The sequence below is a fragment of the Macaca fascicularis genome, chromosome 4 (genome assembly GCF_037993035.2).
Source record: "Macaca fascicularis isolate 582-1 chromosome 4, T2T-MFA8v1.1".
NCBI lineage: Eukaryota > Metazoa > Chordata > Mammalia > Primates > Cercopithecidae > Macaca > Macaca fascicularis.
In genome coordinates this window covers 158479663-158551751 of record NC_088378.1, presented here as the reverse complement: position 1 = coordinate 158551751, position 72089 = coordinate 158479663, and the positions used below count along the sequence as shown (strand labels likewise).

At 42.6% G+C, this 72089-nt stretch overlaps 2 long non-coding RNA genes across 2 annotated transcripts; both read left to right on the top strand.

Moving 5' to 3' along the window:
* Window positions 1-20051: 20051 nt before the first annotated feature.
* Window positions 20052-43392, top strand: LOC102132022 (uncharacterized). Its single transcript, XR_006697437.2, has 3 exons — window positions 20052-20494; window positions 33068-33147; window positions 43282-43392. It is a non-coding gene; the product is annotated as an uncharacterized lncRNA (long non-coding RNA).
* A 1-nt stretch (window position 43393) lies between these two features.
* On the top strand, window positions 43394-57689 carry LOC135970696 (uncharacterized). Its single transcript, XR_010586532.2, has 3 exons — window positions 43394-43498; window positions 44906-45053; window positions 45806-57689. It is a non-coding gene; the product is annotated as an uncharacterized lncRNA (long non-coding RNA).
* Window positions 57690-72089: the final 14400 nt, after the last annotated feature.

Below are 72089 nucleotides of genomic sequence, written 5' to 3'. Positions count from 1 at the left end.
TAGAATATAAACTCTTCAAAAATTGGGACTTGGTCACATTTACCACTGTGTTCCCATGCTAGAAGAATGCCTGCTAGCACATGACAGGGACTCAGTAAAGATTTACCAAATAAATGAATGAATGTATGGACATCCAGCTTTTCGAATATTTGAGGTCAACTTCTGAAAATTTCCATTCTCTGTTGAAAACCTTCCCAGTCCCTTCAACTGTTCTATTAATATGCTAGCCACCATCCACTAAAACAATTCCAGTTTTTCTAGTGTTAAAAGCTTGTGCTCAGAACTGAAAATAGAACTCCAGAGTTCACTGACCACCATCAAGTGACAGTAACATTTCACTGTTCTTGTTTTATATGGCTTCCTTCTGCTAACGGAGGCTAGGAGACCACAATTTTACAAATGGCATTGTACGAACTACCTAAGAGACTTTCTGGCAAAGATGATGAACATATACATTTACTCTTGCATCTTCCTAAGCCCCAGTAAGATAACAGTAAAGCATTTTGTTTGTTTGTTTACTTGTATAAACCCACAAAAACAAAGATAATGTGAAAGAAGGAAATAGTAACATCTTGAAAGCTGGAAAGCAGATACTCAAATGGCAACTGACTTACTTGACCTAAGAAACATGAATCTAAACCAGTAGAAGAATCAATAGATGTACAAACCTCATGACACTAAAAAACTCCCCAAAGGCTCGGAAATTGGTGGCATCAGTTGTCTCTAGAAGTAGGGATTAAGGGGCAAGGGCAAAATGGGAGGATTTGTTAAAATCCATTTAAGACTTGAAATATCCTCCTCTCTGTGCAGTTTTCCTTCAGCCCAGCAGAAGCCTGAGGATCTACTCTCCAGAGAGGATCAAAGAGAGGGTCTCTGGACAGGGTTCCACCAGATGCAGTTTAGGACAGGGGTAATTTAATAAAAGGAGGACTAAGCAGGTTTGAAGGAGGGTTCAATACATATTTACATACTGACTGTCAAGACCTGTGCCCTCTTCCCTCACTCTGCTTCCAGCATGTTGGTAACTTGTCACTATTCTTCAAGCAAAAGTTGGGAAGGTCTTTCTCTGGAGAATACAACTAGTCCAAGAGGAAAGGCTAAGAAATTGACAAGGAGGGGTCCACAGAGAAATAGCTGAGCCAGATCATTCTACTGGACCTCACAGTGTGTAAACCATAGCCATGAGCTCAGAGTCTCCAATTAGCTTTTTAAAAATGTTTAAAAATTTTCTTCCATTGTAGTGAGCTATACATAACATAAAAAGTAACATTTTAAACATTTTTAAGTGTACAGTTCAGTGGCATTAAGTAGATTCACATTGTGAATCCACCACCACAGTTCATGTCCAGAACATTTTCATTACCCCAAACAGAAACTCTATCCTTTAAAAAATAACTCCCCACTCCCTCCCCTGAACCCCTGCTTATCTGTATTCTACTTTCTGTCTCTTAAGAATTTGACTTTTCTAAGTACCTCCTATAAGTGGAATCATATTATTCTATTAGCATAATGTCTTCAAGGCTCATCCATGTTGTAACATATGTCAGAATTTTCTTCCATTTTAAAGTTGAATAATATCCCATTGATAAAGTAATACAGGACCAGAAACTACAGAATTATGAGAAAGACTTTTTGTTAATGCTTAAGCTAGAGAGTGTTTTATTCTTTTTGAAAACCAGGGTGATTTACAAAATCTGCCTACACAGTACCACAGAGAAGCCACCCCAGGTACTGGTGGTCCACACAAGAGCAGAGGTTTTGTAGGTCTAACATTAGAGAATAACCTCTTTTTCAAAAAAATTTCATTTTATTTTATTTTTTTAGACAGAGTCTTCCTCTGTCTCCCAGTCTGGAGTGCAGAGATCTTGGCTCATTGCAACCTGCCTCCCGGGTTCAAGTGATTCTCCTGCCTCAGTCTCCCAAGTAGCTGAGACTACAGGTGTGCACCACCATGCTGGGCTCATTTTTGTATTTCGTTTTAGTGGAGATGGGGTCTTGCCATGTTGGCCAGGCTGGTCTAGATCTCCTGACCTCAAGTGATCTGCCCACTTTGCCTTCCCAAAGTGCTAGGATTACAGGTGTGGGCCACCATGGCTGACCGAGAACAGCCTCTTTAAATTGCATGAGGTAGGCCAGGGATGGTGGCTCACACCTGTAATGCCAGCACTTTAGAAGAGGCTGACAAGGGAAGATCGCTTGAGGCCAGGAGTTCGAGGATGCAGTGACCTATGATTGCACCACTGCACTGCAGCCTGGGTGACAGAGTGAGACTCTGCCTCAAAAAAAAAAAAAAAAAAAAAATTGCATGAGCTATAGTACACAGATGTGTGCTGTGTGCGAGGGTACATATGAACAAGAATAGCTATCCAAGGCTGTACAAATATGGTGCCGATCCGAGGCCCTTAAGTCAACTGTGAACAACCATAAGCAGAGAGAGACAATGAATTTTACACTGTTGGAAACAACCCCTCTGGTGTGAACCACCGTGGGACACAGACTGTTATATGATCAAGGTTCATAATCAGGTTGACAGTGGGCCACAGACTGAGGCCAAAGTGGAGATATTTACATGAGTCCCACTTCAGTAAGAGTTTCATTTGATTCCCGCCAGAAGTACAAGATTCACATGTGAAAGCTATAGTGGTTGCAACTTTATACTAATTGATGTTCTTTATGTGTTCATTATTTTGTTTTTTTTTATACTTACAGAATAATTCCTTCATTTATTCAAATATTTACTGAACACCTGTATGTGCCAAATGCTATACTGAGAACTTAGAATACAATGTTGAATAATCAAGATGCCTTTTATTGTACAAGATGGATAATATCTTTTGTTTTCATTTCAACAATTTTTTTTTTTAGCACTTTGGTGTTTTAGGAACTATGTTGGAAGCTAAAACAGTGAACAAAAGGAAGCGATTCTTGCCTTAATTGAACATTGCTATTACATGCATATGTGTATGTTAATAGTTTAATGAATAATATGCAGTTTTATGCTACATACTGTGGGTTAGATCATTATCACTAACATGTTTTTCTTGTCTTTTTTTTAATGACAGCCTACCCTTGAAAATTTTTCTTGTTTATCTGTGACATTCTAATCATATTTCTTTACTACTTAAAACTCTTCAATCTTCAAGTACAAAATCCTTACCCTTAGAAATGAGGCCCTTCACATTGGTTTCTGTGCCTGCTTTCCAACTTTTTTTCCCTAGCATATATCCAAAATATAACTGTGTGAAAACAAAACAAAACTTCTTAAATTTTCCTGGGAGGTGGCACACCTGTAAATGTCCCGTTTATCTGAAATCTCCTTCCAACTCACAGGTTCTCATCCTACCCTTCAAAGCTCAGCTCAGACCTGAGCCCTCTGAAAAGACCTCTCCCCTCTCCTGCACATTCACTATGACCTAGCAGAATCTGTCACCTATCCTGTCTCAGAGTCATTTGACATGTGTAGCAGGACTCAGTCTCAAGTCTACCTGCTTAGTTGTGTAAGACATTGATTTGACTCTGGATCCCCACCCAAATCTCATCTCAAATTGGAATCCCCACATGTCGGAGGAGAGACCTGGTAGGAGGTGATTAGGTCATCGAAGCAGTTTCCCCCTGCTGTTCTTGTGATAGTAAGGGAGCTCTCACAAGATCTGATGGTTTAAAAGTGGCAGTTTCCCCTATGCTCTCTCTCTCCTGCCGCCACGTAAGACGTGCCTTGCCTCCCCTTCACCTTCTGCCATGATGGTAAGTTTTCTGAGGTCTCCGCAGCCATGTGGAACTGTGAGTCAATTAAACTTCTTTCCTTTTTAAATTACCCAGTCTCAGGTATTCTTTATATCAGTGTGACAATGGACTAATACAGACATCTCACTATATTCATTAGAGCACAGTGCACTTTCTGCCAGGCTAGAAAAACTTGAAATTCAGTCACCCTTGGGGCCCTCTCTCCCCACTCCTGGACTGTGCCTTAGGTCTGAGGCCCTGCCTGGTACTAGGGTTGGGGTATTAGAGCCCTCTGTTTGGCAGTCCTCTGCTGACTCAGTTAACCCTAAGTTCCATCGTCTCTTTCCACACAGCCCCTTTGGGTGCACTGGCATTCTGCTGCCTATGTGCTGTGGCTAGAACACAGGCATCTTTGCAAACCTGCCTTTGGTTTCATCTGCTGCCTGTATAGCCAGGTATCCATCTCTCTCTGCAGACTTCCTACAGCTGCAGCAGCATACCCAGGAGACACATCTGGCCTCCTACTGCTCAGAGATGCACAGACCCCAGGCTCTTTCTCTCCTCCTCCTCCCTGCAGTGGAAGGGGGGATTCTAGTCCGGTAGAGAGAGGGTGGAGGAAGAAAGAATCCACCCTTTAGCCCAATCCTCCAACCTCCATCTGGCCCCCAGGATTTGCTGATTCCATGATATTCTCTCCACTCTGGAGCTTATGCTTTTGAAACCAAAAGCTAGGAAGTATGTGAGCTGATTTCTGCATTCAACCCAGTCATTTTTCTCACGTGGGGATGTTAACTCAATGGCTACTTACATGAGGGGTGAGGGAGGGCAATGAAAAAAGAAAAAACCTCATGGATTATTTCCACAAGATAATATCCTGCTTCACTTGTAAATGAATCAGTGTCACACAGTGGGCTGTTTCTTGGTGTTGAGCTTGCTGGAGTGAGGGTCATGGTTTAGTTATTTTTGTATTCGCTGAATCTTGACTAGCACGTGGTGTATAGTAGACATTCAGTAACTGTTTACTGAATGGAGTGAATAAAGTCATTGAGAATCCTCCTTTGCATAAAATCTTCAATGGCTTGTCATCATCTGTATGATACAATTGCAACTTTTTAGCACAATATTTGAGGCCTTTGATTATTTGGCATCTGGCCTGTTTTTCAGTCCCATGCCATCTTTTTCATTAATTTCTTTATTTAGAGTTTGTTTTTTTTTTTTTTTTGAGACGGAGTCTCGCTCTGTCGCCCAGGCTGGAGTGCAGTGGCCGGATCTCAGCTCACTGCAAGCTCCGCCTCCCGGGTTCACGCCATTCTCCTGCCTCAGACTCCCGAGTAGCTGGGACTACAGGCGCTCGCCATCTCGCCCGGCTAGTTTTTTGTATTTTTCAGTAGAGACGGGGTTTCACCATGTTAGCCAGGATGGTCTCGATCTCCTGACCTCGTGATCCGCCCGTCTCGGCCTCCCAAAGTGCTGGGATTACAGGCTTGAGCCACCGCACCCGGCCTATTTAGAGTTTAACGTCCCCACTAACCTCAGAGCCCCTTGAAGGCAGAGATCATATTATCCTAATTCAAATGCAAATGTAGTAAAATGTGCTCAATAAATGCTGCATTAATGTATTATTTAAGCAGAACAATTTAAGCCGGGTATCCAGTTAACGTTTGGTCAAGATTCTAGTACCCAGAGCAGGCAGACCTGGAAAGCATTAGCTTTAATAGAATGGCATCTGTCCAAAGCCTAGGTATTTCTCAATCTGTCAAACACTATGTATATGGTTATTAGTTTTGCCTGCTGGGAAGCAGGGGCACAAAAGTGTTTGTAAACATAAGATGAAGGGAATCACAGGGTAAAACTGAGAGTGAGTTTACATCAAATTGTAAGTAGCTTCAAGGCAAGGATAATGTCATATTCCTTATTTTCTCAGTACCAGAACCTAGCAAACAAAGTTTGCAACACAATAGACACACCTTTCTTCAGGGGTGGGGACAGACACGGTCTCACTCTCTTGCCCAGGCTAGAGTGAAGTGGCAGGAACATGGCTCACTGCAGTCTCGGCTTCTTGGGCTCAAGCAATCCTCCTGCCTCAGTCTTCTGAGCAGCTGAGACTACAGGCATGAACCACATCTGGCCAATTTTCTGATTTTTTTTGTAGAGATGGGGTCTCATTTTGTTGCCCACGGGTCTTGAACTTCCGGGTTTAAGAAATCCTCCTGCCTTGGCCTCCCAAAGTGCTGGGATTACAGGCATGAGCCACTGTGCCTGGCCTCATACTTAAAAAAAAAAAAAAAAAGAAAAACAAATCAAGTAGTGTGTCTGCCAACTTTATCTTTTTTTCCAAAATTGTTTCAGCTATTCTAGTTCTTTTGCCTTTTAATATAAATTTTAGAATGTTTTTGTGCCTACAAAAAACAAAATCTGATGGTAATAACATTAAATCTGTAGATTAAGTGGTGAATGATTGACATCATAACCATGAACATGGTATATGTCTCCATTTATTTAGGTCTTCTTTGATTTTTCACTAGCATTTTGTAGTTTTCAGCATGCATATCCTTTATAAGTTTTGTTAGATTTTCACCTAAAAATTTCATTTTGGGGGAGTTTTTATAAATGGTATTTGCTATGGATTGAATGTCTCCACCAAAACTGATGTTGAAATTTAATTGCCATTGTAGCAGTATTAAGAGGCTGTGCCTTTAGGAAGTGATTAGGCCATGAGGTCTTTACCCACATAAATGGAATAATGTTGTTATTGTGGAAGTGGGTTGGTTATTTCAGGAGTGTATTCCAGATAAAAGAATAAATTCGGCCCCACCCTTCCTGTCTTTTGTGCTTGCTGGCCATTCTACCATGGGATGACCCTTACCAGGTGCCAGTGCCCTGCTCTTGGAGTTCCCAGCCTCCAGAACCATGAGCCAAATGAATTTCTTTTCTTTAAAAAGTCTCAAGTATTATGATATATATATATGTGTGTGTGTGTGTATATATCATATACATATATATGTATACACGTGTGTGTGTATATATATACACACACAATGAGCTAAGATAGTATTCTTTTAATTTGTTTCCAACTGTTGATTCTAGTCTGTAGAAATACCATTGATTGGTATATGTGGACCTTGTATCTTCCAAGCTTAAACAATTCACTTATTAGTTTTAGGAGCTTTTTGCTAGATACCATGGCTATTTCTATGTAGATGATTTTATAGTATGATGTTGACTAAGAATAAAGTAGATCTTTTATTTTTCTACTAATCTTAAGAAAAATCAAAGTTAAAAATTTCTCTTTTTCTCATTGTTTGCTGAGAGTTTTCATCACAAATAGATGCTGAATTTTGTCCAATGATTTTTCTACATCAATTGATATAATATTTTTTAAATATATTAATATGATGGTTGATTTTTTTTTTTTTTTTTTTAGACAGAGTCTTGCTCTGTCGATGGAGTGCAGTGGCTTGATCTCAGCTCACTGCAACCTCTGCCTCCCAGGTTCAAGTGATTCTTGTGTCTCAGCCTCCCAAGTTCTGGGACCACAGGTACATACCACCACGCCTGATCAACTTTTTACTATTGAACAAACCTTGGATTCCCAGGATAAATTGTAGTTAATTGTGATGTATTATTCTTTTTATATACTGTGGGATTTGATTTCCTAGTATATTGTTTTGAGAATTTTTTGTCTATGTTTATGGGAGATATTCTTCTGCAGTTATCTTTTCCTTTAATGTCTTTGTCTGGTTCTTATGTCAGGGTATTGCTGACCTAAAAGAATGATTTAGAAAATAACTCCTTCGGCCAGGCGCAGTGGCTCATGCCTATAATCCTAGCACTTTGGGAGGCTGAGGTCAGTGGATCATGAGGTCAGGAGTTCGAGACCAGCCTGGCCAAAATGGTGGCACCCCATCTCCACTAAAAAGACAAAAAAACTAGCTGGGTGTGGTGGCACATGCCTACAGTCCCAGCTACTTGGGAGGCTGAGGCAGGAACTTGCTTGAACCCAAGAGGTGGAGGTTGCAGTGAGCCAAGATTGCACCACTGTGCTCCAGCCTGGACGATAGAGGGAGACTCTGTCTCAAATAAATAAATAAATAAATAAATAAAACCTCCTTCTCTTCTATTTTAACAAAAAGTAATATACAATTGGTATTATTTCATTATTAAATTTTTGGTAGAATTAAGGAGTGAAACCATTGGAGTCTGAAGATTTCTTTTGTTGAAAAATTTTAAACTACAAATTTAATTTCTTTAATAAGAATAGAGCTATTTAGGTTATTTCTTTCTTCTTGGGTGAATTTGATAGTCTGTGTCTTTCAAGGAATTGGTTCATTTTAACTAACTTGAATTTATGTCTGTAGAGTTTTTGTAGTATTCCTTTATTATATTTTTAAAATCTGTGAAGTCGTAGTTATGTGCCGTCTTTTATTTCCAGTAGTAGTAATTTGCCTTTTCTCTCTTTCTTTGTCAGACTGGCTAAAAGTTTATTAATTCTATTGATCTTTCAAAGAACCAACTTTTTACTTCATTGATTTTTCTCTATTGTTTTATTTTATAAATTCTGTTGATTTCTGTTCTTATCTTTATGTATTTTTTCTTCTGCTACCTTTGGGTTTCTTTTGCTTTTCTTTTTCTAGTTTCTTAAATTGAAAGCTGGGATTTTAAAATTGAGGTCTTTCTTCTTTTCTAATAAAATCACTTGATGCTATGAATATCCCTTCAAGTACCACTTTATCTTCATCCTGTATATTTAGAGATGTTGTATTTTCATTTTTGTTTAATTCAAAACATTTTGTAATTTTTCTTGAGGCTGTAGCTGACAGAGGTGAACTGAGTTGTTTAATAATATACTGGAGTGGTTTTCAGGTATTATTAACTGAGGAAGTTTAATGCTGTTTTCCTTATCACTCTAACTGAAGTGGGACATTACAATGAAAGAAAGATTTTAAAATAAAGCATGCAATAAGCTATTTACCTTGAACCATTTATACATTAGCAATTTAATACAGTAATTTCCCTGTGACTTAATTCTGGGAAGATCCTAGGAGATTGCAAGAATTTGGTTCTAAGAATCAGAAACTTGAGTTCTGTTAGTAGCAACTTATCTTCCAGAAATATGCCACGTTTTTTCTTAAACTTTAATGTGCATAAAGATCACTTTGAGAGCTCATTAAACACAGATTCTGGGCCCCCACTCCAAGAGACTCTGATAGAGTAGGTCTAGGATGGGCCAAGGATTTGTATTACCAGCAGGTTCCTAGTTAATACTTATGCTACTCATCTGAGGACCGTACTTTAAGTAGCATTATTCTACAGCGTTAGAAAATACTGCCCACCAAATTCTTTTTGACATCCCTTCATACTATGCCTAGTTTTCTATTTACTTTCCTCTTCTTGTTGTCTTCCTTTTCCTTCTTTTGCCCTCTACATATAGATATTTTCTAAGAGTACAACTTTAGTTCTTATCTCTTCATCTTTCCTTCCATTATAAATTCAACAACTTCTTATTGAGAATCTACGAATTGTTAAGCTAGGCTGCTTCTGGGACCACGTAAGGCAGAACCAGTGGGGTCCATGCCCCTTGCTCCACTATTATCTTCTCTGTGAAAGTGTTCTCAGAACTTTCTCACAGACATGACCACCTCCTCGTTTGCTTTCTCATAGCTCTTTATTTGTTTCTCTCATCTGGATTTTATTTCATTCTATGTTTGTTGGGAATTCTCTGAGACAATATCCCAAATCTTGTTTGAAAGCAGGATCTGGACTGGGCAAGATAATCTCAACCTCCAATTTGGTTTTGTCACCTATCTGTATTTACTCTTTCACGTTCAATAATTATATCAGCCTGGGAATTGATTAGAAAATTGTGATGGTCGGGCTTGATGGTGCACACCTGTAGTCCTAGCTACTTGGGAGGCTGAAGTGGGAGGATTCCTTCAGTCCAGGAGTTTGAGGCCAGCTTGGGCAACACGGTGGATTCTGTCTCTAAAAAGGAAAAGAAAATAAAATTGTGATAACTTTTTCAATACAATACCACTTATCCTGATGCAAAATGTACACTGGAGTTATGAAATGTTTAAATTAATATTTGGAAATGTTGTAAGATGACAGGAAGGATGAAATAAAATTCCATTTTTAAGCATACTGGCACAAGACAAATCATAGTATTTATTTACTTTTATCTAGTTCAGTTCAAGGGACGTATATTAACAAATCACAATAAGCAAACACCATTCTGTTATACTTGCATGCATTTTTTTCCTTTAGTCATTTCTCTATATAACATGCCTCTCCAAATTTTGTGGGAGAAAATATAGATTGGCCCTGTTGTTCTTGCTTGTGGCAGCAATCAATGAAAATAATGCTCATTCTTTTGGAATTCTGGGTGTTAAAAAAGGGGAGATGTGGGGGCTGGGGAGAATGTTTTTACATGTCTTCATAAATATGAGTGGAGACTTCTCTGAACTATCTCTCTCCTGCTCTCCAGACTTCCTTCTCTGTGATATAAAGTGCTCATATAGGAAGTCACAAAATTGCAACGGAAATCCAAACTCAACTTGATTTACTAGGTCCTCAAATGTTGACCTGTTCTGGACTCATAAATAGAGTGGGAAGGCATTTGAGTAAGGGAAAGAGCAGGAAGCCATGAATTATCCAGTTGATCTTTGAAATCAAACAAATTTAACATAGAATGAATACCAGGCATTTCCTGGGGAAGAAGGGAAGTGTAGTTCTGCCTGTCAATTACCCTGTAACTATATTAAATTCAGAAGATCACAAATATTTTGCCAGGGTTCTCAAGGACCAGGTGGGAGAATGCCCATACCTTTTGCATTACAGTGGAGATGGATTCCAGTCACATTTAACTTACTCACATCCAACTACATGGTGAGCCATATTTTTCACACAACATGGCTCCGAAATGCGTGCCAACTACTCTATGTAGTGCTCAGGAAGAGAAGCAGAGATACGTTCCAATAATGGAAAAAACGGGCTGAATTTCCTCCATTGAAAGATGATGCACTGTTCATTGTGGGTGATTTCAGGGATCTTCCTTGGTAGAGGAAAGCTGGTACTTCAGCGCCTCTGGACATCCCTGGGCAGCTGTAGAATTAGGCCTCCCAAAATCTGCTCTTCTAGACCATCGGCAGATGACAGCCGGAGGAAGGCCAGGTCTTTATAGAACCACCTTCCGGGGCCTGGTTCAGTGGCACATGCCTGTAATCCCAGCACTTTGGGAGGCCAAGGCGGGCAGATCACCTGAGGTCAGGAGTTCAAGTCCAGCCTGGCAAACATGGTGAAACACTGTCTGTACCACAAATACAAAAATCTTAGCTGGGCGTGGTGGTGTGCGCCTGTAGTCCCAGCTACCCGGGAAGCTGAGGCAGGAGAATAGCTTGAACCTGGGAGGCAGATATTGCAGTGATACCACCACTGCACTCCAGCCTGGGTGACAGAGTGAGACTCCATCTCAAAAAAGAAAGAAAGAAAGAAAAGAAAGAAAGAAAGAAAGAAAGAAAGAAAGAAAGAAAGAAAGAAAGAAAGAAAGAAAGAAAGAAGAAAGAAAGAAAGAAAGAAAGAAAGAAAGAAAGAAAGAAAAGAAAAGAAAAGAAAAGAAAAGAAAAGAAAAGAAAAGAAAAGAAAAGAAAAATCACCTTCCCCTCCCCTTCTATCCCTCTGGACACTCCTCCTTCTTCCTTCTTTTCTCATTCTCTTATAAGAGAAGTTTCCTCATTTTACAGGTGGGGCAGTGGAGGTGGTACAGCAAAAACTTAATTGAAAGGGAAATTTGGCATAATGCATTTTGAATGAGACCTCTCACCCCAGACAAACTGTGTGACCCTGCATGGCTCAGGGGCCCCAGTATGCTACAATAGCTACATCCAGGAAAGTGTCACCATGGCTTGGTGATTTCCTAAGCATGAGAAAAATCAGGCTGTCCTCACTATGAGATCAAGTTTGAATTTACTGCTAGGCAGGATGTGATATGGAGACTTTTTTTTTTTTTTTTCCAAACAGTAGCTCTTCTTCTAGCCTAATGGTTATCGGGTTTTAAGAGGAAGGAAATTATATTTATTTTTGGTATTGTGCAGAACTATGGAGGAAATGTGTAAATCAGAGGAAAATTCCAGATACCCTGAAAGAAAATGGGTGACAAGGAGCAAGGTGGGAACTCAGGGTACCAGGGCAAGTTGCTAAAACATCACTGGAGCAATGCGATGCCTCCAGAGGAACCAGGTCACCAGGAAAACCTTTACTTAGAGTCTAAATTAAGAATAAGGTCTCCATTGTTTGTCTTACAGTGGCCAGAGTTCATGAGTGCCTTCCTTTGTCCCCAGGGACCCTGTTTCTCTACTCTAAGCCAGCTCTGATTAAGAGGAAGCCATATATCTCTAAGAATATTCCTGTCTTGTGCCTTACTCAGTAGCATTAACAGAGGGAAATGAGGTTATGTGAACTTCCCATGGATATTTTGATGGCAGTGACTCAGTTGATACAAAGGATTCCCTGTGAAGCAAATCCGCATAAATAGAGAGTCAAGTTTATTCTAGTGATTCCCCTAGGTTTCGCCAGCTCAGGAAAGAGGAAAGCGCATCCTCAGAGACAGTGATTCCATAACCATACGCAGATGGCCAAAACACAGGGTAGGAAATGACCCCAAGAAAATAAAACAGTGCAAAAATCTTCCACTGCAAATGGTTTAGGTATGGATTATTTAATTATTTATTTTTAATGTTTATATATTTAGGGAGTACAAGTGCGGATTTCTCACAGGCATATATTGCATAGACGTGAAGTCTGGGCTTTTAGTAAACTCATGACCTGAATAGAGAACATGGTACCCAATGGGCAACTTTCCAATTGTCAAACCCCTCCCCTTCCCATCTTCTGTAGACACCAATGTCTATTATTCCACTCACTGTGTATGTCCACATGTACTCATTGTTTAGCTCTCACAAGTGAGAACATGTGGTATTTGACTTTCTGTTTCTGAGTTATTTTGCATAGGACAATGGCCTCTGGTTCCATCATGTTGGTGCAAAAGACATGATTTTGTTCTTTTCCATGGATGGATAAGTATTCCATGGTGAATAGTCTGTCCCATTTCCTTTATCCAGTCCTCCACTGATGAACACTTCGGTTGCTTCCATGTCTTTGCTATTGTGAACAGTGTTGTGATAAACATTTGAGTACAGACATCTTTTTGATATGATGACTTCTTTCTCTTTGGGTGTATCCCCGGTAGTGAGATTGGGTGAAATAGTAGTTTTGTTTTTAGTTCTTTGAGAAATCTAGGTGTGGAATATTTTAAGGACCGAGTCAATTCTGATGCCAATAACTTCTTTATTTTTTTTACTTTCCATATAAATGACTATTGCTTGGCAGTCAGTGGGCTAGGTTCAAAACCTACCTTATCTTCAAAATCCTCTAGAGCAGAAAATGGATTAGTAATAGGAAGACAAACTCAAAGCAAAATAGTTTAGATTCACTCAGAACTTAGCAAATGTGAAAATTATTACCTAAGAAAAGAAATTTTATAATTCTAGAAGAAACTTCTACACACCTCCACACACACACACACATATACGGGGACACACACACACACACACACACACACACACCGTTAGATTTTCACTTTTCAGGAGGTGCTCATCACAGTCCCCAGAGAAAATATCTAACCTTAACATGAAAAAAACCCAAGTCTTTTCCTTAGATAAAAATACCTTTCAGATTAGCACAGGACCCATGTTCTTGTTTTGGTTCCTAAGGTAGAACCAGTTTTGTTCTCCCCAAAATACAAGGGGAGTGTGAGTCCCTAAGGGGCCAGGTGGAGTCGTGGTGGTAGCTGAATTGGAGGAAGGGAGAACACATGTCTTTGGAACTGATTTGTAGACTCTCTCTGCCTTTGGAAACACCTGAGACAGAATCCTTGCTATCAGCTCTTCGGTCCTTCTTCAGTTGCCGTATGTTTTTATATTCATCTTTTCTCCTCTAATATTTTATTCATATCCCAGAGTGATGAGCCAATGTTTTTAAAATATAAGATATCCAATAAATGTTTCATGTGTGAATGGATTGTTCTTTTTCACTTCTAGGCTTCGAATGATTATTTGGTGCTCTCTCTCAAAAGATATTGATATGCAGGCAGTTCAGATATACCAGCCACAGGAATGACTTCTACTCCATTAACAGCCTGAGAATTATATGCTATAGTGGGTTATGAAATCTGAAGTTACTTACCTAAAAAAAAAGAAAATGTGTATTGGAATCAAATTGAGATAGGCAGAAGGGAAAACTTTAATTACTGGATCTGCCTTGACATCACAGAAATATTCTAAACATCTCTCACTTCACTTCTTTATTTCTTATTTTTTTGTTATTGGTGGTCAGTGAGGGTGAAGATAACTCACACACAAAAAAGGGGAAAAGGCTTTTAAAAAGACAATTAGGAGCCAGGCACGGTGGCTCATGCCTGTAATCCCAGCACTTTGGGAGGCCGAGGTGAGTGGATCCCCTGAGGTCAGGAGTTTGAGACCAGTCTGGCCCATATGGCAAAACCTTGTCTCTACAAAAAATACAAAAATTAGCCAGGCATGGTGGCATGGGTCTGTAGTCACAGCCACTCGGGAGGCTGAGGCAGGAGAATCGCTTGAACCGGGAGGCGGAAGTTGCAGTGAGTTGAAACTGAGCCACTGCACTCCACCTTGGACAACAGCATGAGACTCTGTCTCAAAAAATAAAAAGACAATTAGAAACTTAGAGGAGTGTGGCCATGATGCAACTCTCTTGACCTGCCCCCTTCTTCCAGAAAGCCACCAGCTTTTGTTTTCATCAGTAACTGGTAGCAACAGGTCCCTTGTTACAAACATAAATTGTGGATAAGGAACTGGTAACAGAGGTACCATAACTCCTCTGCATCTGATAAAATAAAAGGGGACCTGCCTTCCTCGACAGGAAAGTTCCCAGTAGCAAAAGTAAAAGAAGAAAAAAATATTTACTTCGATGCTCGTCCCCTTCTCCCTCCCACTTTCTCACCTTGAAAACAACCTATTGAAAATGTTCACAGGAGGGAGGTTCTGCTCAGTTTTTGGAAGAACGCAGCATCTAAGTATTCATTCCACAATGACTTGAGCTGACAATATCAGTAAATATGTTGTACTCAAACAAAATTGTTCAAGGTGGAATAGAAATAAAGCCCCAGCTCTTGAGAGATAAGGCAAAGGAAGCACAGGTTGCTCATCTGAATCTTCATATGGCTGGCCTGGAACAAACCAAAGACTTATTTGGCCAAAGTGTGGTTTTCTACCTGAACAAACATTCAGTTACATGTGGAATAGACTCCAGAGCGTTTCAGAGAGATAGAGTATAGTGACCATGGTATTAGCCTTGCAGAGGCAGACCCTGGGTGACTGATAAGCCAGAGGGCTTGTGTAACATCTCTGTAACCTACCTGTGTCCAAAATCAGCAGTAAGGACTTATCTGTAGTCTTCTCAGATGTTCATAACCCTTTTTTTGTGTGCCCTAGAACCACTTCATCCCTTCCAACACAATGACAACACTCCAAAGAAGAATGTCACAGCCTTTGTAAGTCTTTCTGACAAAAGATGTATTGTCATTACTGGATCTCCTCTTCTTCCACACAAAGTGGTATCCAGCTTTTACTGTTCTGAACAAATCATTTGGCAAAGCATTTCATAAGTTTATTTGCATGAGGATAGCATGGGTTTTTTTGAACTACTGGTGAGAGACGAGTTTGGTCTGGTTATCCAGAGGCCGCAAGACCTGTGTTCCTGGGCTTTGCTGTGTGAAACACCTGTGCTTGCAGAATGCAGGGTAAATCTTTTGAGACCATTGGATCTACCGTGCTCATGAAACTTATCTAAGAAAATCCTTGTAAGACACAAAAATAGAGAAAGACGATTGAAAGAGCTGGCCGAGATCTTAATCCTTCATGTTGATTGCAATGTGGGTTGCATTAACAGCAGGTAGACAGCTTCTATCACATTCTTTGCCTTTAGAGTCAAGCTTTCATATAGTTCAGGGGGTGCCAAGCTAGGGCCCAAGAGCAAACTATGGCCTGTTGCCTCTGTTTTATATAGTCTGAGTCAAGAATGATTTTTACATCTTTAAATAGCTGAGGAAAAAGTCAAAAGAAGAGTTATATTTTGTAACATGTGAAAATTACACAAAATTTACATTTTAGTGTCCACAAGTGAAGTTTTGTGGAAGCACAGCCACACCATATTGTCTATATCTGCTTTTCAGCTATACCAACAGAGCTGAGTAGTTGCAACAGAGGCCATGTGGCCTGCAAAGCAAAAAAATAAATAAGATAAAAAATGTCTATTGATCTTTTACCAAAAAAAAGTTTACTGACCCCTGATAAAGTTCAAGTTCATTCTTAAATTCAGCCTTGCTAATTAAATAGACCTGAAATCTTGCTAAAATGCAAGGATTAGTTTTAGAGAATTATGATGTAAACTATTGGGAAATGAGCCACGAATTATTATCAAATAGGACAAAAACTTAATTTTTATTAAAATGGAAAATATTTCATAAAATTTATTTTAAGAATACAATTATATAAAGTAGAAACCATCACAGGACATGTGGTATAAAACAGACCTGACCTAGCCGGGCGCGGTGACTCACGCCTGTAATCCCAATACTTGGGGAGGCTGAGGTGGGTGGATCATGAGGTCAAGAGATAGAGACCAGCGTGGTCAACATGGTGAAAACCCGTCTCTACTAAAAATACAAAAATCAGTTGGGCGTGGTGGCAGGTGCCTGTAGTCCCAGCTACTTGGGAGGCTGAGGCAGGAGAATCGCTTGAACCTGGGAGGTGGAAGTTGCAGTGAGCTGTGATCATGCCAATGCGCTCCAGCCTGATGACAGAGCAAGACTCCGTCTCAAAAAACAAACACAAAAAGCAACAACAACCACAAACAAATGAAAAAGCCTGACCTGCCTATTAGTCGGGGAAATGCAAATTAAAACACAATAGGATACTGTTTCATGCCTCCAAAATTGTCAAAAAATTTTAAAAGTCTGATAACATGAAGGGTTGTGAGGGTGCAGAAGAATATGCACAGGCAATATGTGTACTTGCACAATCACTTTGGAAAGCAGCTTGGCGATTTTCAATAAAATGGTAGATGGGTTTAATAAGATGGCTTAGTGATTCCACCCCAGGTTTATAGCCTATTCTAAAGCAATTCTAGCACCTATGCAAGAGGAAACATGTAGAAAGATGTTCTATGCAACAACAACACAGTAGGTTGTACTTTCTGCTCCCCTGTGGCTGGGTGGAGCCCTGTGGCTAGTTCTGGTCATTTGAGTTGTGAGCAGAAGTGACACATGTGTCAGGAGCATCTATAAGGCCAATGTAAAACTCTTCTGAGTTATAATAAGCCACAGGTTAAATAGAAATTGCAATGGAAAATATTTTGAATTAAATAATAATACTGCCTATCAAAGCTTACCATTATACTACAAATACTTATCATTACACTATCAAATACTGCATATCAGAGTGTTAGCCATGCTTAGAAGGGAATTTATAGCTTCAAATGCATATTTAGAAAAGAAGAAACACTGAAAAAAATCAATAAACTTTGAATCTTAGCTTGGGTTCCCCAGAAGCAGACCTTGAGCCAAGGATTCAAGGGCAAACAGTTTAATTGGGAGTGAATTAATTAGCTTGGGCTGCCGTAACAAAGTATCACAGGCTAGGTGGCTTAAACAACAGAAATTTTTTTTTTCTCACAGTTCTTGAGGCTGAAATCTGAGATCAAGGAGTCAGCAGGTTTGGTTTCTTCTGAGGCCCCTGCCCTTGGCTTGCAGATGTCTGTGTTCTCCCTGTGTCTGCCCATGGGATTCCCTCTGTGTGTGTCTGCGTCCTAATCTCTTCTTATAAGGACACCAGTCATAGTGGATTAGGGTGCACCTTCATGATCTCATTTTAATTTCATCACCTCTTTCAAGCTGTATCTCCAAATAAAGCCACACTCTTAGGTACCTTGACTTCAGACTCGAACAAATAAATTTAGGGGCTTCATATGTTGAATTTGAGGGGCTCACAGTTCAGTCCCTCACAGGGAAATAGACAAGTAGGAACAGATAGGAAGTGAGATATGGAGGGAAGACAGATAAATAATAAAGGGTGTGTTATGAAGGCAGTCATCACAGCAGGAGACTGGAGCTTGATTGCATTAATTACCAAGAAGAACTCTAGAAAACTAAGTAAAATATGCTTCAGAATTATCCCAGCCGAAGGGCAAGAAGGGTGTTTACACCCTGACAGCCTTTGGTCTTTAGTTAAAGGTTTCCTCCGGAGGCTGTTAGTTCCCACGCACCTCCAGCCCACTATGCCCATAGGCTAAGTAAGTTCAGGCAGCCTAGGGATGGCCCTCGGACAAAGATGCAGGTTCCTGTCTGGGAGTGCACAGGCCTGATGAGGGATCCCAGGACATACAAATGGAGCCTCGATCATGTCAGTTAAGCAGCCCTCTCCAGACATTACCAAAGGAGTGGCGAAACAAATCCAAAGAGAAAGCAATCATTATCACTAATTCAAATGTATAAGCAGACAAGGTTCTCCAAACCACAGGCAGATTCCTTAAAATACTAATAAAAGTGAAAAATTGCTGTCAAGATTGGTCAGTTAAACTAGAGACAAATGAACTAGTGACAAACAACGTCAGGAATTTTAAAACAGGGCATCATTAAGGATCATGCAGACATGAGATCATTAAGAGAAGAAAAAAAAGGGTGAATACCAATTTCACTCCCGGTTATATACTCAAAAGAATTGAAAACAGGCACTCAAACCAATACATGTACATGTGTGTTCATGGCAGCCCTATTTATAATTTACAAACATCAAAGGGTGAAACAGCACAAATGTTCATCAACAGTTAAATAGATAATGAATTGTGGTATATCCATACAACAGAAGATTGTTCAGATATAACAAGAAATAAATTACCAAAACGTGTTACAATATGGAAAAACTTAAAAAATATTACACTAAGCGAATGGAGCCAGACACATATAAATCCATTTAAATAAAATAACCAAAACAGGTTAAATGAACAGAGACAGGAAGTCGATTGTTGTTTGTGAAGGCTCAGGAGAGGGAAATGGAGAGTGGTTAATGGGGATGCCTTTCCTTTTGCGGGGGATGGAAATATTTAGGAACTAGATAGAGATGTGATTGTACAACACTGTGAAAGTACAAAATGCCATTTAATTGTTCACTTTAAAATGATTTGGTTTATGTTATGTGAATTTTACCTCAATAAAAAAGAGAGAGAAACAGTGAGAAAAAGAGAAACACCTGGCAGTTATACACTGCCAGCCATGTGCTAGGTCTACACTGCCATTAAAGATGGACTAGTTTTAATATTTTGATGAGCTCAGGCCGGGCGCGGTGGCTCACACCTGTAATCCCAGCACTTTGGACTTTGGGAGGCCAAGGTCGGCAGATCACCTGAGGTCAGGAGTATGAGACCAGCCTGACCAACATGGCAAAACCTGGTCTCTACTAAAAATACAAAAATTAGACCGGGCACAGTGGCTCATGCCTGGAATCTTAGCATTTTGGGAGGCCAAGGGAGGTGGATTGCCTGAGTTCAGGAGTTCAAGACCAGCCTGGGCAACCCAGTGAAACCCCATCTCTATTAAAATACAAAAAAATTAGCCTGGTTTGGCAGCATTTGCCTGTAGTCCCAGCTACTCGAGAGGCTGAGGCAGGAAGCTTGAACCCAGGAGGCAGAGGTTTCAGTGAGCCAAAATTGCCCCATTGCACTCCAGCCTGGGCAACAGAATGAGATTCTGTCTCCAAAAAGAAAAAAAAAATTAGCTGGGCTTGGTGGTGAGCGCCTGTAATCCCAGCTACTTGGGAGGCTGAGGCAGGAGAATTGCTTGAACCTGTGAGATGATGGAGGTTGCAGCGAGCCGAGATTGTGCCACTGCACTCCAGCCTGGGCAACAGAGTGAGACTCTCTCTCTCTCTCTCTCTCTCTCTATATATATATATGTATGTATATTTTGATGAGCTCATTAAATACATTCACAATTTTTCCATAAGGTAGGGATTAATAACACTCACTTTTAAAGAAAAGGAGTTCATGGAAAAGAATCTGATTGTTTCTCTGTTTTGTTGTCACTTTGTGTTTTGCCGAGTTCATCCAAAGAGTTCCTTCAACAAGCAGAACCCAAGGAAACATGCGTGAGGTTACTTTAAGGCTTGGAGACTTCTCAGCTAAAGGAAGTGGGCCAGGGAAGGGCTAGGTGCTCTGACATTCCAAATATAGTCTGCTTGGCCACTGAGGAAGAGAGATTTGTTGCTAGCAACAAGTACTTAGAATGTGTGTGATTTGGCATGTCTCAAACTGTGAAGTAGATGCAATGCAGGCAAAAAATTGATGATGCTACGGGGAGGGGCTGTGTAGGGTGTTAATCGCCATCTGCAGTGCCTGGAGGTGGGGTGGGGAGAAGTGAAGAATCTCTTCCTTTTTAATAGATTTTCAAGATGGGAAAATCATATTGCAACCCACAGGCATTTGGAAACAATTTGTGCCGAAGACAGAAAGTACACCTAACGTTAAGCTGAAAAAACTGGACGCTCCCAGCAAACTCACTTTGCAGATTCCTGGATGTCAGAAGAAAACGCCAGAGGATTTCACTTGGCATTGACCCCTTACTACTTCCAGCCACTTGCCCCGGACAGTAGACAGAAGGAACAGAAAGCAGAGTAGCTTAAGAGGAGTAAGTACCAATGGCTGTGGGACTTCAAATCACCACCTAAGATTACTTCTTTGATTTCTGAAAAAGTAGGTCAAAGGAAGACGTCAGGTGAGATGTGAATGGGGAAATGGGGGTGGGGGAGGAAGAGTTAAGCCTGATTCACCACCCTATAGGCATGTAGTGAAGCAAATTCTTTGGCACTGTTTATAATTTACTTTAGAAAGCACGCTTGTGAAATCTTTAAGAATCATGAATGTTGTCTCCGGAAGAAGTAGGTACATCTTGGTAAGTAGGTAAAGATTCAAGCCCAGATCTTGAATCTTTACTTTAATTCTGCCTGGGACAAAATTACAGTATGAATGTTCAGTTGAAAGTGCAAATTAGCATAGAATCATTGGTCCAAAAGTTGAAAAGACTTTTGACTAAATCCTAGAAGAAAGATGAATGTAAAGTTACAGATAGAAAACCTTAGACTCATATTTTATTTCTTAAAACTCTAAAACTCTGAGCTTTTATCCTTATTCAACCATCAAATTGATCAGCACTTCCTGTTGAGTTAAACTCTGAATTGAGGGTCTTTTTGCCCTTGCCTACCTTCATTCAGGCCTGGGTTATTTCTTTTCCTTTTTTTGTAACTGGTTTATTTATTTATTTATTTATTTATTTATTTATTGCGGTAAAATACACGTAAAATTAATATTTTAAACATTTTTAAGTGTACAATTCAGTGCATTTAGTACATGTGCAATGTCGTATGACTATTCCCACTTCCTTTATAGTTCTAGAGAAACAGAATGTTAAGGATGAAGTCCAGGTGCTGTGGCTCGCGCCTGTAATCCCATCATTTTGGGAGGCCAAGGTAGGACGATCGCCTGAGCCCAGGAGTTTGAGAGCAGCCTGGGTAACATAGTGAGACCTCATCTCTACGAAAAATAAAAAAAGAAAAAACTAGCCAGGCATAGGGTAGTGTGTCTATGGTCCTAGCTACTCAGAAGGCTGAAGTGAGAAAATTGCTTGAGCCCAGGCAGCTGAAGCTGCAGTGAGCTGCGATAGTACCACTGCACTACAGCCTGGGCAATAGAATGAGACCCTGTCTCAAAAAATTAAATTAAATTAAATTTAAAAGAAAAAAAAGGAATATTAACGATGGGTTTTCTGAATTGGTTCTGTGGTTTCTGGAATTGGCTGTCTAATCTGATTAGATTTAAAGATGCTTATGACTTTATTTTTAGTAGTAATGAGAGCACCGGTAGTCCATGGCATGATCTTACAATAGAGATATGTAAAATACCACCATTGGATACTCCTTAGCAACCTCTTACAAGAAGCAAGGAGCTGGGGGTGGTTGTGGGGGCTATGTATATACTTATGAACAATTTTTTTTTTTTTTGCAAACTAACAAGTATAATGAGATTGGCTGGTTGATCCAAATGTCACTGGACAAAGTGGGGAAAGAAAAGGATGAGCTCAGGGATTTGAATCTTCAGTTTAAGCCCCATGTACAAAACCTGAAATCTTCTATGTGTGCCCTGAAATATCATTATTGCTTTTAGCAGCAGGGCTATGATTGCTGAAAATCAAACACAGAATCTTATCCTGAGACTGGCTGAATTACTGCACAGGTTAAACTCTCAGCCTCACAGGAAGTCTAACGTTGAAGTGAGGAAGATATGCACTTTGATAGTTGGAATGGGGATATGTGGGAAGACCTGATGAAACTGGGGAAATCGAGCCCCTGGAATCTGATAAATATTTGCCAGTGGAAGAGGCCTCTCTATCCTTTGTGGAAGCCACCTTCCCACTCCCAGTGGTAGTGGCCTCTTCAGCCCCTCACCTCTCATCTGATGGGATTAAACCTGCATTGTCCTAGAAAACTGTAATGACCCCCTCTGTGGTAGATGACATGCTAGACAATGATTCTCCTCAAGACCCATTTCTATCACCCCTCTTTGCTTCTAGACCCATAACTTGATTCAAGTCCTAGTAGGCTCCTGAAGGTAAGGTACAAAATGTAACTCACAAGGAAGTGTACTACAGTTCAAAAGAACTACTGGAATTTTCTAATTTATAAAGATAGAAATCTGGGAAACATGTGTGGGAGTGGATATTGAGGGTGTGGGATAATGGCAGGAGGAATATAAAGTTGGATTAGGTGGAATTCATTGATGTGGACTCACTAAGCCGAGATTCTGTATTTAACATTGCAGCTCAGGCAGTTAGAAAGGGCTCTAATTGTTTGTGCTATACCTTAGTTTGCTTGTTCCCTTCAAATCTCGTGTTGTAATTTGATTCCCAATGTTGGAGGTGGGGAACAGTAGGAAGTGTTGGTTCAGGGGGCAGATCTCTCAGGAATGACTTGGTGCCATTCTTGCAAGAGTGAGTGAATTCTTGCTCTATTTGTTCCTATAAGAGCTGGTTGTTTAAGAGAGCCCAGTACCTCCCTCCCTACCACCTTTCTTTCTTACCGTGTGATCTCTGCACACACCAGCTCCCCTTCACCTTTTGCCATGAGTGGAAGCAGCCTGTGGCCCTCACTAGATGCAGATGCTGGCATCATGCTTCTTGTACAGCCTGCAGAACCATGAGCCAAAGAAGCCTCTTTTCTTTATAAAGTATCCAGCCTTAAATATTCCTTCATAACAACACAAAGGGACTAAATTTGGTTGGTTGGCTGAAACATAGACCAAAAGGTGGGCGATATTGAGTGAGTTCAAAATGCTAGAACTGCCCCGGTTTAATATAGAGGAAGTGATTCAAAGGCTTAGGGAGATTGAAATGTTAGAGGGGATTTGTCATTTAGTATCTTCCCCCTCACCCAGGGAGAGTCCAGAAGATATATTTTTCACCACAATTGTGAGACATAAATTTGTGAGGGAATCCCTGGTATCCTTGAAAAACTCCATGATCACTCTTCTCTGTAGGTGAGACTTTACAGTGGGATCCACAGTCACTGAACTGGGAAACCTAAATGCAATGGAGTGATTGGATCCTAGCGTGGCAGGAGCCATGTGGCAGCTCTTAACCACCAAAGGCAAAGTGAGTGTGGTCACCTTAAGGGACAGTAGAGTCAAAGCAGCAATCAGAATAGCCTGGCTTCCAGACCGATGGCATTAGCTAGTTGATCATGATGTTTTCAGAAGTGAAGCAGATAGAAAACCTACTAAATTGTTAATCGATCTGTGACAACAGCAACGTTCAAGTAAGCAAAAGTCTATCTTGAATCATAAAAGTGGGGAATCATGGCCCCTAAATGAATTCCCAGACTTAAGCCAGTTTACAGAGCCAGAACCCCTTGAATGAAAAGGAAACTGGGTCCCCTTGATGAAGGACCCTGGTACACTGCCAATAATTTATACTGTTACTTTTTCGCCAAGCCTCCCCAAAGGGACCTACGGCCTTTTACCAGGGTAAGTGTGGCTTGAGGAAAAGGAAATAATCAGATCTTTTGGGTACTGCCAGACAAAGGCTCTGAACTGACATGGAATCTAGGAGACAGGGACCATCATTTGGTCCACTAGCCAGAGTAGGGGCTTATGGAGGTGAGATGACCCGTGGAGTTTTAGCTCAGGTCTGTGTCCCATTGACCCAGTGAGTCTCAGAAGCCATTCTGTGGTTATTTCCCCAGTTCTGGAATGCATAATTGGAATAGATACACTCAGCAGCAGGCAGAATCCCCACATGGGTTACCTAATCTGTGGGATAAGGACTATTATGGTGGGAAAGGCCAAGAGGAAGCCACTAGAACCGCCCTTATATAGGAAAATAGTAAGCCAAAGGCAATACTGCATCCCTGAAGGGATTTCAGAGATTAGTGACAGCATCGGAGATTTGAAAAATGCAGGGGTGGTGATTTCCACCACGTTCCCATTCATCTTGCCTATTTGACCTATGTAAAAGACGGTTGGATCTTGCAGAATGACAGTGAATTATCATAAGCTTAACCAGGTGGTGACTCCCCTTGCAGCTGCTGTACCAGATGTGGTTTCATTGCTTGAGCAAATTAGCATATTCTCTGAAACCTGATAGGCAACTATTGATTTGACGAATGCTTTTTCTTCATATCTGTCAATAGAGACTACCAACAGCAGTTTTCTTTCACTGCAAGGCCAGCAATACACCTTTACTGCTCTATCTCAGGGTTATGCTAACTCTCTCCAGCATTGTATTATAATCTAGTTCATGGGAGTCTCAATCACTTTCACAAGGTATTACATTGGTCCATGCGATTAATGACATTATGTTGATTGGACCTAGTGAGCAAGAAGCAGTAACTACTTTAGACCTATTGGTAAGAAATTTGCATGTAAGAAGGTGGGAAATAAATCCAACAAACTTCAGGGGCCCTCTCCTTAGTGAAAGTTTTAGGCATCCAATGTTGTGAAGCTTATTGAGATATCCGTTCTAAGGGAAGGCTAAGTTGTTCCATCTGGCCCCTCCTACAACCAAAAGAGAAGTGCAATGCCTACTGGGCTTCTTCAGATTTTGGAGGCAACATATTCTTCCTTTGGGTGTATTACTGTGATCAAAAAGCTGCTAATATTGAGTGGGTCCCAGAACAAGAGAGGACTCTGTAACAGGCCAGGCTGCTGTGCAAACTGCTCTGCCGCTTGGGCCGTAAGATCCAGCAGGGCCAAGCAATGGTGCTTAGAGTGTCAGTGGCACATAGGGATGCTGTTTGGAGCCTTTGTCAGGCATCTATGGGTGAACTGCAATGCAGGCCTTTGGATTTGGGAGCAAAGCCCTGCCAATCTCCACAGATAACTACTCTACTTTTGAGAAACAGCTTTTGGCCTGCTGCTGAGCCTTAGTAAAGACTAAATGCTTAACTATGGGTTACCGTGTTACCATGCAACCTGAGCTGCCCATCATGAACTGGGTGTTTTCTTACCCAGCAAGTTATAACATCAGGTGTGCATAGAAGCACTCCATCATCAAATGGAAGTGATTCGACTGATTGGGACTGAGCAGGTCCTGCAGGCACAAGTGAGTTACATGAAGAAGTGACGCAGATGCTCATGGTTCCCACTCCTGCTACACTGCCTTATCTCTCCCAGTCTCATGAGGAGTTTCCTATGATCAGTGACAGAGGAAGAGAAGACTTAGGCTTGGTTTACAGATGGTTGTGCACAACATGCAGGCACCACCTGAAGGTAGACAGCTGCAGCACTGCTGCCCCTTTCTGGGACATCTCTGAAGGATGGTGGTGAAAGCAATTCCTTCCAGTGGGCAGAACTTTGAGTAGTGCACCTTGTTGTTCACTTTGCTTGGAAAGAGAAATGGGTTGACATTTGTTTATCCTCATTTATGAGCTGTGAGCAGTAGTTTGCCCGGATGGTCAGGGATGTAGAAAGAGCTCCACTGGAAAATTGGTGACAAAGAAATTTGGGGAAGAGATATGTAGGTAGACCTCTCTGAATGGGAAAAAAAAGTCAACATAATTGTGTCCCATGTGAATGATTGCCAAAAGGTGACCTCAGTAGAAGAGGATTTTAATAGTCAAGTGGACAGAATGACCGATTCTGTGGATACTAGTTAGCCTCTTTCCCCAGCCATCCCTGTCATCGCCCAATGGGTTCATGAACAAAGCAGCCATTATGGCAGGGATGAAGATTATGCCTTGGCCCAGCAACATGGACTTCCCACTCACCAGTGCTGACCTGACTATGGCCACTGCCAAGTGCCCAATCTGCCAGCCTCAGAGAACAGTGCTGAGCCCCTAATATGGGAACATTCCCTAGATGATCAACCAGCTACCTGTTTGCAGTTGATTACATTGGACCACTTCTATCAGGGAAGGGACAGCATCTTGTCCTTAGTGGAATAGACACTTACTCTGGATATGAATTTGCCTTCCTTGCCTGCAGTGCTTCTGCCAAAACCACCATTCATGAACTCACAGAATGCCTTATCCACCCTCATGGTATTCCACACAACATTACTTTTGACCAAAGAACTCCACAGCAAATGAAGTGTGGCAGTGGGCTCATGCTCACGGAATTCACTGGTCTTACCATGTTCCCCATCATCCTGAAGCAGCTGGCTTGATAGAACAGTGAAATGGACATTTGAAGACTCTGTCTAGTGCCAGCTAAGTGTCACTACCTTGCAGGGTTAGGACAAGGTTCTCTGTAAGACTGTATGCTCTGATTCAGCATTTAACCTATGATGCTATTTCTCCTATAGTCAGAAACTCACAGGTCCAGGAATCAAGGGGTTGAAATGGGGTTCTACCACTCACTATTCCTCCTGGTTACCCACTAGTAAATTTTGCTTTTTGTTCTCATGACTTCATGCTCTGCTGGCCCACAGGTCTTTGTTCTAGACGGAAGAATACTTCCACAGGGAGACATAGCAAGGCTTCCACTGAACTGGAAGTCAAGACTGCCATCAAACCACTTTGGACTCCTCATTCCTCTGAATCAACAGACAAAGAAAGGAGTTACTGTGCTGGTTAGGGTGACTGACTCTGACTACCAAGGGGAAATTGGACTACTACTCCACAACAGAAGTAAGGAAGAGTATTTCTGGACTACAGGAGATCCCTTAAGGCACCTCTTAATATTACCAAGCCCTATGATTAAGGCCAATGGAAAACTGTAACAACCCAAGCCAGGAAGGACATTGGCTCAGACTCTTTAGAAATGAAGGTTTGTGACCATCTGAGGCGCTTGTTGAAGGCAAGGGAAATACAGAATGGGTAGTAGAAGAAAGAGGTTATAACCACCAGCTATGACAACATGACAAGTTACAGAAATGAGGATTGTAATTGCCGAGTGTTCCCCCATTTTTGTTGTGTGTGTGTGCACATGCAATGCTGTTTCTATTATGAGGACCCTAAATCCCAGGCCATGAGTTTCATTTCAGAAGCAGGAGTGAAAAACACTCTTACAATACTACAACCCTTCAAATACCTCGCTCACATTCCAGGAAACTTGCAAAATATTTTTACTAGGAGACAAAAATTATTTTTTCATCATTGAATATCACACTGGTGACAGATAAAAGGAAATACTAGTAGAGGAGAAATATTAAAAACCTGGGAAAATGATTAGCCTACAAAGCAATAAAACATACACGTTGAAACAAGATTCAGTTTATACTGTCCACTTAATTGAAAAAGACCCTAACACTTAAGTTGCTAGTTGGGTTGTGTAAAATTTTTGAAAGCAATCAAAATTGATTAGCTTCTTTGATACAATGTTAAATGCTTATTAAAAACCACAAAAACACTCACATCACTGATAACATTGTTCAGCCAGTGACCACCAGAAATATACACATGCTAAGCTGGGTTTAATGCTTACAAGAAACCACAGAGTTGCTCAGTCGGAGCTTAGGAAGGACTTGTGATAGGATTTTGGCTCATATTAGGTGTTTAGGGAGAAGATTTAAGGAAGTGGGGCTTTGTTCTGGATTGGATGCTCTCAGGAAGTGAGAGTAATTCTATGAATAAATCTAATCTAGAAGGTGAAAAAACTAGAGCAAGGCTAAAGCTTAAAATGGTAAGGAAGCTGTGGCAATCATTCATTTATCCAGTATAGGAAGATGCTTGGGTCATTTTTGTGGTTTGTGCATTTGTCTGGATTCAGACATGATTGTGGAGTGGTCTTTTTCTTGTCCTGATCCTTCGTGGCCTCAGAGTGGCCTTGTCTGATGTTAGATTTCTGTGAAATTGTTTGTGTTCAGCAGGAGAACACATGGGCTAGCTGTGAGGGCCAGGCCTGCTCCTAATGTCAAAGGCTGCTTTTCTCTTCCTCACCTTTCAACCCCAACACTGTATGTATTCATCTACTTGGGCTACCATAACAAAATGCCACAGACTGGGAGGCTTAAACAACAGACGTTTATCTTCTCACAGTTCTGGGGGCTGTTAAGTCCAAGACCAAGGCATTGCAGATTTGATTTCTCCTGAGGCCTTTTCCTTGGTTTGCAGATGGCCGCCTTCTCTCTGTGTCTTCAAGTGACCTTTCCTCTGTGTACATGGAGGAAGAGAGAGAGCTCTGCTTTCTCCTTCTCTTTTTATAAGAACACCAGTCATAAGGATTTAGGCTGCCCCCTTCTGACCTCATTTAACCTGAATTACCTCTCTAACATCCCTATCTCCAAATACAGGGGGTTAACACTTCAATGTATGAATTTTGGCACAATTCAGTTCACAGTACTGTGCATTGGTCCAGATTTCTGGAGAGATCTTTCACAGAAGGTTAAAAAGAATGCACATGTTGATGGTGGTATTATCTCCCATAGTAAAACTTAGAAATAGGCAAATATTTAACAAAGCAGAATGGAAAAAGCAGGTGAAGCCTCAGTGAACAAATGGGCTTAGGGGTACTCAAATGGTAGTAGGGCGGTGGGTTGATTGGTAGCTGTTTTAATTATTAATTTTTTATGTTGTTATAATACTGCTTTTGCAGCAATCATCATGCAAATACTTATGGGAAAGTTGATAAAGAGACTTAAACTTTTTCTCCCCTTGGAGTAAGTGAAAGCTAGCAAGTGCTCTGACAGCATGTTTTAGTGTACTTCTGTGGGAAACAATCAGAAGGGGGACCAACAGGGCTCTGAAAGTGGGGAGGGACTCCACTGCAGCAGGAGCATCAGCAAAGGGCCAGAAAAGGACAGCTTGGGAAAAACCTGGCAAGCACCCCACTTTCCTGATTTAGCCTACTGTGGGCTCTGCGGTATAGCCTGTGATGACCCAAATCATTTCCCGGATTCTGCCTTCAGAACTGAGCTGAGCCCCTGTGTGATGCTGCTGCAGTGCCCCCAAAACAGATGGGAAGGAAGCATAATTGAAGAAATAATCCCCCATGGTGGCCCGCCTCCCCGCCCCCGATGGAACTCTCACTCCATTAGAGCAAATATTCCCAGAGGTATAAGATGATGAATGAGAGATTCTTTTGTCTGATTTTGTTACTGCCCTCATAACCATTCTTTTAGTTTTCTCTTTTTACCTGGAAGAATTGCCCTCAACTTACGTAACAGGTGGAATAGACCCTTGATTTAGATCTCGAAGTGCTCAGGAGCCCTAAGCATGTGGCCCATACCCATTTTAGGACAGATGGTTATGGCGGAGCACATACTGTAACCTTCACTGGCAAAACAGAGTCCAATGCTACTATCTGGGCCAAATCTATTTATAGGATCGAGTCTCCAATCTCTCATAACAACTGATTTCCCCTAATCTTTATGGTGAGCCTAAGTGCCGGCACAGCCCCATAACCCCGAGCCACTCAGACCTCCCCGCAATGCTGTCCTCCCACCCCACTCTGTTATGCGGGGTCCTCTGGAGGTTAAAAGAATTTATTTTGAAATGAAATGGCAAGTGGAAAAAGCTTTTATTTTCATATGGGAAAAACCTCATGAAACATTTTTCTCTTGATTAGTGTTCATAACAGCAGCCTGGAATGCTTTCTGCAACCAATTTGTAGATGTTCTTATAAAACAGATCTCTCTTCTTGATCTGATTTTTCCCCCTGCACATTTGTTCTGCTCAAACCTTTCAGCACATTTGTTAACTTGAGTGACATCTAAAAAAATCGCCACCCCATTAATGTGGAGTCATCCAATCCATGGGGCTGTGCATCACTCCTTTAATTGGGATGGCTTGGTTCCCTCCCAGATGTTCCCTCTCAGCAGATACCATTGTGTTTTAAAACTCTGGATAATTATAGCTCTGTAAACGGAGAGGAGATTTGTTGGCTCCAGCCAGCTCCTGCTCCTAATGTAATAGCTTCATTGTTTAGTAATCGCCCTATTCACAAAGCAAAGGGTTCCGTGTCAGCAAAGACATCTATTCAAAGCACCTTCCCTGTGCTGGATAAACACTGGCAGAAGCGGTCTACTAGGCGAACCAAAACACTCACAGGGGACTTGGCCACAGGGCTGCTTTTCCCTTCTCAAATGGGACCGTTCATCAGAAATGTCTTCACCTTTTCTTTCATGACCAACCAATCAGCCTGCAGGCAGAGGCTTTTGCTTTGCTGGTGAAATCCTCGATAAACGCTAACAAAAAACTTAGTGGGAAAATTTTGTGGGAAACTCTCTGCAGAAGCAGAAATGAGGCGAAGGGGCTAAGCTGAGATGCCAACCGGTGGGGAGTGATCCACACATGCTGTCCCCAAGGAGGACAGGGAAAGATAAATGTCCCTAAGCTGTTTCCTAGAAAAAAAAATCCAGAACAATTTCTGGGAGTGCTGTGGGAGAGAGTCAACAGTGGCCACACAATGTAGGAAGAGGTAGTGAGGTTCTTAGATTCTTTTGAGAATGTTCACTGGAGTTTAGACCCTGAGTTTTCTAGCCAGTGGGAGCCCAGTGAACGTGAGAGCCCAGATTTCTCTGGCTCTTGCGTATACCCACTAATGCAGGAGCACACATTCTCGGAAAATTCATCCCGCCTGTGCTGATGTTTCTGAAACTCCCTGGGAAATCTACTTAGAGGGTAAAGAGCTTGAGCCAAGCCTGATTTGCACTTAGATTCATGGCGAACCTAAGAGCCTAGCACTACCCTGTCATCATACTGAAGGCTCTCAGCAAACCACGCAATCTACACATGCCGCTTTGCAACCTCCTCATTTATCCTCGATCTGGTCCTGACCCTGCTGGCCTCAGGAGGGCAAGCCAGGATCTTGGGAGGGGGCAGAGGTGAACAAGAGAAAAAGCAGAGGGAGATTTTAAAAATAATTGCCGTAAGCGGTGTAAGTATAGAATATCCCGTGTGTGTATAAATATATATTATATAGGCATACCATACATGTATATATATACCTATATAATATATATTTACATATATATTTACATATATATATTACATATTACGTATGTGTGTGCTGCATATATGTATTGAAGGGATGGCAGCTTTGGCATAAAGATTGTTTAGAGGTGAAAATATTTAAAATCTTATCTGAACTTTCCTTATCTGACTAACAAAGAGTCTTTCAAAAATACAGGCTGCTATTAACCCTGCTTTGAGGGGTTTCCTGCGAATTCCAGGAAGTGGACAAATTGCCCCTTCCCATTAGCACAAGAAAAACTCACAGCACCTTACACATTTTCCCATCGAATCCGTAAATTCCTGCTACTCCCTTTTTTGTTATATTGGTACAAATTGAGCATCCTTAATCCAAAATCCAAACTGCTCTAAAAATCAGAAAGTTTTTGAGCACTGACAGGATGCCACAAGTGGAAAATTCCAGACACATATATGAATGGAACACAAACTTTGTTCATGTGCAAAATTCTTTTTAAAACTGTATGAAGTTATCATCTGTCTATGGGTATAAGTTGCATGGAAAACATAAATGAATTTTGTGTTTAGACGTAGGGCCTGAGATTCCCAAGGTATCTCATTATGCATATACAAACATTCCAAAATCTGAAAAAATCCAAAATCTGAAACACTTCTAAGTCCCAAGCATTTCAAATAAGGGATATTCAACCTGTATATAAACCTTTACCACTGGGTATTCAGTGAGTTACTCATTAGTGACGTCCAATGCACGTGTAAATAAACTTCCTTTTTTCTTCTGCTAATTTGTCTATTGCTAGTTAATTTGCAGGCCCCCAAGCACTCCAAACTAAGTGAATAGACGAAAAGTCTTCCTCCCAATAGTTAATATATATATAAACACTCATGCATAGACATATGTGTATATGTCAGTTCCTACAGGTTCCTATAGGTTATAGACCCCAGGAAATATTCTGGCGACCTGTCCCAGGGGTACCTTTGTCTCCCCCATATCCCAACACACAGTCACAAACCACCACTCAGAGTGGGTCTCTCTCCATCGGGGTCTGCTTCTGTCGGGTGGGCATCAGCTGTGCCCGTCCAGTCTGCTGGGCACTCACATCTTCCAGCTGAGGCCCATGGCCCTCCAGTCACCAGAGCCACTGAGCTGCCTATTGTTAACAGGAAGGAGGGAGGGAGCCCCTATTCTCTGTTGATTTTCTGTTGGAGATATTTTTTAAAGCATTCAAGCTTATGCACTAATGTTTTCTAGAGCTTTAATGGAACACCATTTCTATTGTTGTTTTGTTTTGTTTTTGTTTTGTTTCCCTTTAAAAATCTCCCCTTCTCCCCATGGAGATTATACCTGCATCTGCCAGGGCCCCACTGGGGAACCATCCCTCGTTCAGAGCCTACCAGCTCCCTCAGGCCTCTGCTCTGGTCGTGTTAGTGCTATTTCCCCAGCATCAGAACACTGCCTGGCACCTGGCCCAGGTCCACAATCCCTATCCATAATTCTAAAATCCCCAAACCTCTAAAAACACAAACATTTTTGTAACCACCTTGGTGGCAAAACACGAGGTGAAGTAAGGTTGCATTTATCCCACTTGGTGTGAATATTCATATATCTGGCTGAGACAGGACTGTGGAAATACCGTGTTTGATTTGCAAAGTGTTGCCTCCAACCCCTCTAGGGATGTTATATAATATTTGGTTTATGCACATTGCCTTTCTAAAACCTGAAAATTTCTGAATTCTAAAACATAACTGGCCTCAAGGGCTTCTGATATGTGCTTGTGGACTTAGGCACATGTCAATAAATACGTGCTGAATGCATTTCTGAATTCCTCCTTCTTTCCCACCTCCAGGGCTTGTTACAGGGTCAACTTCTCGGTGCATGGCTCCTTCCAGTCTGATAAGAACCATCCCTCAGCCTTCAGACGAACAGGTGAAGTATCTTTTCCTCATCTATCCTAGGCTTATGGCTTAGATCCCTATAACACAAGACAAATTAACAGGGGTGAAACATACACATTTCTTTAATAGAAGTTTTACATGACATGGAAACTTCAAAAATGAAGAGAAAATACACAGAGAAACCTGTGTATTTTCATGTTCAGGTTTGATGAAAGTGTGATTGGACAAAGGGAATATGATGTCATGGTAATAAACAGGGGATGGGGGGAGCTTTAGCAAGGCCTGTTTGTCCATATTCTTCTTGGTGTTTCTGTGTCTTCCTTCCTTTTCTCTGGGAGTAAGGAGGGCACCTGTCATATGAGGTCTTATGACCTGCTTCAAGGGAGAAGAGAGAAGGGAGAAGGCATGGTAGAAGTGAACTTCCTGCTTCTGTGCTTTTCCCAAATGCCAAGGTGCTGTATTTTAAGGGAGCATGTCCTGAACCCCATCACAGGCTTTTCGTAGGCCTGCCCAGGTTCAGTATGACCGCTGGGGATGAGCCACACGTGAACTGAAGCCAGGTCCCAACTACACATGGGAGTTTCATAAAAAGAAATCCACCCTTAACGTCACGTTAGGACAAAACAAGAGACTATTTTCAGATCTGAGCAGGCATTCAGGTCTACTGAGTTAGCAGAAAAAAATTTTTTTGAAGAAATGTAATCTAGTAGCAGTCATTTATAGACATCCTGAATACAGACATTTATCGACACTCCAGTCATACTGAATCAGCTTCAGATGGGAGTTCTAGAATCCTCTTATTATTATCATTTTAATCTTTCTCTCTTTTTCCTCCTCACTCTTCTGCCCAAGGTCCTGAGTCTACTCTCTGTATATCCCAAAGGGGACGTGCTTAGGTTTATTCTGCAGCTGAGGAAGCTCATGCTGCAGGGCCTGTCGCTAACACAAGCCTCTTTCAAGCCCTGCACCTCCTTTTGTATTTGAATTTATGAGTTCTACTCCTTCAAAATGACCTCCCAAGTTAATTAAGCTCTAGACTCCACAAAACATGACCCCTCCCCTGGGAGACGACAGGTACTGCTGGTCCCAAAGGGAAACCGTGGGTGGTTCCCTGTAGTCTTTTCCCATCGTCAGGGTGGAGCATCGATAAGACAACCCTTCCTCATGTTAATAACGATGAATCCTCACTGCATAACTTGGATATTTCATGCTAAAATGCTCCCCCACTTCCAGGAATCAGAGGCCTAAGAAAGGGAAAGTCTATACCTCCCTGAGATGGGATTTTTACCTCTCATTCATAGATAAGAAAAATGATGCTCAAAGAGCTTGACAAGGCGTTTATCTAAGATCATGCAGCTGGTAAGAGATCCAGTCAGAATGTGAACCTGGGTCCTCAACTCCTAAACCGGTGTTTCTTATTTCATCCTGTATTCCTAATTCATCAGAGGCAACCGTTTGAAGAAAGAAAGAATCTGGATCCTTCTGTTCAGAGTTAGTTAACTGAACATGCACTTGAGCATTGCAGAGTAACCTTGCCCTGACAGTGCCAACATTTTCAGTGAACACAAAGATAAGTTTTGAGGCCGCTTTCTCCCCTTTCACTTTTGTTTTTAAACCAATGTGTGTTTCAGCAGGAAAAGTATAGGATAAAATCCTTATACTTCAGGTGCTGATGTGCTTAAGCCACTTGACGCTTTTTGGCTTAATTTTTTTAAGAGGGCTTTATGACTTGGAGCTAGAGCAATCCTAACGTATCTGTGTTACGAACATGCTAATAGTTGTGCTAATGGCAGGGCGCAAAATCCAGAAAGGCCAGTAACTTGGGGCTGAGAGGCAGGATCTTCTTGTCACCCCTATGTGACATAAGGGTTCCAACAAGGTGGGCTTCCAGGTGTTGATCCAGTGGGGAGTGCAATGCAGAGGTGACAAGGAAGGGACACTCTATGAGTTTACAGGAGCTGTCATAACAAAGTACCACCAATTGAGAGGCTTAAAAAACCAGAAATTTATGGTCTTATCGTTCTGGAGGCTGGAAATCCAAGATCAAGATGTTGGCAGAGCCATGCTCCCTCTGAAGGCACCAGGGAAGGATCTAGTGTTCCAGGCCTCCCTCCTGGTTTCTGGTAGTTCCTTGACTTGTGGCAGCATGAATCCAACCTTCACATGGTGTTTTTCTTCTGTGTGTGTCTGTGTCTAAATTTTTTCTTTCCTTCCTTCCTTCCTTCCTTCCTTCCTTCCTTCCTTCCTTCCTTCCTTCCTTCTTTCTTTCCCTTCCTCCCTTCCTTCCTTCCTTCCTTCCTTCCTTCCTTCCTTCCTTCCTTCCTTCCTTCCTTCCTTCCTTCCTTCCTTCCTTCCTTCCTTTCTTTCTTTCTTTCTTTCTTTCTTTCTTTCCTTCCTTCCTTCCTTCCTTCCTTCCTTCCTTCCTTCCTTCCTTCCTTCCTTCTTTCTTTCTTTCTTTCTTTCTTTCTTTCTTTCTTTCTTTCTTTCTTTCTTTCTTTCTTTCTTTCTTTCTTTCTTTCTTTCTTTCTTTCTTTCTTTCTTTCTTTCTTTCTTTCTTTCTTTCTTTCTTTCTTTCTTTCTTTCTTTCTTTCTTTCTTTCTTTCTTTCTTTCTTTCTTTCTTTCTTTCTTTCTTTCTTTCTTTCTTTCTTTCTTTCTTTCTTTCTGAGTCTCACTCATTGTTGCCCATGCTGGAGTGCAGTGGCACTATGTCAGCTCACTACAACTTCTGCCTCCCAGGTTCAAGTGGTTCTCCTGCCTCAGCCTCCCAAGTAGCTGGAACTGCAGGCACACGCCACCACGCTCAGCTAATTTTTATATTTTTAGTAGAGATGGGGTTTCACCATGTTGGCTAGGCTGGTCTCGAATCCCTGACCTCAGGTGATCCACCTGCCTCAGCCTCCTAGAGTGCTGGGATTACAGGCATGAGCCACCACGCCTGGCCCAAATTTTTTCTTTTGATAAGGGCACCCAGTCATATTGTTATCAGGGACTCACCCTACTCCAGTATTACCTCATCTCAACTAATTATTATATTTGCAACAACTATGTTTCCAAATAGAGTCACATTTTGAGGCACTGAGGTTAGGATTTCAAAACATGAATTTGGGTCAGGAGAACATAATTCAGCCTGTCACAGACCAGCCTCTGGATCATCCTTTTCACATACAAAATGCATTCACCCAAACCCAACACTCCTGGAAGTCTTGATGTATTCTAGTATCAACTCTAAGTCCAAAATCTCATTTAAATATCATCTAAATGAGGTGTGTGTGACACTCAGTGTGATTCATTCTGGAGCAACATTTTTCTCTAGCTGTGAGCCTATGAAACCAGACAAGTTTACTTGCAAGATAGAAATGTTAGGACAGGTATAGGACAGACACGCCCATTTCAAAAAGGAGAAATCAGAAGGAAAAGGGGACTCAAAAGTTCTGAGCAGGTTCAAAACCTAGCAGGATAAATTCTATTAGATTTTAAGCTTTGAGAATAACCATCTTTGGCTTGATGCTCTGTTTTCTGAGCTCATTTAAATTATGCAGAAAAATTAATTTGCTCAAAGTCTACTGATTTAAAATATTAATCACATCTAAAAGAAAACACCTTCACAGCAACATCCAGACTGGTGCTTGACCAAGCAAATGAGCACAATAGCCTAGTTTAGTTGACACATGAAATTAACCTTTGCAGATACTTTTTGAGAAATTACCAAAATATATCCAAGATGCAAGAAAGTCAGGAAGAAGCTCTTAAGAGAGAAGGTGAAGACATGTTTTGGCTGCTTGTCTTGGCCTGTGTTCCAGAGGGGCAGGACTCAGAGGAGTCATCAACTAAAGATTGTACAAAGCCTACTTTTAATCTGTCACAACGGTTTAGATCAGAGGAATGCACAGAAAGAACTTTGTGCTTTTGGTTATGACAGAGCCAGAGAATTTTCTCTAGTGTCCAAGGTGAAGACCAGATGAGGTGACTAGGAAGTCAAGTGAAAATAGTGTGAGGAGTAGCCTGAGAGGTACCATAATATGCGATCCCAAAATATGCCTCTTTGGCGTATGGATTGTTTTGAGCTCGAGGCCACTGAGAACCAGCAGTCTCAGGAAAACTCTAAAACCAAGGCACATGGTTTCCCTTAATAAAGGAAATTTAGATTTGTAGAGATATCTCCCTCTGTCATACCAGGAAAAGGAGTACTCTTAGCAACTTTTATCAATGAAGAAGGTACTATTTTAAATCCACATAACAAACTTTACTAAACAACTCTTGTCTACCATACTTTTCCTGGTCACCATCCCATAACTTGCCTCCCCCAGAAACCCCTTTTCCTGTGTTTTATGTTAAGGTGGCATATAAGCCCAAGTTCTAACCACTCCTTTGGGTTACTCACCTCTGGGTACTTCCATGTGTAATCAGGATGCACATGTTAATAATCTGCTGCTTGTATTTCTCTTGCTAATCTGTCTTTTGTCAGCCCAATTTATAGGCCCCTGCTGAAGAATCTAGAAGAACAGTAGAAAAAATATTTTTTTTCCTCCCTTGTAAGCTCTAAAAGACAACTGACTGATCTAGGGTGTGCTGGGAGGGGGAAAGCCACTCGTGACCTCCTAAACGTGTATCAACAGACCAATCGTCTATTGTATTGTATTTGTCTGTCTGTCTATCTATCTATCTATCTATCTATCTATCTATCTATCAATCATCTATCTATCTTCAAGTGCCATGTGTTGGTCTTTTGCAAGGACATCTCCCCAGCAGGCAGCACAGGACCTTATGCCTAGCAAGTATTCAAGTAAGAGCTACTGAATGAAAATGTCAATGGACTGCACCCAGCTTCCTAAAGCTCAGTGGTGACTATATGTGTGTGTGTGTGTGTTTGTGTATGTGTATGTGTTTGTGTATTTTTGAGACCATCTCACTCTGTCATCCAGGCTAAAGTGCAGTGGCATGGTCACCACTTACTGCAGCCTCAATCTCCTGGACTCAAGTGATCCTCCCACCTCAGCCTCCTGAGTAGCTGGGACTACAGGCTAATTTTTTATTTTTAATTTTAGTAGAGACAAGGTCTCACTATGTTCTCCAAGCTGGTCTCAAACTCCTGAGCCCAAGTGATCCTCCAGCCTCGGCTTCATCCAAGTGCTGAGATTACAGGAGTGAGCTATTGTGCTGGTCAATAACAACATTTTATAGCAGGGTGAGGAAGATGCAATTAGTTTGTGGAGTGCAGTGAACCTATCTCAAAGCCATGTTTGTCAAGCCAGCACACTGTCTTTCCCTAGGTCATGTGGCTGTTTGCACAAGGCTGATAGCTGAAAAGAGACAGATGTTAAAGAACCCCCTGCCACCCCTTGGCTGCCACAAAAGCCTGGTGGTTGTGTGATCCTAAGTTAAGATAAAGTGAGTCGGAGGATGCCAGCCTGCTTTCTTCTGTTCTCAGTCTGTAAGCAGAGATCCTAATCTTGATGCAAAGTTGAGGTTCACTTCTGGACATGCTTTATTCTAAAGGGCATGGGGGGAGGAGAAAGGGCACATTCTGAGGAGGAGGGAGGCCTCCAAGAGAAATTCCTTCCTACTGGGCAAGGGCAGCAGCACGTTACCCACTTACATCCTCCTGGAAGCCTTCTGTTTGTCCGTCTGTCTAGGGCCCATCTTGTGTGCACTGAAGGGAGGGACATAGAGCAGGCAGCTTGGGTTTATGATGATATTTCCATGTCAGCCTGTTCGGCACCAATGCACTACACAAAACATACGACACGTGATATTCCTTTCCCTGGTATTGCTAACTTGAAATCTGCGTGGCTCAGGGGCCTCCTGCCTTTGAATAAGACTTGGGAGAGAACCAGACGGCGATCCGAGCCTCTAGCTTTCCATTGACAAGGAGGCAGCTCCAAACTGGGATTACTGATTTCCATTTCAAAACTGCGTTCAATTTAGTTGATTTAAACGACTTGACTTTCCTCTGTGAAATGACTGTGGCACGTGAGCTCAGCCAGTTGCTCTTTGAAAGGCATCAACACGCTCCCTGCAGGGACCGATGGAGCTCCGCCACCCATTGTTTATCTAAAAACAGCGTTTTATTATTGTCGCTCAATTAGTCCAGACAGCGGACACAAATGACTTTCAACAGCTACATCCTGATGCTCTGCATCACACATAAAATGCCAAAGATTGCTCTAATAGCTAGCTAATAAAATCAAAATGTGCCTTTGTTGACTCAAGATTACTCATATCGTCACTCTTTCTACCGAAATCTCTTCTTAATCTAATTACATACAATGTTTCCACTTTAGTAAAAGAACATTAACCTCAATAATCAACAATTCTGTCCTCAATTTATTTATGAGCAAGCAACCAAGATTTTTCTGAACGTAAACTTTGAAGGAGAGTTTATTTTCTATACACAAACTAGCATATTTTTTTCTCTCAAGGTCAAAATATTATTGCCTCTAGGGTTTTTCCCTTCAAGCTTTTTTTCTTCCTAAAAATTGCACAATCTGTCATTTCATAGACACCCATGAAAAGCCACTCCTAAGTTTCTCCCTGTTTATACTAACTGCTGTGAAAATGCTATTATACGCAAATATTTCAACTGTTTTGCAAACATATGCTTTCATACACTCATACTCACCGCAGGCACGGTTGCCTGAAATAGGAAAGGCCCTTTGAAAAAGAAATGAAATGCATTGAGCCTCTCAACATTTGTCATTTTTCAATTGCGTCTTGGAAGCATGGATGACTTTTAACATTTAGAAATTACATTTGCCAGTGATTGCACTAGAACTTGGTTCTTTGAACGAAAAGATCCCTGACACTCGATTTATACCTCTAATTTAGAGCATGGGAAAAGTTGAGGATCAGAGACATGAAGAGATTTAGCTCAGGTGAGTAACCACATGAGGGACTGGGACCCAGGTGTTCTAAGAGCTCCCTGGATGGGCGCAAACACAAAATACAAGAATTGGGGTAGTAAAGACACCTCCTTATGGTGCGGTCATGAGGGCCTGGATTCTTCAGTGAGGGTTTAGTTGTTTAGCCGGACTGAAGCTGCGCTTTGTGGCTGGCCGCCACCACCCACTCCATTACCTTCATCTCAAAACACACACATGCGGTCTTTGGTAATATAACATTTCTCAAGTTTTCATTTGAGTTTAAGGTTGGACTACATCCAGGCCAAACATAAAGAAAATCTCAAGGCCGGCCCTCCCCTCCTCATAAGCTCTGCCAATTTCCCTCAGGTTTCAGCATAGATGGGGAACCAACGTTACCTCACGTCTCCAGACTCCAACTCTGGGCAGGCTTGGTCTTGCCCCCTCTCTGCACCCTCCTTGGGGTGAGAAGAAAGAGGGTGGTGTTGGCAATGTGACAGGAATTCCTCATTTTACCCATAAGCAGAGAAATTACAATAAGTCAGGACTGAAGGCCAAAGTCAAGGAACCTGCAAGGGCAGTGGTAGGAGCCTGTGAATGAATGTGCATCTGGGAAGCCAGAGCTCTGTCCTCCTGAGCCCACTTCTTGCTTGTTACCTTGGACTGAGCCTCCAGCATTTTATCAGGAGAACCAGAAGCAGGAGCTCATGGCCAAAGAAGTGCCTAAGAGTCAAACAACCTTAACTTTGGTCCATAGCAAAATACATCTGTCACTTAACTAGCTCTAAGCATTTGGGCACAATTCTTTTTTTAACTAACTAATTAATTTTAGAGACAGAGCCTTGCTCTGACATTGAGGCTGGAGTGCAGTGGTGTGGCCAAAGCAAACTACAGCCTGGAACTCCTGGGCTCAGGTGATCTTCCCGTCTCAGTCCCTTGAGTAACTAGGACTATAGGCATGTGTCACTATGCGTGGTTAATTTTTAAAATTTTTTTGTAGAAACAGGGTCTCACTATGTTGTCCAGGCTGGTCTTGAACTCCTGGCCTCAAGCAATCCTCCCACCTCGGCTTTTCAAAGTGTTGGGATCACGGGCGTGAGCCACCACACCTGGCCATGGGCACATCCCACATTTTTTTCTAATTATGTTATCCTTACCTCTCGGTGGAACGGACTGCTCTTTGAAAAGCACAAAATGTCCCGTCGATGCAAATCCTTAGTTGCCCCAATCTCTTATTTTTGTGGAATGATGATGAATGCAAAGAAGAGGTAAGAGGCATCTAATGTCTGCAAATGAGTTAGAAAAAGAGTACTTTGGCAGGATCACAGGATTATTTTATTAATTATGAGCTATTACTTAGGGATCATATGTCCTGTGTATGCCTTTAAAAAATACTTTTTTTTTTTTTTTTTAAATCATGCTGTTATCCTTCTGGCCCTCAAATTCTTTCAGACTGGTGACAGTTGGTTGGTTTCTCTTCCTTCGCTGCCTGCCCTCACAGGGTGAAATACCATCCCCAACTGGGGGCTGCCATCCAGCTAGCTGCTTGGCTGGGTGGCGAGCTTCCTTTATTTCCACTGGCTAACGTCTCAACAGTACTGTACTCCGGCTTTTAAAACCTTCCGCAGGAAGCCACACAAATGACCCTCAAAATGTGTGGGTTTCTCTGGAACTCTTCACCTTGAATTTTTAAGCCCTCACCCTCTCTTAAGTTCTGGCCTCTCCTGCTTTCTGAAACCACAAGGCAGTTAGAGATTCTAATCTCACAACGCAAGTCACTTTGGCATTCACAGTCAGATGTCACCTGGGGTCACATTTGCCTGTATGTGGTGGAAAGTTCTAAGCAGTTGCAGTTGCTTTTGTGATATGCCAGTTGACTTGGAGAGACAGCCCCAAAACCCAACAGGAAGGTGGGTTTTCTGAGGCATGTTAAAAATATATTTACGTTTGTTTGTATGTGAGTGATTATTTTTAGTCTGCGGAAGAGGATTTGACAAGGATCTAGAGGCTCAGTGGGGGCTTGGCATAACTAGCGATATTTGTGCCTGGACAAAAGCAGTCATTTGGGCTCTTCTCTTGGTTGTTACCCCACTTTCCTTTCTCCTTGCCAGTCCCACAGTTATGGAGAAGGAGGTAACACGGAGCCCGGGTCTGCTTCTCCATGTAGTTTCTCTGTTCCTCTGTAGACTGCCTGCCACGACCAGCATGCCATTCTTGAGCAGCACATAGTTGAGCTTTTGGCTTCAGGAAGCTCTTTCTTGCTGTTAAGTGGCAAGGCTGTAACTTCAGAAGTCTCTGCCCTGTGGTGCTGTGCTCAGCATGGCCTGGGTGCTCAGTGGCTAGCAACTGTGAGCTCAAGCCTCACCTTCGGGCCATGCGAGCAGGTTGGCTGGACATCTATAATCTAGATAGTTCCTGCTTTGTTGTGGGATCTCCACCCACTGACAGGTGGCCAAGAAGTTTAAAAAGACATGCTGGTTCTTCAGAATCTGGTTTTATGCATTCTTTTCAGTTGGAATGACTGGGAAGTAGGGGAGAAAACAGAAAAGTGCACTGGTGCCCTCCTGCAAATGCAGCATCTGTCCCACCTCCATGCAGTCAAGCAAAGCAGAGGGAATGTGAACCAAAAACTTTAAGATGAGGTGAGGGGAAGACCCCAAAGGACCACTGGCTGACACTAACTCTGGGACCAATGGCAGGGCCCACAGCATTGACAAATCAACGGTGACCGCTCACAGCCTTTGGTACTTGTGCACCACGGATTGCATCAGTGGAGTTTCTCTTACAGATAAATGTACCAACCCTGTGTATGACTGACCCAAAGCAATGCCTTGCCAGCCCAGAGCTGCCATAGCAAAATACCACACACAGGGTGTCTTCAACAACAGAGTTTTATTCTCTCACACTCTTGGAGGCGAGAAGTCCAAGATCAAGGTGGCAATTTCATTCCTGGTGAGGGCTCTCTTCCTGGTTTGCAGACAGCTGGCTTCTGGCTGTGTCCTCACATGGCCTTTCCTCTGAGTGTGCATGAAAAGAGACAGGAGGAGACATCCCTGGTGTCTCCTCCTGTCTTTACGAGGCCACCAGTCCAATTGGATTAGGGGTCCACCCTTGTGATCCCACTTAACCTTAATTACCTCCTAAAGGCCTATCTCCAAATACAGTCATATTGAGGGGTTAAGACTTTAACGTATGAATTTGGTGGGGACACAGTTCAGTCCACAGCAAGTCCAGACAATATATAGCTGACTCACTTAGTGTTTGGACCATTCCCCTTACAAGCCCTTTATTATTTTCATGTACCCAGGTCCAGCTGTGCTCAAGCAGCAGCTGTATCTCGTTATCAGAGAGCTGCCCTCAGTCCAGAAACTATTTTGATAGTGCAATAATGAAGATTGACTTCCTTCTAGAAATGACAGTCTTTAACTGGTGAATGACAGGTGAGAGGGAGGTGTAAATACTCCAGCTTCCGTGGTCCCTGGCCAGGACAGCAGTGACAGTACACAGGAAGATCTGGAGAGACGGTAAGTCACATCTCAGCATTTCCTTTCCTGAGGCTTTGCTCAGTGTTTCACCTTGTCCCGGCGTCCTCCTTTCCTTCTGGGGCCCACTTCTCACCAGTTTTTCCTGGCAATATTCCTTAAGTGAATCACTCAGGGTCTGCTTCTGGGGAGTCCAACCTCAGAGAACACAAAACCCAAGTGGAAATATTAGTTCCAACACCCAGAATCAACCCAGCATCCCCTCAGCTTAGAAGATTTCTCAACATTTTGAGGTTCAGGCTTCGTAGGTCATTTCATAAAGATTCTCAGAGTGAAATAATCTATAATTGTGTTACACAAGCATAATAGGCAACTGTTTTTCCACTCTACAGGGTCTTCTAGAAGATCCCAGCTCAAAGTCAGTACCAAGGCCCTAAGGGAAATTTTGCTTCCTCAGTCTTAATTCGGAACAACCCAGGCCTTGGCCAAAACTTGCAACCAAGACACCCACAAATCACATCGTGTTCCCCTCTCCCTGTAGCCGAGCAAATATCAAAGTCAACTGGGGCTTTGTATAGCATTCACCAACTTTGGAAAACTTTTCAAAAATTGTTTTAGTTTCTTATTGTCTCCTCAGAGTCTGGTAATTCTGGAAAGAGGCCTGTAGATTGCCACTTGGGGAGTCCAGCAGAAAACTAATCCTGCAACTCCAGAAAGCTGGACAATGACCCCGCTTTTTCCTTTACTGGGAGCTGTCAGCTCTCTCCTTCTGCCTGGCCCTTGGAGCCTTGGGATTGACCCCTATTGCTCTGCAGAGTGGGCTGCACTGGACACAGTGCAAAGAGTAAAACCAATTATTCAAATGGGGAGAACTGCAGTTACTCGAGCTTCTCCTGCCTTCTATTTACGTAAACTTCAAGAACATCTAGTTTAGGAGAAGCATTCACATTTGATTCAACATGACACACTCCCCAGGAAACTTTCCACAGTGCCCACATCACTAGAGCCTGGACTTGCTATGATCACCATGGCCCTTGGGCCAACTCTGGGAACATTCCGAAGATACAAGCTTGGGCCAGAAGCCTAGAGAGAAATACCCAGAAGTCCTATTGGTTATTCCATCTCAATACACACTTCTCAGACAAGGGCTTGTAGGAATGCAGATAGGACGGGAAAGGAGGTCTCAGGAAAGCTCTCCAAGTCCCATTTCTTAGTCTTAGCTTCCCCTGTTGAAGGTACTGATGGCCTTGGAATGGTGGACTGGGACCTGGATTTTCATGTATAGTTTAGTTTCTACAGAGTGTGCTTCCCAAGCTTTGTGAAGGAAAGGAGAAGCTCTGTGGGAAGGAAAAAGATGGAAGTGGGGAGAGGAAAGGAGAAGCAGTCGGTAGCAAGGTTTGCCTTGTGTAGGTCGTGACTTATTCAAGTTTTGCTGGACATGCGTTTTAGGGCCTTGTTTTCACCGTCAACGCACAGATCTGAGGGCGGCCTAGTGAGCACATCCCCCCGCCTCCCCCCATCGCAGGAGTGTTTGTGTTGGAGGAGGGAGTGTTAAATTCCAACCTCAGTACAACTCTTGAAGACTCTGCCAGTTCAGGTATGGCAAACAACAAAATGTATTTTTGCTTTTCTTTTCTCTTTCCTTTCTTGCCAATCAGAGTGAATGGATTTTGAGCTTTCATTGGTGTTGTTTAAATTAATTTTTGATGAAAAAATAAAGTTGGTGGCAGGGGAGTGGGAGTTAAAATTATAGCCTGCTCTATGAAGGCAAAGTAATTTCTGGAGGGTCATGAGCTGCCACTGAAGCGTGGCCTGGAGTTAGGAACAATGTACTTGCTGTTTCAGGAGCAAATCCAGGCTGGAGTAGGCTCTCTCCACATAACTCCGGATTGGATTTAGTTCTGGATGCATGCAGACCTCTCTGGCAGCTGATGGACAAGCTAGGGCTGTATGAGCATTGGCCTGTCACTGGCCTAGACTTTATTCTTTAGTTCTGAGGCCACAGCATTTCATATGGACTTATGATTCCAGTGAGAGAGGGAGAGTGGAGAAGAAACTGGCGTGGCCCCTTGGCTCCTTTATTACCTACGATAGTGCTTGGCGTGCCATAGGTGCTCATCATGTGCATGTTGAGTAAAGAACTTACCAAAGCAGCCCTATTCTCTAAGTCGTTCACTGAGGAGGTGAAAGTAAGATACAGGGGGTGCTATTAAATGAGAGAAACACACAAGGATCTTCTTAATTTCTCTCTTCCTAAACCTAAAAATTAGATGTGCCATTGAGCTTTGTGAGAAAGGGGATGAAAGAAGCATTACTTGAAGTGAGTCATCCATGCTTGATCTACTCTAGGGGCAAGAAACCAGTTGGGTGTTGTGCATAAGGACGTGGACCCTGCGGCCAGACTGCTTGGATCAGTGTCCTCCCTCCACCACTTTGTAGCCATCTGACCTCGGGCAAGTTCCTTCACTTCTCTATGCCTGGGCTCCTCATTTATAAACTGGTGATATGAACAGAGCCTATGTTCTAGGATTGCTGTGACACTTACATAGAAATAAGTCAACATATATATAGCGCACAGAACAATGCCAGGCACACAGCAGTGCTATTTATGGTCTTCTTCCTTCCTCCTCCTCCTCATCCTCCTCTTCCTCCTCCTCTTCTTACTTTATGCCATTCTACCAGATAAACACTATTTTATTTATTTTATAATTTAGGAACTGATTCTAAACTATATTAAGTAATTTGTTTAAGGTCGAGCATCTAGTGAGTGCTGGGCACTGTGTTGGAGCTTCAGTCTGCCTGATTTCAAGGCCTGTGCTCCTTTCAAGGTGAGGTGTTTGACACATCCCCTTCTTGCCATCCTGGTGGCATCCTCTCAACCACCAAAGCTTATGAAAACATGCCACTCAGGTTAGCTTCCACCGGACACTGACAGAGGAGCAATTATACCTGTGCCAAGGAAAGTTCTCAACGCCAATAAGGGTTCTGGCTACTGTGGTATACTTAGAGGAAATGAATTTAGGAAGTTTTAATTAAGATTTCAAGGACAAGAAGAGGAAAATATGAAGGAGATGGAATAAATATTCTTTGACTTTGATTGGGAGGGTCAAAATGCCCTTTCGCTGTCTCATGAAGATTGAAGTTCTAGGATTCAGGTATAGAATTCTTTGCTATTGGGTATTAAAAAGCAATAGAGCTCCAAATATATGCAATCAATTTATCCCATCTTTAGGGAAACCTAAATCTAAGCCGCCTAGTATAGAGAACCACTTGTCCTGTGAGTAAAACCACTTTTACAAGACTTAACAGAGAATAGGAGCAGGAAAGAGACCAACATAAGGCAGTTGCTAGAGAACAGAATTGTTTTACAGTTCTGACTTCACAACCTCATTTTCCTGACCTGATAGTTCTGAGATAAACTTCTCTGGGTGTATCTAGAATCTATTTCTTCTGTGAGGTGGTCACCAGGCCTGGTGACCTTTTAAGTTTAATGTATTAGAGCCAGCTGGGTCTTTGAGCCAGTGTAAGGAGACCATGTGAACACTTGTAAGCCATGTTTCTTTGTCCAGTAGCGTTTCAGTGCTACCTAAGCATCTGTACAGCTATTGTGTCTGACCTGCTCTGGTGATTGAAACATATAGTTGGAACAGGAGGCAGTGTTTTTTTTTTCTTTTTCTCCAATAGATTTCTAAAACCTTTAAATGAAGTATTGCATATACACAGAGAATTACATAGATCATAAGTATATAGTCCAGTGAGCTATCACAAAATGAATGTACCTGTGTAAGTGCCACTCAGGTTAAAGAATAGAGCATTATCAGCTCCCAAGAAACCCACTGAATATTCCAGTTTATCATGCTCCTCCTTCTCTCCAAAGGTTACCACTGTTCTGACTTATGATGCCATGGGTTAGTTTTACTTATATTTGTATTTGAGCCACATATAATTAGAATCATACATTCTGTGTTCTTTCAATTCTGGCTACTTTCACTTACTGTTACATTTGAAAGTTTCAGTAGATTTGCATGTAAAAGGAGTTCATGTATTTTTATTGCTGAATAGTTTTCCATTCTATAAATATACTATGAGTTATTTACCCATTCAACTGTCCATTTAATGGTTATTTAGGTTGTTTAAAATTTGAGGTTATTATGAATAATGCTGCCACGAACATTCTTATACATGTCTTTTGTGTATATTTCTGTGGGAGTACGTATCTGCAAGTGGAATTGCTGAGTCAGAAAGTGTGCATATAGTACTCAGCGTTAGAGGAAACTTGCCAAAGAGTTTTCCAAAGTGGAAATGTGCCAATGTATGCTTCCATCAACAGTGTGTATGTTCAAAATCCTTGCTAACATTTGGTATTGTCAGGCTTTTAAATTATGATCATTCCAGTAGGTGTGTAGTGGCATGTCATTATGTTTTTAATTTTTATTTTCCTGAAGACTGATAAAGTTGAGTACCTTTGAAAATGTTAATTGGCAATTTGGCTACCTTTGGTGAAGTGTCTGAACATGGCATTGTGTTATTTGTCTTCCTTATTGATTTGTAGTTTTTATATATTTTGGACATGCGTTCTATGTGTTGCAAATAATTTCTCCCACTATATCGATTGCCTCTTCAGTACTTTAGTGGTATTTTGGGGTGAACAGAATGTCGTAAAATTAAAGGACCGCAACATATCTTTGCCTTTGTGATTAGGACATTTTGTGACTATTTAAAAATCTTCTTCCAAGATCATAAAGATATTCTCCCATGTTAACTTCTAGAACAGGGGTTGGCAAACTATGGACTGTGATCCAAATCCATTCTGCCAACTGTTTTTGTAAATAAAGTTTTATTGGGATACAGTCATGCTCATTCATTTACACATCACCCATGATTACTTTTGTGCTACAACAGACCTTATGGCACACAAAGCCCAGAATGTTTATTCTCTGACTCTTTACAGAAAAAGTTTGCCAAACCCTCCAGAAGATTTATTGTTTTGCCTTTCACATTTGGAATTGATATTTGTGTATAGTGTGCGGTAGGGATCAAGATTTTTTTCCATATGAATATGTAATTGAACCAGTGTCATTTATTAAGGGATTATCCTTTCCCCATGATTCCCTATGTCATAAATCAATTCAAGTATACATATATGCATGGATCTGTTTCCAGATTTTCATTTCTTTTTATTGGTCCATTTTTCTATCCCATGACCAATGCCACTCTGTTTTACTTGGTTCACTTTTAAAAGTGAGTCATGATATCCTCCCATTTCATTTTTCTTCAAGATTGTCTCTGTTACTGTTAAGACTTGACATATCTATATTAGTTTTCGAATCAGCCTGTCAATTTCCTCAAAACACCTTCCTGGGATTTAGATTGGCATTATATTGATTCTGTAGATCAATTTGGAGAGGTTTGACTTATTTACAGAGATGAGATCCTTCCAGTTCATAAAAGTGATGTATTTTTAAATTTATTTAGGTCTTCTTCAATTTCTTTCAATAATATTTAGACCTGACATTGATATCCTGTGCATATTTTTAATTGGTTTATCTCTAGGTATCTTTGATGCTATGATAATTTATGTCAACACTAACTTTTGTGTAAAAGAAAAAAATGACTAACTAGTCACCTACTGATATGGTTTAGCTCTGTGTCCCCATCCAAATCGCATGGCAAATTGCAATTCCCAGTGTTGGAGGAGGGCCTGATGGGAGGTGACTGGATCCTGGGGACAAATTTTCCCCTTGCTATTCTCATGACAGTGAGTTCTCACATGATCTAGTTGTTTAGAAGGGTGTAGCACTTCCCCCCTCTTTCTCTTCTTCCTTCTCTGGCCATGTAAGATGCACCTCCTTCTTCTTCATCTTCCACTGATGATTGTCAGTTTCCTGAGGCCTCCCCCGCCATGCTTCCGTGCAGCCTGCAGAATCAGGAGCGAATTAAACCTCTTTTCTTTGTAAATTACCCAGTCTCAGGTAGTTCTTTATAGCAATGTGAGAACAGACTAATACACCCAGCAAATGCCATGCCGTAGTGGAAATATAGTGGAGACCTAAAACAATATTACATGTTCTAAGAAATAATAATTGTTGGGTGGTAAAGGGAAATGACAAGCCTGGCAGGAAAAAATAATCACACACAGCACATGTATATACACATACTCACTTAAGTGTCTGTCTCCTCCATGAGTTGAGAATGCGTACTGGTATTGGCTCACGTGGCCTTGGGCTATTAAGACTCTATGACAGAATGGAAAGAGTGTTAGTGGAATGTCAGGACTCCTGGATCCTAAGCTTGGTTCTTCACAAACTAGTTGTGAAATTTCAGGCAAAGCTCTACTTAACCTCTTTAGATCTCAGTTTTTACACCTCTAAAAATAGAGTTGGCTCTAACATTGACTTATAAATAAGGAAAAGGAACCCTTTGTTTCCTGGTGAGTTTTGACATAGGGATATCCTGGGTATGATTTGGGGGGGTCTGCCTGCCAAGAGATTTCTTAAAGAAAAGCTATCTCCCCACTAGTTTGTGAATGCTTAGTAATTCTTTGACAGAAAAAATGTCTCTGAGAGAGGGGATCCCCTGAGGTGAACAAGCAGAGGAATAACAGATGCAAGAAGAGATCACAAGGATCAGGCACAGGTGTCTTACCTGAAGTACATTCCAAAGGTGGAGAAGGTTCAGGAAAAAGCATAGAGGCAGAAGCTGGCAGTGCCCATGCAGGGACTTCCCTTTGAATCATGAAAGTTTCATAGAAGAGATGAATTAGGATTCTGCCTTAAAAGTATTTAAAGAAAGAGTTACAATCAATGGACAAAAAGTGCTGCCATTTCTCTTTATGTTTAACAGTGATGATGAGGAGTGGGTGGAGCAGCAAAAACTGTTTGTCAGAATTCATGGTCCTTCTCACCTAGTAAAATATTCACCCTGGAATCTTTCCTGATCTTTGATCCCTGATCCCTGCTGCCCGATCAGAGACTCCATTCCCAGAACACCCCTGCATCTGGGTTGTGTCAGTAGAATATATAAAATTGGTATTTGTTACTTCTGAACCACGACCATTGAGAAGCATGTGTGCCTTCTCCATCTTTTTTTTCTCTTTATATGGCTAGAACCTAAGGACTCCCAGTTCCCAGGAGATAGTGGAGCCACAAGATGTAAAGAGCCTGCCTGAGCTTTGTGCTGCTATAACAGAATACCTGGGACTGGGTAATTAATTAAGAACAGAAATTTATTTTTCACAGTTCTGGAGGCTGGAAAGTCCAAGATTAATGCACCAGCATGTTAACTGCTTGGTGAGGGTCTAGTCTTTGCTTCCAAGATGGTGCCTTCAATGCTGCAACCCCTTGGGGGAAGAAGAGATGTATCTTCACATGGTAGATAGCAGAAGGGCAAAAAGGGATAAACTTCCTCTATCAAGACCTATTATAAGGACACCTAATCTGATTCATGAGAGTAGAGACCTTATGGCTTAATCACCTCTTAAAGGCCCTACCTTTGAATACTATCACACTGGCAACACTTGAATTTTGGATGAGACACATTCAAGCCATAGCAGAGCCTCAATCCTTGAGTTATCTCATTGAGGAAAGTGGTGTGCCTACCAGGAATACTTGCACCAGACTGTTTGGTGAATGAGAAATAAAATTCTGTTGTGTTAAGTCACAAAAGTTTGAGGTTTATTTGTTACAGCAGCCAATGTTAACCTAAATAATACAGTTTGTTTCCGAAACAATTCACAGTATTGACAGGAAAGGAATAAAAGCACAATGTTGTTATATGACTGCCGTTTCACCTAGGAAAAGGAGAAAATGTGAAAGGAGGATAACTAAAAATAAAGTTTCCCCAAACTTTTTAAAGTCACTGGAGAATGTTCACAATTTATATAAAAATAGGATGATAATAATGTCAACACGTAATATCTGTGCCTAATAGATTTGCACTCCCCCAAGTTGCATTTTAATTTCCCTAAATTGGCTCATGACATATTCTTATGTGGGATTCAACATTTAGCAACAAATAAGACTTCCTTCTCTCTTGGCACTTCTTACTCCTCCCTTTCCCCCACGCATCCATATCCCTGCTGCCTTCTCCTTCCCACAAAGCTCATTTTTGGCAAAGTGGTTTTTATAAACCACACATTTTAATGAATTAAGTGTAGTCCCACGATCACACTTACATTCTCCTACAGTCCCCTGACTTCCACACTCCTACAGCTATGGGAATTTTCCCTCACACCTCCAGAAAGGAAAAAAATGAATTGAAAATTTTGTCTATAAGTAGAAAAGTTATGCACAGAATGTGATGGTTCTCCCACTTTTCTTCTTCTTTTTCTTTTTTTTTTTTAATGCAAGAAGGAAGATGATTTTCAAACATTGCACGTCCTCTGAGAAACTAAAATATTCAGTGCTGTTTTCTTTTGGCAGTAGCATAATTGGTTGTGATCATAAACCCACATAGTTCCTTTTATCCTTTTTAGTGGCAGCTTCACGGACTGTCTTCTACCCTGTCAAAGAAGAGAGTTGGGGTGTTTGACAGCAAAGAAATTTAGGAGAATTTCAGAGCAGAAAAGGACCATGTACATCATAGTTTCTAACCTTCTTATTTTACTGCTGTGGATACTGAGGTTCATAGGTGGTTTAACTTGCCCAAAGTCATGGGGTTAGCCAATAGCTCCTGGGAAATTTAAGCTATACCCAAATTTTACAGTTTGTATCACATGAAGTTTCAATCACACAATCTTCTTGGATCATTGCAACAGCTGCATGATGGTACTAGAACCACCCTCTGCTAGAGAAGTGAGAAGACATAAGAATGCTCATCAGAGTGCTAGGCCTTAGAATTGCATCCCTGACCACTGAGTCCATGTTCTCAAGTCCACCTAGCATTTTTTTTTTCCCCATTTTTTTGTAGTGTCACCAAAAAAAGCATTAGACACTTGGCCAGGGTCTGGAGTTACCTAGACAAAGGGCATAATCTATGCTCTCCAAGAGCACACAGTTTAGTGAGGGCAGATAAATAAACTGGTGATTCCAATCCAGTATGATCAATGCTTCCATCTTTTGCACTTGGCATGCAATCATTTCAGAAGCAATGGTTGCATTTCCCAAGGGGGAAAAAAAAAAAAAACAGCAGCAGTGGTAGCAGCAGCAGCAGCAGCAGCAGCAGCAGCTGGCTGACTCATCAAATGAGGAGGCACCAACAGCTTTGCCTCCCAACTAAGGAACATCTTACTCAAACTCCCTCCCACCCCCCATCACCACCTGTAGGCTTGGAACCAATAAAGGCTTTGGAAATGAAAGATAATGTGCTAATAGGATGTTAAAACAAAACCACTCTCACCACCCACCACCAGAGGTAGTTTGTGTAAAGGCGTTATTCCCGAGCCTCGCGCTTCATTTCATGACTCCAACTTGTGGCACTTTGCTAGGTTTGCAAGTGTTGCTTATCCAGAGAGCTCAGAGATTGTTTTTGGCAAAGGACTCAAAGCAGGCAGATCCAACCCCTCTCACTGTCTCTTTCTTGTTGCCAAAACATAAGACTCTTAGTTTAATGGAAAAGTCGTGTGAATTTTGCTTCCAAGGAATAACCTGAGATTACAGTTAAAATTAAGTAGTAGAGGAAGGTTGGGAATTAGAAAAACTAAAATCTGGTCCTGAAAATTAATACTGTGTATATCATTCCTTTAATACTGTGTATACAATACCATTAATGCTGTATATTAATTTTAGCTCTTGAACAAGGCTATTCACCTCTTGGTTTTAGTTTTTCCATCTTTGAAATAAGAAGAGTGAACTAAATATTTCCTAAAGTCTCCAACAATTCTGGCAAGTATACATTCAAAATTTTGTTATTTAATTTTAGAGAATATTTATTGAGTTCAGTTACCATTAGTTATGTGCCAGTCACTGTGGCACACACTGGTGAAAAGAGGTGAGAGGCCCAACTGCCTTTCAACATGGCTGAGAGACTAGCTAGGGAGTGGAGCAGTTAAAATTTAGCAGGAGGCATGGGTTTGAAGAGGTGTGCACAGGAAGCTGTGGGGCACAGAAAAAGGGCACTGGGCACCTCCAGGTTTACTCGATCTTTCTCCACTGATAGGAATCAGAACATGCCACTCTAAAATATGCAACTTTAACATATTGATTATTTTGAGCTGAATGAACAGCAGACGTGAGAAAGGCTCTCTGATCTCTCCCTTTCTACCTGAAAGCTGACACAGATTTCCTACAAAAAAAGTGTCTTCCCTTCCCTGTACCAGGAAGAAGAGAACATTCCTATTACTGAAGACAGACAGTGAATGTCAAGATGAATCTGTACAAACAAACCTACTAAAACAACCTTTATCTTCCACTAGTTTCTCCAATATTTCCTAGTCACTTTCCCACAATTTGCTGCCTCGGTCCAAACTCCTTTTGCTTTTTTCTTGTCACATCTCCACAGTTGATCATTCTTTGTTGAAATGGTATATACTGTCTCAGGCCTCTTCATTTCTTTTTTCTATGAAGGCTCCTATGCCATGCAAAAATATTAACATCAAATAAAATGTATATGCTTTTCTCCTGTTAATCTGTCTTTTGTCAGTTTAATTCTCAGGCCCAGCTGCAGAACCTAAGAGGGTAGAGGAAAAATCTGTCCTCCCTTACACCACCTTTGCTCTTCCCTGGGAGATTGGTCTACATGGACCACGTCAACAAGACTCCTGGGCCATCTGGTTTCTTGTTGGCTTCAACTGACAGGCAGCACTTTAGGAGACTCAGGGAGAAAGGAGAGGCAGCTCTGGAGTATTTCTTTCTCTCCCTGGAAGGATGACTCCATCAAGTATCACTGCTCATCCCAAAGTCACCTACTGTCTCCCTTACCTTCTCTCTTATGACCTACAGATAATGAGAGCTCCACTGCTGCTGCTAATCCAGAGTTTCTATACCAGTTCCTGTAGTTTCACTTAACTACACCCACAACTTTATAATTAGTTCCTTGTAAATAAACTTTCCTCATATTTAGCTTGATCAGAGGGTGTCATCTGTTTTCTGTTGGGACCCTGGAGGATGTAGGCATGAAAACCACTTTTGAGATGTGTATATATTGGAGGTAGTAAAGGAGCAGTTAGTTAAAAGGAAAGAAGGGGCAGGAGAATGGGGAAAGTGTCCCAGAGGAAAACAGAGTTAAGTCTTAAAAGATGTCTTGAAAAGACGCAATGTCTTGAAAGAAATAATGAGAAGGAAGAAATAATTTCAGAGAGAAACATGTGGAGGCTCAGAGACTTGAAAGTGTCCTAGGGAAGTTGCAAATGATCCAGGTGACTGCAGGGAAGGACTGGTAGGTGGGAGGATGGTAAGTGATGAGGCTGGAGGGGAGGTGAGGGAGAGATCATGAAGGACTCTGTATGTTCTGTGAATGAGTTTGGGCTCTATCCTGAAGACAATGGGAAATTACTGAAAGATTTTTAAGCAGAAAAGTAACATAACCTGATTGGAATTTCAAAATATTCCTCTGGTATGTAGTGTGGGAGAAAGCAGGACTGGAAGCAGGGAGATAGTTTGGCATGTTCCTTCAATGATCAACGCAAGAATCAGTCACAATATGAAATGTGGTAGTGGTGGTGGGGCAGCAGGAAGTATGTGTGAGAACTATTGAGGAATTTGGTGAGGAATTGGGTCCGGCAGTAAGTCTGAAATGATGCCCAGATGTTTGAGTTGGGTCAGTTAATAGATGTTGGAATCATTCATAAACAGACGGGATCCTAAAGGGGGAACTGTATTAGTCTGTTCTCACATTGCTATAAAGAAATATCTGAAACTGGGTAATTTATAAAGAAAAGAGGTTTAACTGGCTCACAGTTCCACAGGCTGTACAGAAAGCATGGTGGCATCTGCTTCTTGGGAGGCCTTAGGAAACTTACAATCATGGTAGAAGGCAAAAGGGGAGCCAACATTTTACATGGCCAGAGCAGGAGAAAGAGAGAAAGAAGGAAGAGGTGCTACACACTTTTAAACAACCTGATCTCATGCTAACTCACTCACCCACTATCACGAAAACAGCACTGAGGGGATGGCGTGACCTATCCATGAAAACTACACCCCCTTGATCCAGTCACCTCCCACCAGGCTCCACCTCCAGCACTGAGGGTTAGAATTCGACACAAGATTTGATGGGGACACAGATTCAAGCTATATCAAGAACTAAACTCAATTAACTCTTCATTCGTTTTTTTCCAGTACCCTCAGGAACTTGCCCTGATCACTGGCTTTTTTTCAACATTCAGCCTGCCTGTTTCCCTTCAGTGGCCTCTGCTATTATGACCTGGCAAGTGGGGATCATATCAGTTCCTTCCTCACATTTAAAAATTACTGAGTGAATACATGCACAGTTCCAGGCACAGAGTAAACATTGAGTAGAGGTTACTATGAAAACCAATGTATAAACTCAGTCCAAAATATGGTTATAAAACATCTTTGCTCATTCAATACATCCTTTTCGAGTGCCTACTTCATGCCTTTTGTCGTTTATTCCTTATGTGGGCAACTGTCAAAAAGCTGTGAGAAAGGGCTTATGCCATTTAAAAAATTTCTTATCTCTCTTTGTATTCTTCTCCATTTCTCCTTTGTTCTCCCTCTCTTCTTCTTCTCTTCCTCTTCCTTCATTTTCTTTGGCTTTCTTTTTCCTATATGCATACAGTTTTTGTGTCTGGGAGAAAAAAAGTCTAGAGAGCTAGATTTTTAGAGAACATTAAAAAAAAACTTGCCTGGATTATTGATTCATAGCTTTATAATGCACTCAGTATAGTAAGGACATTTATAGATTTCATGAGCTGTTTAATATCTATTTGTGGAGCACCACCATGTGCAATCATCTTGGACTCATTATGTTTCTTTGACTGCCCAGTGAGTCATAATAAGCCTCTGAAAAATGTAGAATAATGGTTTAGAACTAGAGGGAATGAAATAGCAGTCAAAGTCAAATATAAAATTATTAGTACATATAGTCTGTAAGAGTAATCAAGACAAGGAAGGGATAGAGGGCCTATTATTACATGCACATGTGTGCACATGCATGTGCAGGCACACAAACTTTAAAGGGTTTGCAGTAGAGGGGAAAGTAGCTGGGGAGCCCTATGAAGAAAATTCTTGAAAGTGACGGGTTGCAGATCTATTTTCCATTAAGATTCAAACACGTGGGGGTAGGGAGCTCAAATTATGGGGAGGAAATAGAAAAGCCAATGGAGAACCTTTTGAGAAGATGAAGCCCTGTACTGAGAGGATAAAAGAGACTTTATTCTCCAGCAGTTAAAATGAAGAGGAAGAGATCATTTCTAAACAGGGCACAAGAAATAGCTTCATTTCTCCCTATTAACCTCTGTTCCCCCAAAGAAAGCCAGTTGAAGCAAGCAGGACAAAAGAATTCTATGTAAGCATAGTGAAGAATACCTTCTCTGATGGGAGCCATATTTTGAAAAAATATTAATGTAATTTTCTTTTTCAATTTTACAAGTATAGATCTTTATTTCTAATTGGTTCCAAGGTCATCAGCCCAGAGGTCTGTCGGTGTGTTCTATGGTGTGCAAAGGGGAAAAAAGAGTGATATTCAGCATTTGATATTTAAAACAGGATTTCAAGCAAGATAATAGCCTTGAAAGAAGACTTTTCTTTTTCTTTTTTTTTTCTGAGACCCATCTGAATTGCTTTATCTCCTCTTTTGGCCTATGTACTGAATTCTTATCATTTTATGTTATCTTTGCATCCATTTTGAATATAAATTGGACTTTCTCATACAGAAGCAGGATTTTATCTTCTTCGGCACAGTTTCCAGTTTTCTGCCTCCTCCCAGTTCCTCAAGCTGGTTAATCCAGACATCTGCCCTATACAACTCCTTTCACCTGGCAACCACCTCCCTAGGGAACAGTTAGACACAGCCTACTTGACTTGCCTCACTGACCTCCACACCCCATGTGGACTGCACGGATGTGCACCAGTGACTACTTCTCAGCCACAGCACAACTCCATGGAATTCAGTCTGCTTGCTCTAAACTTACCAATTAGAACTCCCCAAGGGAAACTTGCTTCGGTAATGCTCTGGACCCCAATAAAGGCTTTGACCCACAGGTTTTTCTCTTTTCCTTGCGTTCTGCCCACTGAGTGAGCACATATGTCCCTGATGGCGCCTCAGTTCCGTTGGTCCTGCAAAGCGTGCTGCCCTCCTTTCTCTGGGATCTGTAAGTAATAAACTGCTGCTTCTGGCATTTCATGTGTTCTGTGGAGTTGCCTCCTCTGTGTCTCACCTGACCAACACATGTGAACCTAACTTCTTTCCAAATCATGGGTCTTCTAGAGAATGGCTATCTTGGCAGGAATAAACTGGACACAGTCCAGATAAGAGCCACAAGGGCATCTGCCAGTACAAACAAATTTTCTGTGAGAGGGGCACCTGGTCACAGGTCGAACACTTAGGCATGAGGCTGTCCACCAAGACAAAGAAGCACCCCAAGAAAGGCACACTGTAAACATCTACAGGAAAATCCTTGGAGCCCTGTCAAGTCAGCACTAGAGTTTATATTCACTGTCTGGAGAGAGACCTCAAGAACAAATTAGAAATACAACAGCCTATTTGGCACCAACAAGAATGACTCAGATCTACCAGTTCCCCTGCAGGGTAGAAAAGTTATTCTTCTGGAGACAACAGGTAGGCCATGAAGCTTGCTGGTCCCTGGGAAGAGGAGATACCACAGAGGAAGACAGGCAAGCCCTGCTCTTCTTGTCCCAGGAGATGATGAGAGGGAAAATGAAGAGAGAGTGAAGGGGAGGGGGCTGATTTAGGACTGTCCAAAGGATTTAATGCAAACACCAAGGAGGCACTGAGACAAAACAAAGGAGCATTGTCAAGGGGATGGAGTGGGACTGGGGAGAGATTTGCCCTTCTGGAAGACTCTATAAGTTGCTATCCGGTAATGAGAGATTGAATATACAAATGGACAATGACCAGACCATACTTAAAAATAGAACTCTGGCCGGGTGCAGTGGCTCACACCTGTAATCCCAACACTTTGGGAGGCCAAGGCGGGCGGATCACCTGAGATTGGGAGTTTGAGACCAGCCTGACCAGCATGGAGAAACCCTGTTTCTACTAAAAATACAAAATTAGCTGGGCATGGTAGTGCATGCCTGTAATTCCAGCTACTCGGGAGGCTGAGGCAGAAGAATTGCTTGAACCTGGGAAGCAGAAGTTGCAGGGAGCCGAGGTGGTGCCATTGTACCCCAGCCTGAGCAACAAGAGTAAAACTCTGTCTGAAAAAAAAAAAGGAACTCTGACCCACAATCTGCAGGAATCTGCCTACCTTATCTATATAACACCCCCTTAATCTACAATAACCAGCCTAGGAAGCCAGTCTGCCTGAAGTCAGACTTTCAGGAAGCCAGATTGCTGTCTCTAGTAACAATCAATGAAGCTGAATAGTAACTTCTGGAATAATCTGCAAAAAATGACCAGAACTTTATGAATAATGGACGGCTTCCCTAATTTTTATCCATGCTTCCAATGTAGGGCCAACCAGAGAAAGGCAAATATTCACCCCTAAGCAATCACATAGGATGCCCTGCCTCCTAGTGAGCCAGCCGCCTCCAGCTTCCCACGCCAGCCATCTCCAATCAGCATACACCTGAAGCCTTCCCTTCATTCCACCCTAAGGCTCCTCCACTCCTCTGCCCGCCTTTGCATTGCTGCCAAAAGTGACAGTGGCAGACTCCCTTGCTATAGAAAGCTCTGAATAAATAGCCTTTGCTTTTCTCATTTGGTTGGTCTTCGTCTATTTCTACAGTAGAGAAGCTTAGAATAGAGTCAGTTGGTCTAACGTGAGGGCCTCTATGGCAGGAAATAGATTGTCTAGGCTGGAGAATTGAATGAGGAATCAGAGTGTGTTACAAATGGCTATAGCTGAGGGAAGACAAAGTCACCCAGAGAGAGCTGTCAGCCCGGACCAAGTGAGAGGAACCAGAACAAGTATTATCCTGGCTGTGAACTTGAGCTATGAACTCCAGTGGGGTAAGTGGCTAGCAAGAGACTCCAGGAATGAGGCCCTGGACCTTGACCTGTTTATTCTTCCTTCTATAAGAAGACACGTAAGTCACATCCCTTCCCCTATATACCAAGAAACTATCTGGGAGAGGAGCTGCAGAGAAAAGTAGAAGTGTGAAAAATTGGAATGATTGTGCATTTTTACTTAAAGAGGCTGGGTATCCATTAAAGGGGCTATTTAAATGACTGCATCATCAGCTTTGCTGTTATTTCCCCACTAACCAGCTCACCCATAAAAGCATATCAGTTATAGGAAAAAATATTAAAACCATATTTTCTCTGCATGTTTAAGTTGTAGTTAAGCAAATTTTATAATTCCATAAGAACCGAAACTAATGTATTTTCTTGTTCCTGTGCTAAACAATTCTGGGATAAAGAATAGGTTTTTAGTTGAACAATGCTGAGATCAGGCAAAAACAACCCAGCTACTTGCTCCAGTGAATACCCACTCCTGGAAAATAAGACTGTGGAGCTACTGAAACTGCTGACTTATCAGGACTAACGGGTCACTCATCAAAGCTCGCTTTTATATTCTTACCTTGTGGTGCCTACCAATCCAAAGCTATTGTGCCATAAGTTCTGCCCAATCCCAACCAGTTCCCTGCCTTTCAATACTCACCTAAGAATCACCCAGACTAGGCCCTAAAACCCTAAATAATCCTCCCCTGACTTCTCTCTTCTGAGATGCTACTGGATTCTGTATCGAGATCAAGCTGATGTTCTCTCTTATTGCAGTAAGTCTATAAAAACCTAGCTTTGCTTAACCAACATTTTTTTTTCTGGTGGTGTTTTTGGACACTCCACAGCCAGTGCCATTATGCTTTAAATTGCGTGGTCTGGCTATGGAATGCTAGGGGAAAACAGCCACAGGTAACAAGTTAAGCTCATAGCTACAGGAAACAGATGAATTATGTCTGAGCAAAAGTGACTACAACCCAGAAGACCAAAGGTTAGAAGTATACATCCAGGAGAAGCTATAAACACCTATCCTAGTAACAAAGACATAAGACATGTAGTTTCTGTACATGGAATAGACCAATCACACCACTTTTATTTTCAGTGATTTTCTGTACACACAAAGAACAACAATTAAATTGAAGAAGAAAACAGTATACAAAAGAACATATAAAATACCTACGTAAATGTATGCACAGATATTATGCATAGTTGAGACCATGCAAGTTCAGGGGTTCTTTTTCCATACCTTGTATTAAATTCACCCAGTATTTAGGGAATATGACATGGTTTGGTTGTGTCCCCACCCAAATCTCATCTTGAATTATAGCTCCCATAACCCCCACGTGTCATGGGGGTACTTGGCGGGATGTAATTGAATAATGGGAGTGGATTTTCCCATGCTGGTCTCATGACAGTGAATAAGTCTCATGAAATCTGATGGTTTTATAAAGGGCCGTTCCCCTGCACACACTCTCTTGCCTGCCACCATGTAAGAGGTGCCTTTGCTCCTCCTTCACCTTCCACTGTGATTGTGAGGCTTTCCCAACCGTGTAGAACTGTGAGTCCATTAAACCTCATTTTCTTTATAATTTATAATTGTAAATAATTTCTTTATAAATTACCCAGTCTTGGGTATTTCTTCATAGCAGGATGAAAATGGACTAATACAGAAGAAAAGGAAGGAGGAAGAGAAGGAGAAGAAGGCCCTGATTTTCCTAAGGCATGTCCAACGATTCCTGTTTAATATGTTCACTTTGCACACCCACTTAGCCCACTCCCTTCCCATGGCCCCAGGCTCATGCTTCATGTTGTCCACATAAGCATTTCTATTGTATCTTGACACCAAGCATCAATTCCTCAGTTATCTTAGTCTGCAATTCTCATCCATGTCATCCTCAACATCTAATGCTTTATTCCCTCTCCTTGGCTGTCAGTGAGAACTTGGAGGGCACTTGCTTCTATAGTTAACTCTCAGATGAGGGTTGGCTGAATCTTGGAAGCATCTAGGACATTTGCTCAGTACCACCTCAGATAAGCTGTCATCTCCCTGCTGTCAGTTCTGATTGTACTGCCCTGGTTTCTTGGGCTGCCACTGCCTCGTGTCAGGCCCTCTGAAAGACCTCTTTCTGCAGCTGATATCTCTTGCTTTCTCTGAACACAGTGTCTGCCCACCTGGGAGGCTCAGAGAAACCAAACCCTCCAGTGTGACTCAGCAGAAAAGAACTGGGTTGCTGTTGCTGGCCAACACCATCCTGTTTCTATTTTTCTCCTCATACAGCTGTTACTATCCCAGAAAGTCACTTTCTGTCCCTAAACATCTGTTCTCCAAACATCTTTTTGCCTGTCAGTCCTCCCACCCTGTAGATTTTCATATTTCATCATTGTAGTACCATCTTGTTACAACAAAACTGGTTGAAAGAAGTAAGATTATATAAGTTGGGGGACAAAAAGATTTCTCACGGGGAAACAAATATGTAACTTTAAGTGCTTAAAAGTAAAAAAACAAACAAACAAAAAACAAAGAAAACTTTTCTTTAGAGATGGGGTCTTGCTCTGTTGCCCAGGCTGGTTTTGAACTCCTGGGCTCAAAAGATTCTCCTGAGTAGCTGGGACTACAGGAATGAGCCACCACATCTGGCTCTAAGAAAGTTTTTTTTTTTGTTTGTTTGTTTTTTAAAGAAAACATTGCACTTATTTTGTGTAACTTCATAGCACTGAAACACTGAAACAGTTGGTGGAAATTATAGAAATGGAACTCTTTGCTATAACAAGGACGCTCTTGTGATAGCTCTTGGTTACAGCAGCTAGACATATTAAATGAACAAGCCTACCTGTAAAGTTCCTAGATTTCAGTGCAGAATATTTCTGTGTGTTCTCTTTGTGAAAGTCTGTCAAGCTTATGACCTATGTACTTTTTTGTATGTATGTTATTTTTCAGTAAAAAGTGCAAAAAATGAGCAGACCCATCCCTTCATGCATGTGTGTTCTATTGGTGGGGCTTTTGAAGCAGAGACCAAAGGACATCTTTTATTTACGTATTTATTTTTTTTGAGACGGAGTCTCGCTCTGTCACCCAGGCTGGAGTGCAGTGGTGCGATCTTGGCTCACTGCAACCTCTGCCTCCTGGGTTCAAGCGATTCTCCTGCCTCAGCCTCCTGAGTAGCTGGGATTACAGGCACCCACCACCATGCCTAGCTAATTTTTGTATTTTTAGTAGAGATGGGGCTTCACCATGTTTGCCAGGCTGGTCTCGAACTCCTGACCTTGTGATCTACCAACCTTGGCCTCCCAAAGTGCTGGGACTACAGGTGTGAGCCACGGTGCCCGGCCCAAATGACATCTTATTTGGACAATCATAGGAGAGTGATACCTAGGACAGAAAGCTGAATAGTACCTCAGTTTCTTTAGACTTCATGATTCTGTTTCTTCCTGAGATGGAGAATTAGCACAGTGTACAGGCTCCTGCTGCCAAAATCAACCCTTGAGAAGCCATAGAAGCAAGAGGGAAAGATGAATTCCAGGAACTGACAACACTTGCAACAACCGAAAACCTTGAGAAATCTCTGGAGTGATAGCAGCTTGTCTTGTCTGGCGTGGGGCGGGGGACATAGTGGCTACAGCTGGGGGCTGAGGGCAGAGGCCCAAAGCCATCTTGGGAGAAGAGGCTGGAAGTCAGCTTTACAAATTCTGCTCTGGTGTCCCCACATCTGCTCCACCCGGGAGTTGCCTGAGGACAAGCCTTGACTGCCCCAGCACAGAAATGGCTACAGTGGCTTGGTGCTGGTGCTCTGTTGTCTGAGGGTGTGGGGGTGAGGCAGCACTCATATCTGGCAGAAGAAACCCTTATGGAAGGGGGAGTTGATGAAAATAGAGGGCGTCTGAGCAGCTGCACTCAGGATCCCGCTAACCTTCACTCTTAGCCCCCAGGCTGGTGGGTGGCCACCTTGGAGACAGCCACCTACATGTGCTGAATCACTCTAAGGGTTTCAAGTTAAACCTCCCCACAGACGTTTCTGGTGAGTGACGGACAGTGTCTTGGGTGGCTGGGCTCCCACCCTGCCCTGGTGCTTATGCCCTGCCACTCCCGTGGCCCTCTGGGATGCGCAGCACTGGAACCCCTCAGTGGTATTCTGGGGGACTGCAAGTTCACCTGGGCACGACCCTGCTCCTGCTGAGTACTCCTGCTGAAAAGGGCCACAAACTGTGAAGAAGTGTTGCAAGAGTTGGGATTCAAATGGATTCTGATTAATATGAGTGAAGAAATAAGGGAAGGTAATATCAATATAAAATACTGGGAAGAAATTGTAGGAATAAAGAACTGGAAGCACTAGGTCTGAAAATAATGTGGATTCAACTATGCTGCTCTCCCCAGTGCTCTGTGAACATTGCTCATTTATATACTCACTAGAATAAGACAGGCGCTATTATAAAGCCCATTTTGCAGATGAGGGAAGTAAGGCACAGAAAGGTTAAGTAACTTGTCTGCAATTATAGGCAGAGCTGGGATTTGAACACAAGTAATCTATCTCTGTGTCCAGCCCTTAACCATTCCACCGGGTCTCACACTTGATTAAAGATCTCAATGGCAGGCATGGTGGTACACACCTGTAATCCCAGCTACCTGGGAGTCTGAGACAGAATGATCCCTTGAACCCAAGAGTTTGAGTCTAGCCTGGGCAGCACAGCAAGACCCTGACTCAAAACAAAACAACAAGACAAAACCAATCAAAACATAGCAATGAATGGGGAAAATGGTAGAGGGAGTATAGCTGAAGGAACTTATGGGTTGCAATATTAGACTAAGGAGCTTTTCTAGAAAGCATGAGGAACGTATGAAGTAATAGAAAACAAAAAAGAAAAGGTAAGAAATATGGGGAACAAAGTAGAAGTGCCAATATTCAGATTATTGGACCTAGAAAAAGAGAAGGATTAGAAAATAGGAGGCTCTATAATTCTTTTTTTTTTTTTTTTTTTTTTTTTGAGACGGAGTCTCACGCTTTTGCCCAGGCTGGAGTGCAGTGGCGCGATCTCGGCTCACTGCAAGCTCCGCCTCCCGGGTTCCCGCCATTCTCCTGCCTCAGCCTCCTGAGTAGCTGGGACTACAGGCGCCCGCCACCGCGCCTGGCTAATTTTTTGTATTTTTAGTAGAGACGGGGTTTCACTGTGGTCTCGATCTCCTGACCTTGTGATCCGCCCGCCTCGGCCTCCCAAAGTGCTGGGATTACAAGCTTGAGCCACCGCGCCCGGCCAGGAGGCTCTATAATTCTAAACCAAATTGCTCAAGGAATGTTTTTACCTCACTCCTGAACTGACAGCAGGGGTGGGATTCGGCACCTTCAATGTCTGTCTTTCCCATTCCTGCCAGTGGTGAGGAATTTGTCAACGAAATCAGGAAATCTGAATTCACCATCCCTGCTGACTTTCACTGAAGGAGGCCATCCTGTCCAGGTGAATAGCCAGTTCCAGCATTTGGGGGTTTTTGCAGACAGAGTAACAGGGTGTAGAAATCAGAGGCACATAAAGGTTTGGGGAATGGGGCAGCAAACTGGTCTCTCCAGGATATTGTTAGCTGCATGGAAACATGGACAGAGCCAACGGGAAAGGGTGTTCTTTTAGATCTTTTAGTCAGAAAACGATAGCCAGTGGGCCAGATCCAGCAGCTGCCTGTTTGTAAACCATCTTTTATTGGAACACAGACACGCCCGTTCATTTACTGATTGTGGTTGTTTTTGCCTTACAATGGCAGAGTCGAGTAGACAGAGACTGATGGCCCACAAAGAGTACAAATTATTTACTATCTGGCCCTTTACAGAAAACGTTTGCTGAGCTCAGACCTGGATTCATGCTTCTGGGTTAAAATCTGTCAGGACATCCTGCTTGTCCCCTCGTGCATCCCTCCCTCCCACCCACCGTGTCCACAGGAGACTTCCTCTACCCTAGCCTCTGTCTTGTTCCCCCCACACTGGGCTCAGTCACTGGAATTCATCACTCATGGGTGGGCTCCCAGTGGGATGGTTAGCTCCTCTGCTTGCACCTGGGTAATTAGAAGGGTCATTTCATATTCCTCTGTGTTTTCAGAGGGGCCGCCCATCTGTGCATTCGGGCAGGGAGGGCTCAGCTCCCTTAGTGGTGGTTGGAGTGAAGGAAGGATGAACCATAGACCAGAGGGTAGTTCCTTCAGCCCCAGGCAGCACTCACAGCTCACTTAATTTGCACAAAGCATACAGAGGGAACCTGACCTCTTGCTCAAGAAAGAAAAAAAAAATAGAGCTGGAGCTGGGACTGGGAGGAAGAGAAAGGGCTCTCTTCTGGATGGGCGGCTGTTTGTGTTGCGTTGGAGTCCTCTGCCTGTACCTCCATCTGCCCTGGTGAGATAACATTTCACGATGAGAGCTGAGGAGGTGGCTCCCTCCTGCAGAGGTGCATGACTTGGCTGAAGTGTTTTGCTTCGCTGGCACACGTCTTCTCTTTTCAAGTTAGATGAGCTCACACATCCCCCTTGCCTGTTTGCAAAGTCCATATGGGAGATGAAGGCGAGACGGTTTGACTAAGGGCAGAAGGAGGGAGTGAAGAGGAGGAAATGTGGGAGCGGGGATGCCTGGCCAGACTGAGCCTTCCTCAAATTAGGTCACTGTTTATATAAAAAGTTAAAATTAAACCAAGGACTATTTTCCAAGGTTTCTGACACTGGACATGACTCCATGCAGCATCCCTGGAATGCAGTGCAATAAACATCACAGAGCACATGATGTCACACTGAGGGAGAAGCCAGGGAACGTCACTAGCAATGAATCCCAGGCTCTACACAATTATACCGGAGACAGACAACATCCTTGTTCTCTCTGATGCTTTCCTCTAAGTTTTCCTGCTGGCTTTTTCTGTTCTTCTAATTCTCACATTTTTATCCACGAGGCAACCATGTCCCCTGAGAGCTACCACATGCGGGGCTCTATGTTTCCATTTGGCCAATAGCATAAAGCTCTTCAACAAAGCTTTGACCTTCCTTCTCCTTCTGACAGATTGTTATGACCTTACCTTCCCGCAGTGATTCCTCAACGTGAAACAGCAAGGTAGGTTTCATTATCACCGATCTGCAGATGGAAAAAGCAGGCTCAGAGAGGTTCAAGGACTTCCTTAAAATCACAGAGCAAGAGAGCGGCTGAGAGGCACTCAAAGCAAGGTGGTCTGTGAGCTTCCCACCCTTCTGAGTGCCCTGGTCCTGGCACACCTCCATAGGTTTGCCATGTTTAAGGGATTTCCCTGAGGGAAGGGACTCTGGCTTATGTGGTGTCCAGCACAGTGCTTGCTACATCATAGACATTCAAAAGTCCGTGTTCAGTGAAGATCCTTATATGTGCCCATTAGCCACATGTTTGACTTTTTCCCTTGTAGCCTGGAAGGTCTCTGAAGGCCTGGGTTATGATTTTTCCTTAATATGGGGCCAAGTCAGTAACCTCAACCTCTGCTTCCAAGGCATTTAAATGGAAATGAAACACCGAATATAAGATGAACCCACCCGATCCACCAAGCAGTATTCTTTATATGGCTTCCCTAGTGTCAAAATATATCCCTTCATGCCTGGCCATTGTCGACTCCATTGTTGACATCCTATCTCCATCTGGTAGTCAGATCCCTCTTCCCTGTTTGAATTCTGTATCTACGTTTTTAAATAAGCCAGAAAACACTCACCCCGCCAGCTCCAAATTAGTTCTTCTTTTCATGCCTTTTCTGTTTCCTGGCTCCATGCCACAATCTCCCTCCATTAGTATTAAGAAATAGTGCTCAGAAAGTCATATGTCTTCACCTAGTTAGCACCTCTCTTTCGGGACAGCTTCTCTGAGGGTGGCTCCCACACATGCCAGGCTTTTCTCCTAGTGATTGCTAGGTTGTCAGTGTCAGGGGCAGGGAGGAGCATGTGTGAAGATGGGTGTCGGTAGGGGAAGGGAGGGGAAGGTGCAGAACATTGTTACACGAGGCACTCTGTCATGGTGATTGAAGGAAGCAGTTTCTTGGCCATGTGTCCAGGATGTGCGTTAAGGGAGCCAAGACGAATCATTCATATCTTATGAAGAGTTGTATTTGGAATCTTTAAATAAATAAGAAATGCTTCTCTCTCCTTATCTAACTCTCCATTTGTCTTTTTTAAATGCTAAGTTTCATAAAGATACCTGGAATTAAATCATCCCAAGTTAGGGTTCCATAAAAGTCATTAGCCACCAAAATCTTTCCCTCTGGGGCCACCTTTTTCTGGGAAGTTCCCTCAGCTCTGCCCTTCCTCCCACTCTCCACTGTATTCCCCCCAGCTGTCCTTCACAACACTTAGCACCCTGTGCTGGGGGGAAATGAACTCCCTCATCTCTCTCCCCTTCCCTGTCTTCTCTATTCACACGGAGCCTGGCTCATAACAGAAGGCCAACAAAAGACTGTTGAGGGAATTAAAAAATGACTAAAATTTTCTTGACATTTAGTTTGAATTTTTATTCTCAGATTTCAGCATAGGACTATCCTACAAGTATCACAAATGCAGAAATTCCCTGGGGGGAATCTCATATGTAATTATTGAATTATTTTCTAGATTTTAATATATTCTGCTTTTGCATTCTTTCTGTTTCAGTTGTCTATTACTTGATAACAATCTCCTCCCATTATTTAAGAGTTGGTGGTTGGCAGGGCTCAGCTGGCAGTTCTTCAGCACCAAAGTGCAATACCTCAGGTCACTCGTCAGGTGCATTTACCTGGAAGTTCACTGAGACTTACGTATCCTTGACAGCCTCTTATTCTCTATGTGGTTGCTCATCATTCAGTGATCTAGCTTGAACTTCTTTATAGAATGGCAGATGACTTCCAAGAGGAAGCATTTGGAGAGGACAAGTCCCAATGTGCAAGCGCTTATCCAGCTTCTGTTCGGTCACATTTGCTGCTGTTTCATTGGCCAAAGCAAGTCCCATGGCCAAGTCCTGTATCAGTGTAGAAGGGACCGTGTGACGACATGTAATAGTCTACCACTGTTACACAACCCATCTGGGTCTGTTTGACCATGCATGGCAGAAACCCAATCACTGAAGTGCTGAATTTTTTAGAAAGAAAGGATTATTGCAGGGCAGCCAAACAAGAAGATAGGAGATGGGTTCAAATCTATCTCCTCATCTCAGCTCACAAGTAGTATATTTAAGGTCAGAGGCTTTAGGAGGAGGATTTGGGGGGTGGTTAAGGACTGGTGGAAAGGAAAGGGAAGTTAGGAAAATCTCTTGGGCATACAGTTATCCTTCACAGGTCACATGTGTAAATTCAGGGGTTGGGAACTGGTATAAAACATGTGCTGGAAATTTGGGCTATAATGTCAAAGGTCACCCAGCCAGCAAGCTAATCTCCTTTGCACAAGCTCCAGCCAGCCATATTGGTTCTGGCTGGTTTTAACTGGCCCTATGGTTTAGCAAGTGGACATCTTATAAACAAGCTCATACATTTTGTTAATCACCAAAATCCCTTTTAGCCCTGTCCTTTGGTCCATTTAACCCTGTGATGCACAGTTTTACCATACCTCCTATACCTTCCTAAGTATTTCCTTGTCACATATTTTAATAGTTCAGTGAGCCTTGTAGATGAACTCCCTTATCTTGAGTTGATTAATAACATATATTGAATGCTGACTAGATGCTAAGTGCCCTGAAGTGATAGAAAATAGGCTCCTTGCCTCAAAGACTATATATTTTATTTGGGGACTTATAATATACAGAATTGAAAATATCTTAAGCCATCTACCAGTGCTGTTTTATGCATATCATATAAATATGAGTCACTAAAGCCACCAAAGTAAGCACAGTGAAAATTTCAATCGTCAGAGTTGCTATGTGATCTAGGTTGCCATCTCTATCCCTGTCCAGAGACGCTTGTTGTCAGTTGATACCAATTCAAAGAAAGAGAACTCCAGCAATTCCTTAGGGAAAGAAATATAATCTCATGAATGAAACGTAGTTGTAGCCCTTGTGATGGCAGCGGCCTGTCTGGAGCAGCCACTGAAATCACACCGGCTGCAGCAGGGAGGTACTGCTGGGGCTACATGCTCTGTGGAGCTAGTGGGAGCCTTCCAAGTTGGGGTGGGAGCTCCCGAGGTGCCACTGCAGCCACCCAAGCCACAACTCAGGCATCCCTGTGCTCTCAAGGCCCAGGAGCAGGGGGAAGCCTGCCCTCCTGGGTGCAGCTGCAGCCACTCAAGTTGCAGCTGTAGACCTGGGCCTCGTGCTCCACACAGCAGACAGGAGCCCCACCTTCCTGAGTGTGACCACAGCTGTCCAAGTCAGGGCTGTGGACCCGAGTCTCCCTGTACCCTTGGGGGCCTAAGAAGACCACCCCGCCTGCCCTTGCAGGCTTGGAAGTGCCTGCTTCTGCTGCCTGGATTCTCTGTCAGCACCTGTTCCAATCTCAGAGCAATGTGGAGCCAAGCCTAGGTGTTGTTGCAGTCCGGCCAGGAGTGCACATGCTCAGGGCAGCGCTGATACACCAGACCCCTGCTGCCTTGGCCCCCTCTGGACTTTGGGCACCGGGAAGCACAAGAGAAAGGCCAAGGTGGAGCTGAAGACAGCCTGACACTGGCCTGCAGGTGCCCCTTGGCACGAGCAGCCTGGGCACCATGGAGGGCAGCAGGAGGCAGACAGGATCCTGGGCAGAAGAGAGTGGGTACCCAGTGAGGCCCCACCTTCAGGCCAGGGAGAGCCTAAAGACTGGGGGCGGGGCTGCCAGTCCAGCAGACCAGAGTGGGAACTTGTGGTGCCTTTTCTGGGCCCGCCCATGGCCACCTCTGGACCAATTGGCATGTAATTCCTCCCCTCTGAGCCCCATAAAGCCCTGAGCTCAGCCAGAGCCAAGCAGACATCGGGATGCCCAGCTGCAGAAAGGAGCTACCCACTCCAGGGCCTCCTCTCTGCTAGAGCTGCAGATGTCAGGATGACGAGCTACAGAGAGCACAGAGAGACCACAGTGTGATGACCTGCCTTCAGGGAGGAGCCACCCACTCTTCTCCTCCGCTGAGAGCTGCAGACAAGAGGACCAGCTACAGGGAGGTGCTACCCTCTCTACTGATAGCTAAACATTTGTCAGGATGACTTGCCCAGCAGAGAGGAGCTATCCTCTCTGCTAGCAGCTGAACGCTCATTGGGACACCTTGGCTGTGGAAAGGAGCTACCCACTGTGGGTTTCCTCTGAGCTGTTCTATCACTCAATAAAGCTCCTCTCCATCTTCCTCACCCTCAAATTGTCTGCATACCTTATTCTTCCTGGTCTCAGGACAAGAACTTGGGACCCACCGAATGGTGAGGCTGAAAGAGCTGCAACACCAACAGGACTGAGACATGCACCTTGCTTGTCACATTGCGGGCAAAGAAGAAAAGAAGAGCTGTGGCCCTTTGGGGACCCAAGACCTAGGAGCTGCCTGAGCCAGGGCTGGGATGTCCTTTTTGGGGCCCCACAGTTCCTGGCATCTCCAAGCTTCTGGGTGCCACTGTGTTCCCAGCTGCCAACCATGGAAGCTGCTTGTGATGCACCTGGTCCAGCTGCAGCTTCGCAGAGAGCCAGTACCCATGCTGGCACCTGGAGCTGCCTGCCCTGCTGCAGTAGCTGGCATGTCTGACTGCACAGTGGCCAGACCCCACACTTGCTCACACACCCCTCGCCGCTCCACGCAGTCTCCATTGGCGGGCATGGGAACCAGGCCAGCATCATGAGCCAAGCGCAGTCTGCAAGGACGAGTGCGCAGAACAAACCCAGTGGGCCCGAGCAAAATTCAGGCACAGGTGTCACCAGCCACAGAGGTTTCCGGCCTCTGTGACACCCCAAATGATCCTGTGACACTAGCATGGTGAACTTTTTATCATGACTATCACAATTTATATAGTTATTTTGTTTCTTTTAGCTTCCTTCCTCTTAATCCCTCACCTAAATAATCATCCAAAGCTATTCGGAGGGAGAAGGGTGCAAGGTGTTCTCAATGATGGCAGTGGTTCTCATAGTGCAGGCTCTTAACCAGCAGCACCTTGGAAGTTGTTAGAAATGCAGGTTCTCAGGCCCTCCCCACTCCTACTGCATCAGAACCTCTCAGGGTGGGGTCCAGCAATCTGTGTTTTAACAGCCCTCGGTGATTCTGATGCACAACTAAGCCTGAGAGGCACTGATTTGGGGGGCACATGATTAGGCCATGGTTGTTACTGAGGTGACTTAGCCAGAGCAGGTCATTCTAATTACCTAGGATGGCTGTTCACATACCTGCTGCCAGGTCAGTGCTGCAGCATCTTCCCTAACAAGCAATGAGGGATGAAATAGGATGCTTTTGGTAAAATCACCCAGTTTCTCAGAGAGAAGAAAACTCTCTGGAGAATTTCTAATGCAGAGATTTGGCACATCATATGCACTAATTTAGACATACCAATTGAAAAAAATTTTTTTTCTATAGACATTGCATACAAATTCTCTAGAATTTCAAGTACAAGTTAACTGCTACAGGAACTCTTTGGCAGAGTGTCTGCTATTACTCTATTTTCTTTTCATTTTCCTATCACATCCTGGGCAAGAATGGCAGATGAGATATACAAAAATCAGGTTAGAAAGAAGGTAATCATAC